The following is a 72,089-nucleotide window of genomic DNA, read 5'->3' as shown; positions in this document are numbered from 1 at the left end:
TAGAACACATATCATCTTCAGGAAAGGTAATCACAAAGGTCCTGCTATAGTCTTTTTTTTTTCATGGGAATATGGTAGATCTATGTTATCCAGCAAGGAACTCTTTGAGTCCTTGTCGGTATATGCCACTGAAATGATACATCAGTGGCAGGGACCTAATGTGAACACTCCTAGAAGGCAAATAAAAACCTCAAGAGACTCATATTTGATTTCATATCCTCTCTGAAGAAGCAACATTCCAGGTCTAGGGATGTGAGGAGGATGAGATAAAAATTCTGGTGATGGGGAAAGTGTCTAGAAAGTCTATGGTCATCTTAAGGTCATAGTTTTATTTAGAGTTAAAAGGGACCATAGAGACCACTGTGTTCAACCTTTTCATTTAAAAATGAAGAAACTGAGGTCTGGAGAATTTAAGTGAAGGGCAGGTCACAGATTCATTAACATGTTGATTCCAAATTTAGCATTCTAATCTTCACTAGAAATGGAGCTACTAGGTGATCTCTGCTCAGAGGAGGCTCAACATTTTTAGCCAAAACCTCAGGTTGTTTCTCTCTCTCTCTCTCTCTCTCTCTCTCTCTCTCTCTCTCTCTCTCTCTCTCTCTCTCTCTCTCTCTCTCTGTCTCTCTCTCTCTCTCTCCCTCCCTCCCTCCCTCTGTCTCTCTCACTCTTGCTCTTGATCTCTCTCTCTCTCTCACCTCTCACTCTTGTTTCAGCCTACTGGCCCTATGTAAACAGTGAGTAAACAACAGCAGAAACCCTCAGGCAGAGATTTAATTCTATATTGTTAACTGTTTTGCTTCTGCCTAAGTAAATGTACTATTTGACTTGGGGTAGGAAAATTCATTTGAAACACATACATTATGATCTTCATTGTAAATCAAACTAGGAATTTCTTTTTTATCTATATTTTTAATTAAAGATATTATTTATTCTGAGTATTACAACTTTTCCCCAAATCTGACTTCCCTCCCCACACCCCCACAGAAAGCAATTTGTCAGTCTTTACATTGTTTCCATGTTGTACATTGATCCAAGTTGAGTGTGATGAGAGAGAAATCATATCCTTAAGGAAGAAACAAAAAGTATAAGAGATAACAAGATCAGACAATAAGATATCTGTTTTTTTTCTAAATTAAAGGGAATAATACTTGACCTTTGTTCAAACTCCATGGTTCTTTATAAGGATACAGATTGCATTCTCCATTGCAGACAGCCCAGGATTGTCCCTGATTGTTGCACTGATGGAATGAGCAAGTCCATCAAGGTTGATCATCACCCCCATGTTGCTGTTAGGGTATATACAGTGGTTTTCTGGTCTGACTCATCTGGCTCAGCATCAGTTCATGCAAATCCCTCCAGGCTTCCCTGAATTCTCATCCCTCCTGGTTTCTAATGGAGCAATAGTGTTCCATGACATATACATATATATATATATATATATATATATATATATATATATATATATATATATATATATATATATCACAGTTTTCTAAGCCATTCCCCATTTGAAGGACAATTACTTGATTTCCAATTCTTTTTCACTACAAACAGGGGTACTATGAATATTTTTGTACAATTGATTTTTTTACCCTTTTTCATCATCTCTTCAGTGTTTAGACCCAGTAGTGGTATTGCTGGATCAAAGGGTATGCACATTTTTGTTGCCCTTTGGGCATAGTTCCAAATTTCTCTCCAGAAAGGTTGGATGAGTTCACAGCTCCACCAACAGTGTAATAGTGTCCCAGATGTCCCACAACCCTTCCAACAATGATCATTATTTTTTGTGGCCATATTGACAAATCTGAGAGGTATGAGGTGGTAACTCAGAGGAGCTTTAATTTGCATTTCTCTAATAATTAATGATTTAGAGCAATTTTTCATATGACTATGGTTTGCTTTGATCTCCTCATCTGCAAATTGCCTTTGCATATCCTTTGACCATTTGTCAACTGGGGAATGGCTTTTTAAAAAATATGACTCAATTCTCTATATATTTTAGAAATGAGTCCTTTTCAGAATCATTAGTTGTAAAGATTGTTTACCAGTTTACCTCATTTCTTTTGATATTGGTTACACTGGTTTTATCTTTGCAAAAGCTTTTTAATTTAATGTAATAGAAATCATATAGTTTGTTTTTGGTGATGTTCTCCATCTCTTTCTTTTTCATAAACTGCTCCCCTTTCCATAGATCTGACAGGTAAATTAGTCCTTGATTTTCTAATATGCTTATAGTATTTTTTTTATGTCTAAATCCTATATCCATTTGGATCTTATCTTGGTAAAGGGTGTCAGGTGTTGTTCTAATCTAAGTTTCTTCCATACTAACTTCCAATTTTCCCAGCAGTTTTTTTTTTCAAAGAGAGAGTTTTTATCCCAATAGCTGGATTCTTCGGGTTTATCAAACAGCAGATTACTATAAGCATTTCCTGTTATTGCACCTAGTCTATTCCACTGGTCCACCATGCTATTCCTTAGGCAATACCAGACAATTTTGATGGCTGATGCTTTATAATATAACTTTAGATCTGGTAGGGCTAAGTCCCCTTCTTTTGAACTTTTTTCATTAAATCCCTGGAAATACTTGACTTTTTATTTCTCTTTATGAATTCACTTACAACTTTTTCTAACTCATTAAAGTAATTTTTTGAATTTTGATTGGTAGGGCACTAAACAGGTAGTTTAGTTTTGGTAGAATTGTCATTTCTAAGTCTGCCTTGGCAAATAGACTCCCAGGTATTTTATATTGCCTGAGGTTACTTTGAATGGGATTTCTCTTTCTAGCTTTTCCTGCTGTATCATGCTAGACATATATAGAAAAGTTGGGGATATATGAGGGTTTATTTTATATCCTGCATCTGTGCTAAAATTGCTAATTGTTTCCAGTAGTCTTTTGGATGATTTCTTGGGATTCCCTAGGTAGACCATCATGTCATCTGCAAAGAGTGAGAGTTACAGGGCATAAGTATTCATGGGATCAACCCTATGGACTCTGTGAGCATGCCCACTAACATTTGGCTTAAAGGATGGGTTTATGACATGATTTGTTTCCAGTGTCCAGGTTTGCCTCCAAGATAAACTGAAAAGCTAGGTCTATAAAACAGACTCTTATTAGAGGTACTGCTTCTCTATGTCCAACTATAAAACAGAAGTGACAGATTATTCTCTGTCCTTTTGTCTTTAAGAAGAATTTCCTTGTTCAGAGAAGAGATTATAGCATAGAAGACCCAATTCAAGGAAGGAGCTCTTATCCCATTGAGTCTTGAAAAATGGTCTTAGACAGAAGTCCATGCTAATCTGTATGTGCTCACTCATAACTTTCTGAGTCAATACTTGTCAGAGTCCAGAGACCAGAGCTTCCCTGGCTCAAGAAATGGCAATAGAAAGGCAAAGATTACAGGAAGCACAAGGAAAAAGCAGACAAATACTTGCTTAATCAGCCTAAGGATAGAGCTAATGGAAAATTTTTCTGAACTTCACCTTCCTTTGTAATGGAGGAAGGATTTAACATTTCTAGGCAGCATGACTCTTAAATCTAGCCTTCTTGAAGGGAATGCAAATTCCTTTTTTTTAAAAAAATAAATTTATTTGTTTTTCCAAGTACAAGTAAGAGTAGCTTTTACCAATCATTTATTTTCCCAAGGTTTTCAGTTTTACAATTTTCTCCCTTCCTCCCTTCCACCCCCCTCCCCTTGACAGAAAGCAATCTGATATAGGATCTACATTTATAACAATGCTAAGCAAAAGATCTATATTGATCATATTATGAAAGAAGAATCAAATCCAAACAGAAGAAATAAAAAAGAGAGGAAAAAAATGACATAATACATGAGGCTACTTTTAAAAATTGAAGTCAATAAGCTCAGGTCCTCATTTAAAGGCCACAGTTTCTTCTCTGGGCATAGATTGTATTTTCCATCATAAATCTTCTAAGATTGTCTTTGATTATTATACTGTTGAAATGAATTGTACTTTTGAAATGAATTGTACTGTTGAAATGAATCATATTGGTGTTAGGGTGTATCATTTTGTTCTGGTTCTGCCCATTTCACTCATCAATGCATGCAAATCATTTCAGACTTCTCTGAAATTACATCCTTCGTGAGTTCTTATAGAACAATAAGGTTCCATCACATACATAAAACCACAATTTGTTTAGTCATTCCCTAACTGATGGGCATTCCTTCAATTTCCAAGTCTTTGCCACTACAAAAAGAACTACTGTGAATATTTTTGTACATTGGGGTTTTTATCCTTTTTCAAGAAGAGAAAGTAAATTTCTTTGGCAGTAAAAAATTCACAAATATCTGTTGACTTAATGATTGTAGCCCAAAGAGAGAGGGAGGAGGGGGAGGGGCAGAGAGGAGAGGAGAAGAGATGGACGGTGAAATTCTGCAACTGAACTTTATAACAAAAGAGGGGGCTATTTCTTGGGCAGTATCAGAGGCCTTGAGAATTGCTCAAATGTAGCCACAAGTTTGAGAGTCTTGAAAATTGACCCAGTACCCAAAGAAAGCAAACTCCCTATAAAATGTGATGCCAGAATCTAATATTCTAGCTAAGGATAGTTTACTTCATGCATACTATCAGCCCTGGAAATTATTTAAGGGTAGCCCCAGAGGTCCTATAATCACTCAGAAGAATGTTGAAATGAAGTCAGAAGATTTTCCTTATCTTAAATTAGAGAAAGACATTGATTCCTGAGTAGTATGCCTCTTGGAGAAAGAAAAGTAGCTTTCCCATGACTCCTGTAGCTGGAGAAACCAAAAAGGATTAAAGCTATGACTGATAAGGCAGGAGATGAAAACCCTGCCATTCCTGCTATTCCTATGAATGATTTGCATATTGCAGGTCCAAATGTGGTAGTTTTTTGTGTTTGTCTTCCAAGTGAAACCAAACTTGGGAGGAATGGGAGAAGGAGAGGGATGAGAGGAAGGGAAGGGACTGTGTAAGATTATTAAAAAGCTAGGGGTTCATTAGAATGCTGCATTGTGTCACCAATGGCAACCCTGAACTATATAGATAGATAGATAGATAGATAGATAGATAGATAGATAGATAGATAGATAGATATAGATATAGATATATATTTATGTGATCCCCAGATCCTTTGCATGATCCATATTTTCTGTGGCATGAAATAAAGACTGGCTCATACTTGATAAGTTTGTTCCCTTGAATGCTTAAATAAAATCTGAAGATTCTCTTGCCCTCCCTTTTCCTGTACCTTTTATATACACCTGAGGAAATAGACACAAACTATATTTGAAGATTTTCATGAAGATTTTCAAGATCTAGAGAGGATGTCAATAAATTTAAAAGAGATTGTGACCCCATTTGAGTCAGCCAGTTAGAATAGGTATGGCTTGAGTCCAGATCCTTATGACACCTAAGGCCATGGGTTATATAGATCTTTCACTTGAACTCTCTATCCCTTCCTCATTCTCTCTCTCTCTCCCTTGCCTAGTACTGTTTTTATTGCCATCTATAACCATTAGTCAATCTAGGGGAAATATGTTTTCCTGGAACAGAATGAACTCCTAGATCTTATCTTCTCTCAGCAGGATGTTGAAATGAAGTTGGAAGGGTAGCACTATTTTAAATTAGTACTTGTCACATACACACAAATTTATTTTTTTAAGTTTTGTGTTTTTTGGCAAGGAAATGGGGTAAGTGGCTTGCCCAAGGTCACACAACTACGTAATTATTAAGTGTCTGAGGTTGGATTTGAACTCAGGTACTCCTGACTCCAGAGCTGATGCTCTATCCAATGTGCCAACTACATATACACACAACTTTCAAGTAATGCAATGTTTTGAGGAATTTTTAGGCTGCTGTGATCACTTAAAATTCATCATTTTTGTCAATAATTACTTAAATGGATCTATTTACTTTAGAAAAATTGCCCACTTCACTGAACTCCAATGCCCAATGGTCCTTAAAACTCCAAAATCTCCAGTTCATAATGATTCCCATCCCTGGAATCTCAAGCTTAGATTGCTCTTCACTATGGAAACAATCAGAAAGGCAATCCAGTATATTAATGAATAAGGCCACTCTGTCCTTCTGTTTATCTCTTCTGTAAATGGATTCTGCCAAATATTAAAAAGGAATCACATATTGAAAGGACATACAAAATTTGGTAAAGTGGTGAAAGCCATACCACTTGAGAGCTGACTCATCTTAAGAACTTGATTTGAATGGACAAAAGGATTACAGGGAACCTAAGGGATAAGAACTCCTCTGGAGAAAAAGAGGACTCCCTCCCTAGAATTCAACTCTCTAAGAACTTTATCAAACAGGAATCTAACATCTAAAATAGATACAGAATATTATAGGGCAAATTAGGAAAAATACTTCCTCGAATGGACAGAGTTAAGAAAAACAAGAACAAGTATTTTAACTTACAATTTCACTTAGGAGTGGGGTCAGCTGAGTTCTACCACAGTTAGAGAAAATTATTTGAAAAACTGGAGCAGCTACCCCCACTGAGCTGTCCACACTTCTGGATTCTTCATATTCCTCTCTGATCACTCAGTTCTAACTTTACTGTGGATCACATAATCATATATAGAATCTTATTATTTATGTTTACTATTTATGTACTAACTTTTCTGAATCATACCCGATCCCATAGGTATTACTAACTAAACTGATCCTGGCATTTTGACTATGCTGCTTTGAATTATGTGAGTTTCATTCAGATTTATGGCCAGGCAATAGAATAAAATCAACTAGTTTTAATTAATCAATCTGAAAAAGGTCTGAGTGATTCCTTTACCCTGGAATAAAAGCTAGTCTTCATAGAAATATCTGGAATTTTATTGACCTTGAGCTGCTGAAATATATAGAATAAAGGAAATGGAAATGTATGAACCCTAGGAATGGTACTACCAGTGGGTCCCTGACCATACCCAAAGTGCAAGGAAACTCTGGAAAAGAAGGAATGTTACTTCTATAAATCTGTTTCTATAATGGGCATTATGGGCATTGCATATATACCTGATCATCAAAATTACTTCTAAATGTGGTGGGAAAACTTACTGACTCTAGATTGAAATCAGTTGGATTCATTCATTAGGTCTAATTTACATGAAATAATTGCTCTTCCCAGAAAATTTTACTATCAATTCTTAGGATTAGTCTAGATAATTTGAGTAGGCATAGATATAAGGTCTACACAATAATATTGCCTTTTAATTAGAAGGATATTCCCTATCCAGGATTTTGTATGAAAGGTGTTGTTTAAAAATCCCACTGAGTCTCCTAAAGACCCAAGTTCTTCAACTATGCCAAAATGTCTTAAGTTCAGTTTTTCAAGATCAAGATTAACAGTGAATCCCAATGCAAAAGAATATGTGATGTTGAATGGATGGGAACGTTGCTTGAATCTGTCCCCTTCTCTCATCTGAAATACACTCTGGTGCAGGCCCTCATCATCTTGCTCCTGGACTATTGCACCCTGTTGGTGGGTTCTCAAGTCTCTCTCCCCACTTTAATTCATCCCATATATAACCACCAAAGTGATTTTTCCTAAAGCATAAATCCTATCATTTCTTCCCTTCTCTTAAGTAAATTCTGGTAGTTTCCCATTGCTTTGATCATCAAATACAGAATGCTTTTTGGCATTCAGAACTCCTCAAAACCAAACTGACTCCTATTTTTCTAGTTTTTTAACTTCTTACTCCTGATACACACTCTTCAATCCAATGATACTGGCTTCCTTGTGAATCTACATAGATGAAGCTTTCTCTTCCTTCCTGGAAATTTCTTGGGCACTTTCTCCCTCCAAACCAGGAAGGCTCATCTTGTTCATGTCTGTCTGCTGGCTTCCTTTAAGATCTAGCTGCCAAAGTACAGGGTGGATAGAGTATTGACCTTGGAGTCAAGAGGTTGGTACTTCAAAAACCTTGACACTTGCTAGTTGTGTGATCTTGGGCAAGTCACTTAACCCTGGTTTTTCCATATCCAGGGTTCTCTCCAGTTACTATGATTCATATCTGGCCACTGGACCTATATGGTTCTGAGGGAGTCAGTGAGGCTGGTGACTTAGTACAACACCCCCTCACTCAAATTCAATTTTTTCGCTTGTTCTGGCATTGCTTCCATGATGTCATGTTCTTATTCTAGAATGAAGAACAAGCATCATCATCAAAAATCCCATTTTCTACAGTAAGCCTTTTCTAATCCCACTTAATTATACAGTCTTCCTCTGTTCCTTATTCATTTATCCTGTATATAGGTTGCTGTATATATTTGCCTGTTGTCTCCTGATACATACATACATATATATATGTGTGTGTGTGTGTGTGTGTGTGTGTGTGCCTAATGTATATAATGACAGTAATGTGTTTTCATATTGATATCTCCTTATAGTATCCTTTTATCCTATTCTATTCTATTCTAAATGTGTTTCTTTCCTTTGAAAATTGTTTCTTCATATCCATTGGCCAAATATAATTTGGGAAATGACTCTTAGTCTTGTAAATTTGGATTAGGTACTTATATTTCTTGAACATGGGGCTTTTATTAGAAAAATCTGTTGCAAAATTTTTTTCACAGTTACCTATTTCCTTTCAAATTTTCATTGCATTGATTTTATTGTGCAATCCTATTTAATTTCGTGTCATCAAAATTGGTTATTTTATCTTGCATGATCCTCTTTATCTGTTTGCTATTGAACCTCTTCTACAGATGTGCAAGCTAATTTCTTCCTTGTTTCTCTAATTTATTTAAAACCTCACATTTAATATATATCATTTATCATTTGGCCTTTATCTTAGTATACAATTTGAGATAATTTTTGATACATTCATAATTCCTGTAAAACTGATTTCTTTTTTTTAATAGCACCAAATCATTTTGATGAATACTACTTTGTAGTATAGTTTGAGATCTGGTTTTGCTTAGGACCCTTTTCCCCACTTTTTTCCATTACTTTCCGTGAGATCCTTGAACTCATGTTCCATAAGATAAATATTATTTTTTTCTAGCTATATAAAATAATTAAGATTGTATTGTATAAATAGGTTAATTCAGATAGCATTGTCATTTTTAAGAAACTGAATCACTATTTACTTTTCCATTCATTTACCACTACATCTGGAATGATCACCAACCCTCATAATAGATACCTGGAAAGTGATGACTTAGTTCATATCACACCAGTGGACATCTTGTGCTGTTTAAATCATTACTACTTACCTTTTCTTTCAGAATGGGGTCTGTCTCTATGTGGTCCCTGAGAAGAATATTTCCGCTCAGACTTAATATTATTTCTCCTGCTATATCTATTTTTATCCTGGAAAGCCAATCCTGTTTTGTGCTCACCATTCACAGACAGATGGTCAAACTGAAGGAAACAAATGGCACCCCAGGATAATACATGCTATTATATGAAATACCAGCATTATAATTGGACTAAAATCCTCTTCACTACCAATTATAAAAATATTAGCTCTCCTACACAAAATGTTCTTCTTTTTGCTTCTTACATGTCTCATTCATGCTACCTCCTTTCTCAGTATTTCATTCCCATAGTCACAATTCTGGTACTAAGATCAACCTTCCTGAATGATGATTTATTGTCATTTATTTCACTATGAGCCACATACAAAGAACAAAACCATCTCTAGAAAACTTCTGGGCACTCTATATGTAGGGATCTCAGTTTGACTCTCTATGAAATGTCTCCATATAAATTAATCATTAAAAAGAATCATTTTAGGTACAACTATATGGCACTGTGAATAGAGCACTGACCCTTGGAGTCAGGAGGACTTGGGTTCAAATCCAGTGTCAGACAGTTAATAATTGCCTAGCTGTGTGACCCTGGGCAAGTCATTTAACCTCAATGCATTGCAAAAATAAAAAGGAATAAATTTACCAAAAATAATAATCATTTTATCAAGGCAGTTGCCACTGAGAAATGATGAAACCTATGTTTAAACTCCAACTACAATAGTTTTGAAGGTATAGCCAATCTTTCACCATAACATTCTTCATCCACCAAATCTGGCTATTATTTATAGCCTATAGCATTTCCCTCAGGTTATAAAAACAAAAGGACACATTACAGGTCCACAAAATCTTTGACCAGAAAGCACCTATTTATAAATATCTTACAGTCAAGAAAGTCTGAGGTCTTCAGAGCCATACCTGGGACACTTACCTGGCTAAATCCATGCCTCCTGCCTTCATGGCATTCTACAGTGAGTACCTGGTGAAACAGACTCCTTTTTGCTTACTGGAAGAGGAATCAAAGAGTTCTCATGCCCCGAAGAGACAGTCAAGCAAGAATATATGGTCTAACATGATCCCCTCCTCCTCCCTACTCTCTTTCTGTGTTGACTCATTGACTAGTCTTCAGAGTTACATTCTACTTGCAAAAATCTATACCAGCAACAAAGAAAAGAATGAAAGGTTTCCATAAAATACTACCTCACCATCCAGATGGTGAGAATAATCTTCAGGGTTATAATTATGTTTTGAAGTAATGAAACTTGTCTTGGAACACAAGATCTAGGAACAGTCCACTATCCTCACAGATAGTAGAAATATCCCTACTGAGAAAACAGGTAGTGCTATGAGTCTCATTTGGAATGGAAGATCATTCTTCTAAGAATAATGGTTTGGTATTCTTAATATTGCTTAACCCTGAGATGACTTCACTAGGAATATTATCTTGAAAAAGGTTCATTTAGAAATGTTCCTCATTGATGGGAGTTTTCCCAGGACAGCTCAGTAGTTAGGTAGGGTGATTAAATTCTTTTTATTTTCCAGCTTATCGCTGGTAGCTAATGTCAAGATCATGCAAATGACTTATAGGATATTTGTGTGCATTTTATAGGACTGTTATAAGGGTGACAACATGGAATAATGATCAGTGATCTAGATAGGTGGATAAATAAATAAAAGAGGGATTGATAAAGAGATGGATAATGCATATATATTAAGCCCTAACTTTTGCCAGTCACATATTTATCAACCTGTTGTTGGAAGTATATGGTTATTCAAGATGATAATATGATGTCTCAGGGAATGTCTCAGGGAAATAAGTCTTATATAGAGATGAATGGGTTGATGTTTTTTCAAATGTATGTAGACACTTGTTTATCATATTTTGATATGAAAGCAAATAAGACAGTTCCTGCCCTCAAGAAGCTTACATTATATTAGGGAATATAATGAAGTAAAGGGACCCAGAAATGAAGGGGATAATGGTTGCAGATGTACAGAGAGTGAAATAGAACCCAGGAATCAAGATAAGATTGACCTATCAAAGACCATGATAATCCCAGCAACTGAATCTCATTCTCAGATGAGAAGAGAATTGAGATGATGGTCCCTGGAGTGCATTGAACTTGAAGTAAGGATTCTAGCCCTGTCTTTTGTCCTTGGTTCTCATCCTGTCTTGCCCTTTGTCACTGTCTATGTGGCCTTCAGTGGGTCACAGCTTCTCTGGACATTATTTCTCTCAGCTGGACAAAGAGGTGTTTGAACTTCACAATCTCTAAGATTCCTAAATTCTGTAAATCTAAGACACTTTGTTAATGTGATTTTTGTGAAATGAGATGAGAGGAGAAAGAAGAATATGCAAAAAGAAGAGAGTAAAAAAAGGTTTTGGAAGCCCAGTACAGGATAAACTGTTAATGCAGGACAATGTAAGAATAGGAAGAAGTCTTCACTTGAGAGGAAAGAGGAGGAAAGAGGAATTGCCAAGCCATGTATTTAAAGGAAGAAAGACACTTTTTAAAAAGATGTCATTATGTTAATCTTGGAGATCTTAAATTTAAACCCTATACATCTTTTGGCCAGTTTGCACTGGTGCCAAAGGAAAGGGCCAGGAACTGCTACTATGCAACAGATAATTTATCCAGCACTTGCCATGTCCAAAGAATAATGGACTGAGAACACTCTCTGAAAGGGAGGAAGGGAGAAGAATCTTGATAGACTCTGGGTGGGTAGCTTTTTTGCTCTCTGATTGCTTGTAGAGACCTCTTCAGAGTGCAGTTAGAGAAACATTAAGAGTTGAGGAGCATAAAACAGATCAGAAATTTCTAACCTGTCATTAGTAAAGTATATTTAGTGTAAGATATCCACCTCATTGTATGTCTTGGTGTAATATAGCTTGCACATACATACATCCATGTATTGCTCTTTTTCAAATGTATGTAGAGACTATTGTGTTCATTTTTTTCAAATTAATTGTATTTTAATACAAGCTGTTTTAAACTTCCAGCCAAGATGGCAGAGAGAAGTAAGGCACAGATTTAAAGTCTCCTGATCTTTCCCCGTCTATGATATGAAACAAACCTCTTAAAAGAAACCCGACCCACAAAACCCAGAATGAAAAGCTAGGAGAAAGAACATCTACCTCAGATTTGTCTCCCCCAGCAGCACTGGACAAATTTGGGCAGGTGAGTCTGGGCTCAGAGGGAGGATCAGCCCAGGTTCAACCAGATTACCAGCTGAATTCGAGCTGGAGCCCGGAATCTGAGGGCCTGAGAGGTGGACCAGCTGGATTAGCAGTGGGGCTAGATGGCAGGAGCTTGAGTCAACTAGGGAACAGAGGCACTGGCATTGGTGCTGTCCCTTGGAAGCTTGCAGACAGGGCTGGGGGGAGAGTTCCAGTGAGGAGAGCTGCAGACACCATCTCTGGGCTCCTCTGGTCTGGGGAACTCAGAGTCCATGTCTCCATTGCTGCTGAGGCCTCTTCCCAGAACAAACATTTGCAAACTAATTCTGCCTCAGGCCCAAGTGAGTGAGCAGAGGAACCAGCCAAGTGGAGGAATGACCTCAGGCCAGGGTAAAGAGCACCAGTGATTGAAGGCAAAAGAAATCAATAGCACCAACTCCTCCCTTCAAGCAAAGGGAGAAGGTCTCAGTCAAGGTCACGGACATTCCAGAGAAAGCATCCAGCACCTCCTACTGGCCAGCCAGAGAAATGGCACTCAGTGAGTAAAGCCTCTAGTGATCCCAAGGCCCTGTGAACCAAACCCTGCACAAATCAAGGTCTTAGAAAAATGAAGAAGGGGAAAGAACAAAAGGAAGGGAAAGGAAAAAGGAAAAAGGGAAAGAAAGGAGAGGGGGTGATATAGGAGGTCAAACACACTGAAGGGGGTGATATTCAGAAACAAAATACTGGGGAATATGGATAAAGGTGGGGAAGGGGAAAAATACAAACAGAGGGAAGATAGCATGGAAGGCAATAAAGAATTAGTAATCATAACTTTGAATGTGAATGGGATGAACTCTCCCTTAAAATGTAAGAAAATAGCAGAATGGATTAAAAACCAGAATCCTACAATATGCTGCTTACAAGAAACTCACTTGAAGTAGAGAGATAAACATAGAGGAAAGGTAAAAGGTTGGAGCAAAATTTATTTTGCTTGACCTGAAGTAAAAAAAAAGCAGGGGTAGCAATCCTCATCTCAGACAAAGCAGCAGCAAAAATAGATAGCATTAAAAGAGATAAGGAAGGAAACTTTATCCTCCTAAAAGGTACCATAGACAATAAAGTTATTTCAATACTGAATATATATGCACCCAGTGGGACAGCACCCAAATTCTTAGAGGAGAAGCTGAAAGAACTACAGGAAGACATAGACAGCAAAACTCTACTAGTAGGAGACCTCAACCTCCCACTTTCAGATCTAGATAAATTGAATCATAAAATAAAAAAGAAAGAAGTTAAGAAGGTAAATAGATTGTTAGAAAACTTAGATATGGTAGACTTATGGAAGAAACTGAATAGGGATAGAAAGGAATATACCTTTTTCTTTGCAGTACAAGGAACTTATACAAAAATTGACTATGTACTGGGACATAAAAACCTAATGATCAACTGCAAAAAAGGCAGAAATAGTGAATACATCTTTCTCAGATCACAATGCAATAAAAGTCATATGCAATATTGGGCCAAGGAGATATAGACCCAGAACAAACTGGAAACTGAATAACCTCATTTTAAAAAATGAATGGACCACAAAACAAATTATGGAAAGAATTAACCATTTTATCCTAGATAATGATAATAATGCAACAACATACCAAAACCTATGGGATTCTTTCAAAGTGACTCTCAGGGGATATATTCTAGCTTTAAATGCTTACATGAATAAATTGGAGAAAGAAGAAATCAATTAACTAAAGATGCATCTAAAACAATTAGAGAAAGAACAAATCAAAAATGCCCAATTAAATACCAAATTAGGAATTCTAAAAATTAAAGGAGAAATTAATAAAATGGAAAGCAAAAAAAACTATTGAATTAATAAATAAAACCAAAAGTTGGTTTTATGAAAAAGCCAATAAAATTGATAAACCTCTGGTAAATTTGATTACAAAAAAGAAAGAAGAAAACCAAATTGCTAGTACCATAAATGAAAAAGGTGAGCTCACCACCAATGAGGAGGAAATGAAAGTAATAATTTTAAATTATTTTGCCCAACTCTATGCCAATAAATTTGATAATCTAAGTGAAATGGATGAATATTTAAAAATTATAAGTTGCCCAGGTTAAATGAAGAAGAGATTAAATACCTAAACAACCCTATCTGAGAAAAACAAATTCAACAAGCCATCATTGAAATCCCTAAGAAAAAAATCTCCAGGGCCTGATGGATTCACAAGCGAATTCTACCAAACATTTAAGGAACAATTGGTTTCAATTCTATATAAACTCTCTGGAGACATAGGGAAAGATGGAACTCTGCCTAACTCTTTCTATGAAACCAAAATGGTGCTGTTACCTAAACCAGGAAGATTTAAAACAAAGAAAGAAAATTATACACCTATCTCCCTGATGAATATCGATCCAAAAATCTTAAATAAAATCTTAGCAAAACGATTACAACAAGTTATCACTAGGCTCATACATTATGATCAAATAGGATTTATTCCAGGAATTCAGGGTTGGTTCAATATTAGGAAAACTGTTAGTATACTCAATTATATCAACAACAAACCTATTAGAAATCATATGATCATATCAAAAGATGCTGAAAAAGATTTTGACAAATTACAGCATCCATTCCTACTAAAACACTAGAGAGTGTAGGAATAAATGTACTGTTCCTTAAAATAATTAGCAGGATCTATCTGAAACCATCAACAAGCATTATATTCAATGGGGAGAGGCTAGAGGCATTCCAATAAGATCAGGGGTAAAACAAGCATGACCATTATCACCATTACTATTCAATATTGTATTAGAAATGTTAGCATCAGCAATTAGAGAAGAAAAAGAAATTGAAGGAATTAGAATTGGGAAGGAAGAGACAAAACTCTCACTCTTTGCAGATGACATGATGGTCTACCTAGAGAACCCCAAGAAATCATCCAAAAAACTACTGGAAACAATTAGCAATTTTAGCAAAGTTGCAGGTTATAAAATAAACCCTCAGAAATGCTCAACTTTTCTATATACGTCTAGCAAGATACAGCAGGAAGAGCTAGAAAGAGAAATTCCATTCAAAGTAACCTCAGACAATATAAAATAACTGGGAGTCTATTTGCCAAGAGAGACTAAGAAACTTTTTGAAAAAAAATTATAACATACTTTTCACACAAATTAAATCAGATTTAAATAACTGGGCAAATATCAACTGCTCGTGGATAGGTAGAGCTAATATAATAAAAATGACAATTCTACCAAAAGTGAACTACCTGTTTAGAGCCCTACCAATCAAAATTCCAAAAAAAACTTTAATGATTTAGAAAAAAATTGTAAGTAAATTCATATAGAGAAATAAAAAGTCAAGCATTGCCAGGAGCTTAATGAAAAAAAGTGCAAAAGAAGGTGGCTTAGCCCTACCTGATCTAAAATTATATTCTAAAGCATCAGTCAGCAAAACTGTTTGGTATTGGCTGAGAAACAGAGTGGAGGACCAGTGGAATAGACTAGGTGCAAAAGCAGGAGACGATTATAGTAATCTGCTGTTTGATAAACCCAAAGAGTCCAGCCATTGGGATAAAAACTCTCTCTTTGATGAAAACTTTTGGGAAAATTGTAAGTTACTATTGAAGAAACTTAGATTAGAGCAACACCTAACACTCTTTACCAAGACAAGATCCAAATGGTTACAGGACCTAGACATAAAAAAACAATAGTATAAGCAAATGAGAAGATCAAGGACTAGTTTACCTGTCAGATCTATGGAAAGGGGAGCAGTTTATGACTAAGGAAGAGTTGGAGAACATCACCAAAAACCAATTAGATGGTTTTGATTACATTAAATTAAAAAGCTTTTGCACAAATAAAACCACTGTAACCAAGATCAAAAGAAATGTTAGTAAATTGGGAAACAATCTTTACAAGTAATGATTCTGACAAATTACTGATTTCTAAAATATACAGAGAACTGGGTCATATTTTTAATACAAAGAGCCATTCCCCAATTGACAAATGGTCAAAGGATATGCAAAGGCAATTTGCAGATGAGGAGATCAAAGCAATCCATAGCCATATGAAAAATTGCTTTAACTCATTAATTATTAGAGAAATGCAAATTAAATCTTCTCTGAGGTACCACCTCACACCTCTCCTATTGGCCAATATGACCAGGAAGGATAATGATTATTGTTGGAAGGGTTATGGGAAATCTGGGACACTATTACACTGTTGGTGGAGCTGTGAACTCATCCAACCCTTCTGGAGAGCTTTTTGTAACTACACCCAAAGAGCAACAAAAATGTGCATGCCCTTTGACCCAGCAATACCACTACTGGGTCTATATCCTGAAGAGATAATGAAAAAGGGTAAAAACATCACTTGTTCAAAAATATTTATAGCAGCCCTGTTTGTGGTGGCAAAGAATTGGAAATCAAGTAAATGTCCTTCAGATTGGGGAATGGCTTAGCAAACTGTGGCATATGTATGTCATGGAACACTATTGTTCTATTAGAAACCAGGAGGGATGGGATTTCAGGGAAACCTGGAGGGATTTGCTTGAACTGATGCTGAGTGAGATGAGCAGAAGCAGAAAAACACTGTGTACCCTAACAGCAATTTGGGAGTGATGATCAATCTTGAAGGACTCGCTCATTCCATCAGTGCAATAATCGGGAACAAATTTGGGCTGTCTGCAAAGGAGAGTACCATCTGTATTCAGATAAGGAGATGTGGAGTTTGAACAAAGTTCAAGGACTATTCCCTTTAATTTAGAAAAAACAAATATCTTATTGTCTGAACTTGTTAACTCTTAGACTTCTTGTCTCTTCTTTAAGGATATGATTTCTCTCTCATCACACTCAATTTGGATCAAGGTACAACATGGAAACAAAGTAAAGACTGATAGTTTGCTTTCCATGGGGGTGGGGAGTGGGGGAGGGAAGTAAGATTGGGGGGGAAATTGTAAAACGCATATAATATCTTTAATAAAAATGAATTTAAAAAAAGAATTACTGAATTCATTGAAGCAAGAAGCAAATGGGACCCAGGAGAGGTCATCTGGCTGGTATCAAGGTACATAGGTTTTGTCTTTTTACCTCTACCAATGCATCTTAATAACATAGTTACTTTCCTGTGGTAGTCCAAGAAGTTTTTTGATGTTAAAAAGAATACCTTATACTGGAAAGAATTGGGAACCACTAGCTTGGAGAGCCGAGTGCAGAGATGGCTACTAGAAGGTTCCCCATTTCTACTTCCCCTCTTGGCTTTCAGTTGACTGTGGTCCATGCTGATAATTTCCATATATCATGTTTCTTCTCTAACAGGCAAGATACTAGAGCCAGCTGTCTTTTGAGCAACAAGGAGAAACTAAGCTGCCCTGGCCTCTGTCTACAATTCTTTTTTAAAGCAACTGAGTCTTCCCCTTCCCTATAGTGATCTCATCCTGATATTAGAGCTCTTAGAACACCCTCCAACCAGCATGTCATGAACTCCTCTGGTAGTCTGGTGAAGCCTTTGAACCCTGTATTAAAATAATGTCTATAAATGAATGGAATAAAATATACAGATTTACAAAAGGATCTGACTATATTCAATTAGAATTATTGAAATATTTAAAAGCAAGAAAAAAAGGGAAAGAAGTGTAAAAAGGAAAGAAAAAGAGAAGGAAGAGAGAGAAACAGAAAGACACAGAGAGATATGGAAACAGAGACAGAGATTTTTGCAGGCCACAGGGTATGACCTCTTGTTTTAGACTGAGGTAGGAAACACAGAACACAATCTCGTCTAACTTTCCATTTATCATCTCCCACCTTACAAACTCTCAGAGCTGGATGTGCTTCTTGGAACTGAAAGCAGGCCAGGGACTGGTTCTCATTGTTTTAATATGAGACTGGCAGCACCCATGCTGACCTTGATGGCAGAACATGAGTGCTGAGTGGACAGATACTGCCCTCTGGTGCCTTTATGGAGAGCACTCAACTCTTAACTACCCTTACTTAGAAAGTTATTTACATAAAATTTTCATTATATTGAATAAAAATGTACCTTGACTCTTCTTTGTGCTAATTCAAATAAAGATTGCCTAACTTTGCTGTGACAAACACAGGGAAATTTCTTTCTAATATTTGTGGTTAGAGGTAAGATTATATACTTAAAACACTTAAGTATGGAAATTATTAAACTTTTGGGTCATAGACACTTTTAGCAGTCTGTTGAAACCTATGGACCCCTCTTCAAAAAGTAACTTTAAAGGGGGGAAATGCTAAATAACAGTTAGAAGCTAGTGAAAATAAGATTCTAATTTTTCCCTTATCCAAATTCACAGATCCCCTGAAATTGATCCTCAGAGTCCTAAGAAATCAAAAATGCCTGCTTTAGACCCATATTATAAAGTAACCATACTACAAAGTAAAGGGAACTAGAAATGAAGGTGATAATGGCTGAAAATATACAGAAAGTGAAATAGAACCAACTATGTTCTAAAGCAGTTCTACTATATATGAATTTTCACACACCATTACTACATCTGAAATTTTAATTTCATCTCACCTGCATCAATTAAATAAAAAATAATAAGTCATCAGCCCCTAACTCTAATCTTAAATAAACAGATTTGTTTTTGTAGACAGTGGTTAGAACACAAGATTTGGACTCCAGTAGAGATGGGTTCAAATTCTGCTTCCAATACTTTCTATCTTTACAACTATCAATGAGTTATTTATCTTTCTACACTTCATCCAACCATCTCAAACTTTAAGTGAAAGTTGGTGGCTGGTGGAGAAAGTTCACAAATGGGCTCTGACATGTTCATAGAACTGAAAGAGCCCTTTTATAAGATGTAAGTCCTAAGCCCTCTGTTCAAGTCTTAAATATTTGTCATGTGCCGAATAACTACAAGGCAATGTACTAAGTACTTTCTTTGACTTAACACTTCATTATGAGACAGAGGCAGATCCCATTCTTGACAATATGAGTGACAAAATTCTTGTACAGTAAACCTTTTAGAACACAGTTCATTATAGGGAAGATATTGCAGAAATTGTAGGAAGAAAGTTCTTGGAAACTAGTTTGAAGGAACCATGAATAAAGTAAGAAGAAATAGATATCACTAGTAGTATAATGACATGACGGTAAAAACTACCCAGATTTAGGGTAGGCGAGAGGCTGATAAAACTTGATGTTTGCCAGTGATACTAGGCAAAGAGACAAAGTGGCAGAAGACTTTGGCTACCTTGAGTCTTGGAAGGGGGATTAAGGGTTGAGGCAATGTCAGTAGAACCAGTATTTTGGGGTGGGAAAGTAATGGAGGTTTCAGAAAGTGGTGACTAGGTAAGTTGATAGGAAATATTGACCAGCAGTAAGAAAGCGAACTTCTTTGTCCCTCATATTTCATCTCAAAAAGCTAATTAAATCACTAGTCCTTATCAATAAAGAGTCCCCATTCTTTATAGGTTGGAATTACAGTCATGGAAAAGATTGAGAGAGCACCCATCCTAATCTCTGTCTTCAGGCAAGATTTCTAGTTAGACCCTGAAACATCAAAAATGAGTCTTTTTCAAAAGATATCTAGAGGAGATTTCACTTTGTGTTAATAATCCTTTTTGATATCTAAAAATACTATCAAGAAGTTTTACTTAGCTGTCTTAAATTCCTCATGCAGAAGTTCCAAACTCTTCTGTTCTTGTTCTGGTTTTAGTGAAGAACAGTTTGTCCCCAGGACCCTTTTAAACAGCTAAGATCTAGATTGAGAGTAAGTGCAGGGTGGGAGGTGAAATTACTCCTTCACCATGGCCATCCTTCATCATGGATTAGGAGTTAGTCCAACTGAATCAAATGTAGGAAGGAAAGGAAGAAGGTTTTATCACATATAAACTTGATCTCAGTTTTAGAGACCTTGTTATTTCACCTGTGGTGGCTCCATTATACCATCTCCTGTGCAACTCAGCTCTGAGTACTAAAAGTTAGGCGGTTGCTAACTGAAATGCTATTTTTCCTCTTCTTTCCTCCATTCTGCACCCCTTCTTCACTATTTCTAGAATAGGACAAGGACTTAATCAAGTTGCTCATGGGATGAGATGCTTTTGGTTGGGTTTGATGACTTTCTCTTCTTTTTCCTAATTCACTATATCACTTTGTCATTTCTGGGACCTTGACATCCTGTCCACTATCTGACTAGCTAGCAGAGCAATTATGGTCGGCACAAATATCATGGAAAGAAGGTCTAAACTGTAGTGTTCCCTACCACTTCATAAAATCATGGATAAAAAACAAAAAGGTCAGAATCTAGAGATGGTTTTAGTTTTAGTTTTGTTTAGCAAGGCAATGGGGTTAAGTGACTTGCCCAAGGTCACAGAGCTACACAATTATTAAGTGTCTGAGGCCAGATTTGAACTTAGATACTCCTGACTCAAGGGTTGGTGCTCTAACCACTGTGCAACCTAGCTGCCCCAGAATCTAGAGATGGTAATAGAGACTATCCTTGCTGAATTCAAGGAGGGTGTAGAGATGGTCAAAGTCAAGGAATGGAGAGGACATATAGAAGAAGCCTAAAGCCTAATCAGCCTAGCCAGGTCAAAGGATGAGGTTTTAACCTGGCCATGAATTCACAACCCTCTACAAAGTACTAAAGTCATTTTTTTTGAATACAGACCACATTCAGTATACCATGTCAAAGGTTATAGGTTATAATCTTCAAACAACATTGCTTCACCTTCCCTAAAGGGACAAAACCTAATGAAGCTGCTCTCTCTTGCCTCATAATTAGGATCTCTTTGTGATGAATCAAATTTGGGAATTATGATAGCATAATGTGTCCAGGACTCTTAGGTTTAGGAAACAGGGATGGCTAGTCACTTTGCCTTAGTAGGATTTGAATCATGTTGAGATTTATGCTTGCTCTTTGGAAGAGTGACTACGATTATTGGACCATTAGGTCCTTGTTCTTTATCGGAATCTTCTGGCACTTCTGCTTCAGATTTAGGAAAACAGCTAATCAGAACTGCTACCAGGTAAGTAAACACCTAAGTCTCTTTCCCTTTAGTCCTCAGTCCACAAAATGGTATGAAAAGACTCATATGAAAAGACCTCACCCTCTTAATCTTTTCTACCACCTTGTTTAGTTCTTTCTAAATCTTTTCTTCCTTCTCAAACCAAGGGTCATATTGAACCATCAGGAAGAAAAGGTCTTTTCTAAGGAAGCCCTCTCAGTAAGATATCCTCCTTACAAAGTCAGGAAGGGGGTGTGGTGGAGTGAAATGGTAAGAATTGGTGAAGAGTTGTTTGTATGACTAGAGAGAGAAGACTAGGGAATGCATGTGAGCTTTTCTCCTTTGAAATGGAAAACTACAAAGAAAGAAAATAGAATAAATTCCCCTTCTCCCCATATCCTCTGTCTTTCAGCATAAAAGAAATGTCAAAAAGCATCTCAGAGACACAAAACAAAGGGGTAAGAACTTAAGCCTTTAACCCTGTCCAACCAATCCCAAGATAACTCCTTGGGGTCCCATTCAGGGCCCCCAAAATTTCCTAAACTTTTTGCTCTGGCCCTGTTAGAAGGATGAAGGAATGAGGGGGATTGGCAATCCACCTAAACTCAAAGTGATGTTTTAGAACTCCTGAGGTTGTGTGGGAGAACCTGCCTTCCTAGGCTTCTGTCCAGTTTGACCTGCTCCACAAGTTTCATCATTTCTTGTGCCTTATGATGTCCTTCATCCTCACCATGACTTCCAAGTGTTACAGCCATCAGTTCTTTTGAAAAGTATGACCTATGGGGCCAGCTAGGTGGTGGAATGGATAAAGCATCGGCTCTGGAGTCAGGAGTGCCTGGGTTCAAATCCGGTCTCAGACACTTAATAATTACCTAGCTGTGTGGCCTTGGGCAAGCCACTTAACCCCATCTGCCTTGCAAAAACCTAAAAAAAAAAAGTATGACCTCTGCACTGGCTACATTCTTCTCCCTTCCTGACCCTGAATATGCACTATCCTCATACTGGGATCCCTTACTCCTTGTCTTTTCCTTGCTCATGTCATATCCCAGCATTGGACTACTCCTATCAACCTTTGCTTCTAGCTGAGCTGGAGAAAGTAATGAAAATGTGTTGACGCGGGTCACTACAGCTATCCTTTTACATATCCCAAATAAATTCACCCTCATCACAATAGCTGTTCCAAACATTCTCATCTCTCCTCATACCTGCCCCAGCTAAACATGTCCCTGATTTCTCAGTTGAGCACCTCACCTCTTACTTTGCTAAAAAATAAACAATGAAAAAATTGGTTAAGAACTCCCTCATAATCCTTCCTCCTCAGCTCATATTATTTAGTAATCTTACTCCACTATCATCTTCACCCATCTTTGGAGTAGGAGACACTTTCTCCTTGCCAATATAAATCCTTTTACATGATTTTTTTAAAATTAAATTTTATTTAATTGGAAACCCACATATTTTCCTTCCCATTTCCCTCCTCTGTACCATCCCCAAACCCAGATTGAGAAAGCAAGAATAAAAATCTCTGTTACAAACACATAGAGTTAGGAAAACAAATCCCCTCATTGGCCATATCCAAAAATAACAATGTCTCAATATGGATTCTGAGACTAACACTTCTCTATCAGAAGCTGATTAGCATGTTTTATCTTGACTCCTTTGAAAATTATTGACATAATTAGCATGCATCCTTGACTCCATTTTTTTCCATCCAGCTAGCTGTCCTTTCTATCCATCCATCTCTTTTAAGCTTTGGTCTCTCCCTATCCACTGGTTCATTCACTATTATTGACAAACATACCATGATTCACCATCTTTAAAATCAAAAAACACCTATCTTGAACTTACCATCCTTAAAAATTATCAACCTATATCTCTCCTTCCTTTTATGGCTGAACTCATCAAATGATTTACAACTGATTTCTCTTTTACTTCTCCTCTATGATCTCATCTACCAACTGAATTTGCTCTTGCCAAAGTCAAAAAGATCTTTTTTATAAAAAAATTAAGATTTATTGATGTTTTCTATTTCTTAAGTCAGTAGAAAATACCATCTTTCCCTCCTACTCCCCTTGTCCAAGGGAAATCCCATATGAGATGTAGGGGGGGGGGTGAGGATGGAGAGGAAAAATTCAGGAAAACAGACTGATGCATCATTAATAATCACTTGTCAAATCTGATGGACTTTTTCCCCAACATTCATTCTTTTGGACCTCTCTGTAGCCTTTAACATAGATTAGCCAATTCTGGATGCTATCATCCTTTCAGGTTTTTGTAATATGTCCCTCTTCCGGTGAAGTATTTACCCCTGCTACCTCTGTAATTACTCCTTAAACACCTTTGCTGATTTCTTTTTTCCAAATCAAACCTACTAGCACTGGGTGACTCTTCCCCCACCTCCAGCACCCTCCCACACAAGGCTTTTTACTAGGTCTTGTTCTCTTCTTCCTCTATATTATTTCCTATTGTGATCTTATCACCTGCCATGGGATCAGTTAAATCATCTCTGTGCAGATGATTGCCAGACCAGGCTATTTGTCTATTTCTCTATATCTACATATCTATATTTCTTTTTTCTTTTTTTATTAAACATTTTATTTATTTTGAGTTTTGCAATTTTTCCCCTAATCTTACTTCCTTCCCCCCACCTCTCACAGAAAGCAATTTGTCAGTCTTTACATTGTTTCTATGTTGTACATTGATCCAAACTGAGTGTGATGAGAGAGAAATCATGTCCATAAGGAAGAAACATAAATTATAAGAGATAACAAGATCAGACAATAAAATATCAATTTTTTTCTAAATAAAAGTAAATAGTCCTTGGACTTTGTTCAAACTCTACTGTTCATTATCTGGATAGTGATGGTAATTTCTGTTGCAGACAGTACAAAATTGTTCCATATTGTTGCACTGATAAAATGAGCATGTCCATCAAGGTTGATCATTGGCCCCATGTTGCTGTTAGGATGTACAGTGTTTTTCTGGTTCTGCTCATCTAGCTCAGCATCAGTTCAAGTAAATCCCTCCAGGCTTCCCTGAATTCCTGTCCCTCCTGGTTTCTAATAGAACAATAATGTTCCATGACATACATATACCACAATTTGCTAAGCCATTCCCCAACTGAAGGACATTTACTTGATTTCCAATTCTTTGACACCACAAACAGGGCTGCTGTGAATATTTTTGCACAAGTGATGGTTTTACCCTTTTTCTTCTTTTCTTCCTATTTGATGTCCAAATTTTCTATTTAGCTCTGGTCTTTTCATCAGGAATTTTAAGAATTCTTCCATTTCATTAAATGTCCATCTTTTCCCCCTGAAAAAGAAGGCTCAGCTATGAGGAATAGTGGATTCTTGGCTGCATTACAAACTCCCTTGCTCTTTGGAACACCTTGCTCCAGGCCTTTGGATAGCTTCATGTTGATGCAGCCAGGTCCTGCATAATTCTACTGTGGCTCCTTGGTATGTAAATTGTTTCTGGCTGCTTGCAGGATTTTCTCTTATCTGATAGTTCTGGAATTTGGCCACAACTTTCCTTGGTGTTTTCATTTTAGGATCTCTTTCTTGAGGGAATTGATGTATTCTTTCAATAACTACTTTGCCCTCTGGTTCCATGATATCAGGACAGTTTTCCATCACTAGATCCTGTAATATTTACTCCAGGATTTTTTTCTCTTTACTATTTTCAGGAAGATCAATAATTCTCAGGTTGCCCCTCCTTGATCTCTTCTCAAGGTCAGTGGTTTTCCTGATGAGGTATTTTACATTTTCTTCTATTTTTTCTATTTTTTGATTTTGTTTAACAGGCTCTTGCTGTCTTATGAAGTGATTAGTTTCTGCAGACTCCATTCTTTTTTTTATAAAGGAGTTTTCTTCATTTACCTTTTTGCAACAACTTTTCCAATTGGTCAATTCTACTTTTGAAAGAGGTTTACATTTGACCAATTGAAGTATTGAGAAGAATTATTTTCTTTTTCATTTGCCCAATTGAGGCTCTGAGAGGATTATTCTCATTTTGTATTTGTCCAATTGTATTTTCCAATGATTTGTTTTCTTGTTGCAAGGTGTTAATTGACTCTCCCAAATTTTCCAATTCACTGTTAAACTCCTTCCTTATTTCTTCAAGGAAGTCTTTCTATGCTGGAGACCAGATCATATTCTCCTCAGAGGTTCTAGGTCTCTCTGAGTTAGGGTCTTTTCTTTCCAAGAATTTTTCTATGGCTCCACCTTTAAACTGACTTTTCTTCATTTTGCTAATACCTTTAGTTGGGGTGGGGCTGGTTCACAGAATTTTGGTATTGAGATCCCTAGAGGATTTATTCACTGATTGCAATATCTCCAGCCGGCCAGTAGGAGGTGTTGGTTGCTTTCTCTGGAGTGTCTGTGACCTTGATTGAAGCCTTCTCCTTCAACCTGGGGGGAGTGATTAAAGCTGTTAAATACTTTGTCTTCAATCAATGGTGGGCTCTACCCTGGAGTGAGGTCATCCCTCTCCCTATTGTCAACTGGGCTGGTTCTTCTGCTCACAAACCTGAGCTGGGGGCAGAAGGTCTGTAATTGTATTTGTTCTGGAAAGACACCTTAGCCACAATGCAGGTCTGGACTTGGAGTTCTTCAGACCAGAAGAGTCCAGAGATGATGCCCACAGCTCTCCTGCACTGGAACTGTTGGCAAGTTCCAGAGAGTCAGTGCCAACACTGATGCCTCTGCTCCCTAGTTGACCCAAGCCCCTGTAGTCTAGCCCTGTTGCTAATCATGCATCATGTCTTTATTTCTAGATAGATTATGAATACAGAGATAGAGATATATAGATATGGAAATACAGAGATATTGATATATAGATAGCCTGGACTGGCAATCATCTGCACAGAGATGATTTCACTGAATCCATGGTAGGTGATAAGATCACCAATGGAAATAATATAGAGAAAGAATAGAACAAGTCCCAGTAAAGAGCCTTGTGGGGGAAGGGGGGGAGAGTCACCCAATGCTAGTGGATTTGATCTGGAAAAAGAATCAGCAAAGGAGATTAAGGAGCAAGCACACAGGTGGGAGGGGTAAATACTTCACCAGAATAGGAAAGCATTACCAAAACCTGAAAGGATGAGGGCGTTCAGAAGTGGCTAAACAATGTCAAAGGATACAGAGAGGTCCAAATGGTTGAGTGTTGAGAAAAAATCCATCAGATGTTATATGAGATTATTATTGATGCATCAGTTTTCCTGAATTTTTCTCCTCCATCTTCATCTGCCACCTTTCATATGGAATTTCTCTTGGACAAGGGGAGGAGGAGGGATACATGGGATTTTCTGTTGACTTAAGAAACAGAAAACACCAATAAAACTTATTTTTTTAAAAAAGAGATCTTTTTTACTTTGGTGAGAGAAAATTCAGTTGATTGATGAGATCATAGAGAAGAAGTAATAGAGGAATCAGTTGTCAATTACTTGATGAATTTAGACATAAAAGGGAGGAGAGATATAGGTTGATAATTAGCAAGGATGGTAAGTTCAAGAAAGGTGGTTTTTTTTTTATTTTAAAGATGGTGATCCATGGGTATGTTTGTAAGTAATAGGTAATGAGCCAGTAGATAAGGAGAGACTGAAGATTAAAAGTGATGGATAGAAAGATTAAAAGTGATGGATAGAAAGGACGCCTAGCTGGAGAAGATGGAAAAATGGATTCAAGGATACATGCTAATTATGCCAATAATCAAATTCTCGGAGGAGTCAAGATAAAACATGCTAATAAGCTTCTGATAGAGAAGTGTTAGTCTCAGAGTCCATAATGAGACATATTTTGGGGGGATATGGCCAATGTGGGGATTTATTTTCCCTAACTCTGTGGTTTTTTTTTTTGAAGACATACTTCAGTTTTATTATCTTTTAGGCATAGATGGGCATGTTAATCCATTTCCACACACAGTTCCTGTAATCACCGACAGGGAGTGAACATTGAGCTGGGAAAACCTGCCTCCTGTTGCCAAAGAATTAAACTGGAAAGAAGCTGGAGCAGAAACCTCAAACGGTGAGGACTGGTTCATCTTCATTCTCAACATTGTTGATGTAGATATTGGTTCACAAATGTATTTTTCTTCCAATCTTTGATGTAGTGAACAGTGCTGTCCCATCTGTCCTTGCATGCTTTCTGTTCTCATTCCGTACCATGCTACTTTAGATGGCCCACTCACTAACATTTGACTGCTATTTCTGGAATTAGTTAACTATCACAAGCTGAAGCCAAAGTATTATAGTTTTTAACCCTCTCTTCTTAGTGTCACATTGCTGCTTTCTGCAAAAGTATCTTAGCAGCTGAACTTTGCAGCCTTTATCTTTTTTTTTAGTGTTCATGTTTTATTTTGGAAAACAGGTGTTTAGGAATTTTAGAATTTCCTTAAACAAAACTCTAAAAAGAAAAAAAGGAAAAGAAATAACAGTATTTACAGAGATAACAGAATGGCTTTGCCATGCAAAACAAATTACTTTGGTTTTTGTTTTTCCTTTCACTTTGGTTTAAATGTTGACCAAAATTCAATTTTTGCTGCCAAATAAAACTTTAATAAATCAAAGTTTAGAGGCAATATAGCATATTTTCTTTTCCCTCTAATATTTTATACAGTATAGAGTTTAATAGGACATCTTATATATTTAATCCATACCAATGTACTACAGGAAGCTTTTATTAAGACATCAGTCACTACTGCCCAGACAGTTTACAAATTTACAATAACAGTTAGTTTGTAAAGAATGCAAAAGTGGCAAAATATCATTCCTGACTTCCATTTGAATTTAATCTTCAATTTGTCTGTTAACTTCTATTAAAAATTAAAAAAAACACCTTTCACTAGTCTATTCAAGAAACAGTCAACCAGTTTCCTTTTTGTCTCCCTTTGCCCTCTAGATAATAGTTTTTTAACTGGAAATTGAATGCTGTTTGTCCATAAAATTATGTTACACTCGGGCCAAAAATGACTGTATCATGTTTATTCAGAAACCAGACTTCTGCATAAAGGAGGAAAGGTTGAAAAGGCTAATCACAAATATACTATTGGCCCATATCCAGTCTATCTCGAAATGTTCCCATTTATACTACCATCCTAAAAATGTCCAAGCTTAAAATATGTTTATAAAGTTACAAATTTGAATGTAACTAAAGATACATAGACATTTCATTGTTACACTTTCATGTACTGTTTGATAAATTATGTACCAGTTAAAAACACTAAATTATCTCAAGGTGCATTCAATATCTGTAGCTTAGTTAACAAAAACAAACACACACACAAAATATATATTCTATTCCTGTGGAAAATAATGCAGCTCTGATAATGACCACTGTTAAAAATCTCCAATTCTGACTGATATCTTCTGAGAGGAAAAAAAATCTGTATTTTTAAGGCAGTGGAAAATCCAAAGGATACAAAACCAATTTTGAAGTTCCGGTCAAATTTTGAATAATAGAAATGTGGATATATAAGCCATGATTTTACAAACTGTTATTGATTCAATGATTTACTTTTTTTCCTTTCAAAAAATATTCCCAGCAACTATATGTAAGCACTACACCCAATTCGGTATTTCTGTTTCTTGACAGACATCTATTTCATTTTAGGGAACCAGTTGTTTTTATGTTAGTATGCTTGAGTTTTGACTGGTGTTAGTTTGCTGTATATACATTGTAATAGTATTTTTCAACCTGACATGTGTAAGTGTGTGTGGGTGTCCGTTTGTCTTCTGTGTGTATGTGTGTATTGAGAAAGAGATAAAATCACATCTTTGAATAGAGTTACATGTGGTGCCCCTACCAGAAGGTCACAAGTTTCTACCTTAGGGTTTCAGAAACTTGTGATAAAATTTGAGGCATTATTGATAGCAATCAGAATCAGAAATATACCTGTTCAAAGAGTATCCATAAAAAACAATTGAAATAAAAACATTACACTATACATCAGATTAACAGCAACTCCCAGAACAAAGCCTTACAGTGTATAAAAATAGCTATGTAAAAAATTTACATAAAAGGCAAACAAAAAAGAAATCCTCAGTGCAGAAATTTACAGAAAAAAATTCAAACAGAATACAACATAGTGACCTATTATCATGGCTGCCAAAATTTGTTTTTCTTTCCTTAATTTTTTCTATTTGTTGTTTTACTTGAGATAATTTTCTAAAATCTTGTGACAGCTTGGTAGAATGAACTGTTTAAACACTTGAACCATGAATAGCTGTCAACGTCTTTGTATATGTCTTAAATACAATCCACGTTCATGCTTCAATTGGTCTATATGATTTTTTCCCTCTGGAACAGCAATCTGAATTTTTTTTCTCTTAAGCTTCTGTTTTGTGATTGTTTTCTTCTAATTTTTTATTTTCCTCTATATTTCCTAGGTCTTTGTTTACATGTTTTGATGCTGTCTTTGATTTCTTCATGTACAACCAGTAGACTATACCAGCCACAAGAGCCGCAAGGAGGAGGCCAACGACAATTCCCACTATTAACTTTGCTTGGTCATTCACTTTTTCTTTATTTTCATCACTTATATCATCTGCCTCATCTTGTTCTGGAATACTGATAGCAGAGACATTCAAGGAGTTTACTGTTCTCTCCAGTTGGTTTTCTGCTGTGCAAGTTAATGTAACATTCTCTTCAGGGGAAATGATAATTTTACTATAATACCTGCCATTGATATAAGGGGACTCCTCTGTTTGGTTTATGACACTTCCACTGCCTGTAATTGTCCACTGGACAGCTGGTTTGGGAAAACCTTCCAAGTGGCAGGTAATTGTTTTAGATAATCCATTTGGATCCATTTTCTTTTTCATTTTAATTTGAGGTTTCCCTTCCACAATTAGAGTCAGAGATTCTCTTTTCTTTAACCCTTCCACCTCTTGCAGATTAGTTTCACAGACACAGCTCCCAGCATCCTGATATTGTAGACTGGAAAATAATGGCCTGGATCGCAGTTTAGTGTTATCTTTCAACCAAACAACAGTTGCATTCTTACTTGAAGTTATATTACATGATATAGGAAGAGCATCTCCAATCTGCTTAGTAAGTTCTCCACTTGGATTGAGGGACAAATCCAAATAGTGTACTGTGATGGTTGTAGTAGCAATCATACTTTTTTCATCTGTTAGAGAACATTTGTAGTCTCTGGTCGCATTCCTTCTCACATATGTCAGCACATAAGTATTCGAGCTTCTTATACCTTCTGGCTGTCCTGGAAAGTAAAACAAAAACTCCTCTGGAGGGGGGTTACCATTTCCTAAACATTTTAGAGTGATGCTGTCTCCTTCCTTAATGGCATTTTTGGGTGGCAAGACTTGAATTGTCACCTTCTCTGTGGGATCTGAGTCCTGTATCTGAAGATCAAATCTTCTGTTCAGCTTTGGCCATTCCAAAAGGAACCTTTGAAATTCCCCTGGTTCATTGAAAGTCCATCTTTTTTCCCTGCAAGAGGACATTCAGCCTTGCTGGGTAGTTCATTCTTGGCTGCATTCTAAGCTCTCTTGCCTTCCGGTATATTGTATTCCAAGCCCTACGAGCTTCCAATGTAGCTGCTGCTAAGTCCTGTGTGATCCTGACTGCAGCTCCACGATATTTGAATTGTGTCCTTCTGGCTGCTTGTAATATTTTCTCTTTGACTTGGGAGTTCTGGAACTTGGCTATAATATTCCTAGGGGTTGGTTTTTTGGGATCTCTTTCTCTGGGGGATCGGTGGATTCTCTCCATTTCTATTTTGCCCTCTGCTTCTAGAATATCAGGGCAATTTTCTTGTAGTAATTCTTTGAAAATGATGTCAAGGCTTTTTTCCTGATCATGACTTTCAGGTATTCCAATAATTTTTAAATTATCTTTCCTAAGTCTGTTTTCCACATCAGTTGTTTTTTCAATGAGATATTTCACATTTTCTTCTAATTTTTCATTTTCATTTTTTTGGTTTTGAAGTATTGATTCCTGATTTCTGTTAAATTCATCAATCTCCCTGAATTCTATTCTTTGTCTGAAGGATTTGTTCTCCTCAGAGAGTTTTCTTATCTCTTTTTCCATCTGGCCAATTTTGCTTTTTAAAGCATTCTTCTCCTCAATAACTTTTTGAACTGTTCTATCCATTTGACCTAAGCTGTTTTTTAGCATGCTATTTTCTTCAGCATTTTTTTGGATTTCCTTGACTAAGCTGCTGACTTCATTTTCATGTTTTTTCTGCATCTCTCTCCATTCTTTTCCCAGTTTTTCTTCCAACTCCCTCATTTGATTTTCAAAGTCTTTTTTGAGCTCTATCATAGCCTGAGCCCAATTTCTGTTTTTCTTGGAGTCTTTAGATGCAGGAGCTTGTGCTTCCTCATCTTCAGACTGAGTATTTTGGTCCTTCTTGGGCTCATTTGCAAAATATTTCTCAATAGTCTTCTTTTTGTTTCTCTGCTTGCTCATTTTCCCAGCCTGGGCCTGGTTTGGGGTGTTTCTTGACCTTTTGGGACACTCCCACAAGGGTCTCAGTGTGTGAGGCTCTGTCCTCCCTCCTGGTCTGTGAATGACCATAAGTGCCCCCCTCTGCCACGGGGCTGATGTGGGGTGAGCTGCTGTTCTATGGGGGGGCCTAGACTGTGGTCAGTATCTGAATGTGGTCAGAGCCCCAGAGTCCTATTTCAGGGGCAGAGGACAGAGCTAGGCAGTCTCTCTTCACTCCCCTCCCTCAGCTCAATGGGCTCATGCCCTGGGGGCTCCTGTTTACTGGCTCTGCCTGCTTCTGTTTCCTGGATCAGGGCTGGGGAAAGAAGATGCTGCTTGCTGTGTGCCCTGAGAGCTGGGCTCCACATGCTTGCTCTGGCAGAGGTCCCCCGCTGTTCCCCCACTTTGTGCCCGGTGCTCCTCGGGGTGCAGCTCAGGAGACTCCCCTGCTGCTGTGAGCTGAGACTCCCAGCGCCCTGGGGCTGCCTCCGGGAAGCTGAGATTCTTTGGCTCTGGTGGGCCACCCCTCTGGCTGGCCGCCTCTCCGACCCCGGGGAGCAGAGCCTTTCTGCTCTTTTCCAGGTTACCTTGAGTAGGAGAACTGCCTCACTGGGTCCCTTTGTGGGTTCTGTCTCTCGAAAGTTTAGTTAGAGTCCTTAGCTGATGAATTTTATCAGAGAGCTCCTAAGACTGGATCCCTTCTTGTCGCCATCTTGGCTCCACCCCCCTAACTGTGTTTCTAACAGAGATTTTGTTTTCTTGCTTTCTCAATCTGAGATTGGGGATGGTAGAGAAGAGGGAAGTGAGAAGAAAAATATGTGGATCTGTAAATAAAATAAAATTTAATTTAAAAAAAGATGCATGTAAAAGGTTGTTGGATTAAGGAGTTTTGATTTTGATTCACTCTTACAAAATGACACACTTATTCGAATGATTGATAATGAATTTATTAAAGACACTGAAGCAAAATCATAATAACACATAATAACATAAAAACATAATAAAAAATCATAACACTTTCTAAAAGTACATAAACATACAAATAACAACAACAATCCCAAAATGATAATTAAGGTAACTATAAGCATAGAGGAGAAAGAAAGAGAAAACCCCACCACATGGGGCAGCAACAGCATCTGAATCAACAGCAGCTGGGGAGTTCTCGAGGGGTACAGCCTTCAGAGTCCCAGTTGGAAAAATATCCCAGACAAAGCATCCTTTCCTTGGGGGAAACTCCAAGGGGCTGCTTGATGCTAGGAACTTTTAAGGGGTACCAGACTAAGGTGGCACAGAATTATATAAGCTTTTTTGACACTTAACTAGGGCATGTGAAGAGTACACTCATAACCAGGTAAAGAGTATGTGCATGACCTGAGAAGACTCACAGCCAAGGTTCTGAAATTAACTAAACATTGAACCTCTGAGTAGTTTGCCAACCCTCTCAAGATTCAACCTCCAGGAATGACTAGTTCCTAAAGGGAGTATCTGGCACAAGCAAAGACAACCAAGTTCATGCAAAGATAATGAGGGACTTTGGGTGGGGGAAACCAGCATATGGCCTTGCCCAGGATAAGAATGGGTTTTAACCCTTCAATTGGTCTTCATACTGGAAAGGGCATATGCAGTTCCCACTAATGAAGAAACATTATGAAAACTTCTTATTATCTTAAAATACATGTAGTGATTACATATAAACAAGAAAACTAATACTAATAATAACAAAAAATAGGATGAGCTATAGCATTAAAATATCTAGTGGCAGTAGGAGAGGAAAACAAGAAATCATATCAATGATGATTAGTATCAATACTTACAAGGTGAGAGGACTTAAGTAGTTTACCAGCAACTATGTGGGTCTGTATTCAGTGTTCATTAAGAATTATTTCATTTTTCTCCAATAGTTGCTTTAGAGAATCAGAATCACTTCATATTTGTATAAGAGGTTCTAAAGACAAACATATTTGAAGAGGTAAAGATTTGGGTACTGAGGGACTTCCAGCAAAGAAGACAGAGATAGGACAGGCACAATTCTAAAATCTCCTGATCTTTGCCCATATATGACATAAAACAAACCTCTTAAAAGAAATACAATCAGCAAAACCCAGAAAGAAGAACCAGGAGAAAGAACATCTACCTCAGGATTTGTCTTCCCCAGCTGTGGGTGAGTCCCAGTGCAGGGGGTGGATCAGCCACATGGATCAGCCTGATTAGCAGCAGGACTGGAGCCCAGGAACCTGAGGGCCTGAGAACTGGACCTGCTTGATCAGTGGCAGGGCTAAAGGCTGGTCAACTGTGGGGGTTTGAGTCAACTAGGGAGCAGAGGCATTGGTTTTGGCACTGACCATCTGGAACTTGCCAGCAGGACTGGGAAGAGAGTTCTGGGGCAGAAGAGTTGTGTATATTATCCCTGGGCTCCTCTGATTGGGAGGAACTCTTGAGTCCATGCCATTTTAGCTGAAGCCTCTTCCCAGAACAAACACAATTACAGACTTTCTGCCCCAGGCACAGATGGGTGAACAGTAGATTACCATACCAGCTGACAATAGGGAGAGTTATGACCTCACTCCAGTGTAGAGTCCACCATTGATTGAAGACAAAATTATTTAACAGCTTCAATCATTCCCTCCAGGCCAAAGGAGAGGGCCTCAATCGATGTCACAGACACTCCAGAGAAAGCAACCAGCGCCTCCTACTGGCCACCTAGAGAAATTAAATTTAGCCTTTCGGGATCCCAACACCAAACCTCTGTGAACCAGCGCCTCCCCAACTCAACATCTTAGCAAAATGAAGAAAGATCAGAGGAAAGGTGGATTCATAGAAAAATTCTTGGAAGGAAAAGACCCTCACTCAGAAAGGACTAGAACCTCTGAGGAGAATATGATCTGGTCTCCAGTACAGAAATACTTCCTTGAAGAAATAAGGAAGGAGTTTAAAAACCAACTGGAAAACTTGTGAAAAGAAACCCAGGAGAAGATTAACACCTTGAAACAAGAAAACAAATCACTGAAAAATACAATTGGACAAATAAAAAATGAGAAAAAGTCTCTCAGATCCTCAAATGGACAATACAAAATGAGAATAATTCTCTCAGATCCTCAACTGGGCAAATGCAAAAAGAAAATAATTATCTCAAAACCTCAACTGGTCAAATGGAAAACTCTTTCAAAAATAGAATTGACCAATTGGAAAAGGAGTTGCAAAAGGTAATTGAAGAAAACTACTCTACAAAAAAAGAATGGAGTCTTTGGAAACTAATGACTTCATGAGACAGCAAGAGCCTGTTAAAAAAAAAACAAAAAAACATAAAAAATAGAAGAAAATGTAAAATACCTCATCAGCAAAACCACTGACCTCGAGAATAGATCGAGGAGGGACAACCTGAGAATTATTGGTCTTCCAGAAAACATTGAAAAGAAAAAAAAAGTCTGGACTTACAAATTGTCTACCCATCCATAAGTCTGATTCCTTCCTTCCTTCCTTCCTTCCTTCCTTCCTTCCTTCCTTCCTTCCTTCCTTCCTTCTTTCCTTCCTTCCTTCTTTCCTTCCTCCCTTCCCTCCCTCCCTCTCTTTATCCTCATCCCTCCCTTCTCTTCCTCCATTTCTTCCTCTTTCCTTCATTTCTTCCTTCCTTCATATATATATATATATATATATATATATATATATATATATATACACATATATATACACAAAATGGGTACATATATATATATATACATATATATATATATATGTATATATATATATTCCTCCCTGATCCTCTGTGAAGCTTCCCTTGTAACAAAGATTAAAGAAGAAAAGGAGAAAAAAAGTTCAGCATCATCTAACACAAGGGAGCAGGAATTATATCTGACATTCAATGTTCCACATCAGTCATCCCCCATCCTTTCAAAGAAATGAAGGAGGTTTTCTTTCTCAGCTTTTCCTCTACTCACAAACCTAGAAGAAAATATATGCTACTTCCATCTATTCTCTATCCTCCTTTTCCTTCCTATAATCTTGACAGGTTAAAAATATCTTTCTCCCAGACAGGATCAGGTCCCAGAGAAAGATGAAGAGGAAAAGGGTTGGAGACTGTGGATTTTATGGTATAGCTGATCAAACAGCAGGACTGTGTAGGAGAAAGAACCTCAGTATACACAAGATACAGCAAGCACAGACATCTGGTTCATGTTCCTGAGAATAAGATGAAGATTTCTGGATCATAATTTGAGCTATTAATTCCCAAATTCTTTGATCCCAGGACCCCTTTGCACTCTTAAAAATGACTAAGAACCTCAAAAAACTTTGTGGGTTATAGCAATCAAAATTTATTATATTAAAATCTTAAATGAACAGTTTAAAAATATTTATTCATTTAATAATAAAACCATTATATATATTAACATACTTTAATGAAAAATAACTATATTTTCCAAAACAAAAGTTTAGTAATAATATCATTGTTTTACATGATTTTGATAATCCCATTACTTTCTGGCTTAATAAAAGACTGCTGTATTCTCATATCTCATTCTGCATTTAATCTATTGGAATATGTTGTTTTGGTTGAAATAGATGAAGAAAATCTAGCTTTACATAGATATGTGGTTGGAAAAGAGAGGAGTGTTTTAATTGGCAAATAACATCTTAGTTCTATTATGAAAACAATTTTGTCCTTTTGGACACCCTAAGGAACTTTTGGGAGGCACAGGGATCCTAAGACCATACTTTGTGCTCATACTAAAAATGAGTATGTATTGTGATTTTAAATGAGGTTTGGATTCGTTCCTGCAAATGACACTCTCACTGATACTCGTAAAAAATGAAAGTATTTTAATTACACAACACAAAGAGTAGATTGATTACAATAACATCCAATACAGCAACTAATACATTAAAGACAATGGGTTAGTAATACTATAATCAAAGTAGAAGAAAAAGATAAAGATAGCATCACCAATTCGGGGGAGCACCAACTCTGAACAGTCTGTGGCTGGGGGGATCCCAAATTCTTGTCCAGCCTTTCTGTTAAGTCCCGGTTTGGGAAAGAAAGGAAGAAAGAAGGAGAGAGAGAGAGAGAGAGAGAGAGAGAGAGAGAGAGAGAGAGAGAGAGAGAGAGAGAAAGAGAGAGAGAGAAAGAAAAGTCCCAGGCAGAATCAATTCTCCATGGGTAAGATTCCCACCAATGCTTGGAGCCTCAGAGTATTTATCAGTGGAGAACAGAGAAGGCTAGATGCTAATTTAGTTGGGAGGGAGTTCCTTTAACAGTAATATGGGAGCAGCCTACGGGTCTAGCAGTTTTTGAAGACTTCAAAGAAATGCCATAGGGGGCCGGAAGATTTTACTTTGAATAAGGTCAATACTGTGAGAATAGCCAGTTCTCCCCAGTACTACCTGTGTATTCCAAGGAGTGGCTGGCTCCTGGAGTCTTTGGAATGTGGCCAAATCACCTATGGAATGTCCAGAGTGGGGGGGAGGTAAATTTGTGAGGAAGGCACATCCTCATACAGGCTTGAGAGAACTTACTTATAAGAAAACTTCATTTTCTTATTCAGAGTAGTAAAAATATTCAGTGTTTGAATGGAATCTATAAAAGTGAGGGCAGCTAAGTGGCCCACTAGATAGTACCTTCGTTTTGAAATCAGGAGGAACTGAATTCAAATTGAGCCTCTGCCACTTCCTGTCTTTGTGACCCTGGGTAAGTCATTTAGTTCTATTTACCTCAGTTTCTTCATCTGTAAAATGAGACAGAGAAAGAAATAGCAAATTGACTCCAGGATCTTTACCAAGAAAACCTCAAATGGGATCATGGAGAGTTGGATACAACTGAAATGACTCACTAATAAGAAGAGGGGAGGGGAAAAAACCAAAACTGCTGTGATTCATGTGTTATGTATCTGTAGTCATTGGTTATAAATGCTAAATAAGCCGAGTCTAAATTATCCTAATGGAAAGGAGGGGAAAAGATCATGATCTTTTCATTATCAAATGGAACTCTTGAAAGAGAAAATTCCTTTCAATTATGCAGATCAAGACCTCTGGATCCTGGCCAAGTTTGCCCACAGTCAAAAAGAAGGACTTGAACACAGGTATTCCTGATTCAAAGACCAGCTCTCTAGTCACTGGGTCATGTTGCCACACAATTAAAATACAATTATCAAATATTATTTAAAATGTTTTTGATCCCTTAATTAAAAACTATATCATAATTTGTTTAGCCATCCCCTCATTATTGGAAACTCCTTAGAGCTACTATAAAAATTTTTGTGAGCTATTTTATTCTCTTTGTCTTATTGGTAATACTACTGTGTCAAAAGGTATATACAGTTTAATTTTCAAAACAGTAGAAGAATGGGGATGGTGAAATCATGCTGAAAATGAAAAGTGGAGTTTTTGGTCACATTTAAGTGTGACCAAAGATAGCTCAGGCTTTTAGTGCCATCTGGTGGTTGATTTAGATATTGAATTTTTGAGTTATCTGACTTTTTTTTTTTTTTTTTTAGGATTTTGCAAGGCAAATGAAGTTAAGTGGCTTGCCCAAGGCCACACACCTAGGTAATTATTAAGCGTCTGAGACCAGATTTGAACTCAGGTACTCCTGACTTCAGGGCTGGTGCTTTATCCACTATGCCACCTAGCCACCCCTGACATTTTTAAAAAATAGGTTTTTAATTGATGCGATTTTAAAATATCATCAATTATTTTTACTGAATTTTAACTTCTGGGATAACTGTCTCCATGGATGTATAGAATAGGTTATCTACACCAAAACAAATAAATGCCACAGAAAATTGTTACAGTGTATTTAAAATGATCACTCAGCTTCAGTCCTAGAGGACTGATGATGACAAATATCTACTTTCTCTTCCTAAGGAATTGAAGATACAGAATACTGCACACAATTTTAAAATAGTAACAACATTGTAAGAGGCTGCTAGGTGTCGCCACAATGAATGGAATGCTAAGCCAGGAGCCAGTTCAAATATGACTCAGATACTTTTTTTTTTTTTAGATTTTTCAAGGCAATGGGGTTAAGTGGCTTGCCCAAGGCCACAAGGCTAGATAATTATTAAGTGTCTGATGCTGGATTTGAACTCAGGGACTCCTGACTCCAAGACCAGTCAGTGCTCTATCCACTGCATCACCTAGCCACCCCTTCAGATACTTTCTAATTATAGATTATAGATCTCTGATATTTTCTGATTATAGATACTTTCTGAGCAAGTCACTTCACCCTGCTTGCCTCAGTTTACTCATCTGTAAAATGAGCTGGAGAAGGGCATCACAAGTCACTCCAACATCTTTGCCAAAAAAAAAATCCAAATGGAGTCATGAAGAGTTGGACTCAACTGAAATAACTAAACAACAAAAAGTTTGAATTTTTTTCTTAGAAACTGCCTGTTCATATCCTTTGATCAATCATCAATTATGAAATGCTCTTATTCTTACAATTTAAATCAGTTCCTTATATATTTGTGTGATTAATGGTTTTAGTATGGATTTGCACCTACAGAAAGACACACTTCAAAAAAAGAAAAGCACAAAGTAGTTTATTATTATTTTATCAAAGTTAAAGTCAAAGGAAGCCTGCAACAACAATAACAAGATAATGAAACAGATAGGAAACATTATCAAAGATAGTCAAAGAGATAGAAAGTTTTATCAAAGATAATCAATCAAGTTAACAACCAAACAAGCAGGATTCAGGAACTCATGGAACCTACCTCAGGCTTGGGAACCCAGTTTTCAACAACCCCTCCCATATTCCATATCATAAGTGTCCCAGGTGGAACGTCCTTTCCATGGGTGATACTCTAAAGGGGTCTGAGCAAGGTTTGTATAATTATAGGATTCTAAACAAAAATGGCATGGTGCCAAGTATCTACATGACTCTGGACTCAGAATATCCATCCTGAAACTGGAAAAATTTCAGGAGGGGTGTTTCTTCTCCAGATAACTGGGGTAGGGGGTGCATTTACAGGACTGGCCAAGTTCCAAACAAATGCTCCCCTCTTTATCAGGGACTGGTTAGGTTCCAAGTTATGTGAGTGTTTTTTTTCTACAAGGTCACCATGGCCCTGCCTTGTTTTACTATTTTCAGTTTTTACTAGGAACATGGAAGAGCTTCATTGATTAATCATTCATATATGTATATGTATATACATATATGAAATGAGAAAATGAGAATCTTATCACAGAAATGGATTTGAAAGATTTTTTTAAAACTGTCTACACTTCCTTTCTAATTAAGAAAAAAATTTTCAGTTATCAGCCATTTTTTTTTCTTCCCATCTACAGACGTCACTCAAGTGAGTTTGGCTCAAGAGGTCAGTTATTGGCCAAAATAACCTGTTGACCCTTGAGCTGAAAGCTTCCACAGAACTCTGATTTGATAACACAACTGCATCATTCTTGGCCTCACTATTCGATAAGCACTGTTTCCAAACTTCTTGACCTGGGTCACATCCTGCTGGGTTAATTCCTGCCCATAACAAAATTACATCATTATTTTTATCCTGTATGCTAATTTTGTGGTTTTCTTCTATAAGAACTGTTTGATGTTTTCAATAAACGACTTTGCCAGTTGTCCTGCTGGTATTACCTACCTTGCTGTATACCTGTTTCTTTTCTCTCCTGATCTGAATGGATCCCCTGCTGGTCAGGGGATTGCTACATACATCTCTTCCCCCGACTCCTGAACAGGTAAAAAAAAAATCTTGTAATAAACATTCATACTCAAGCAAAAAAAAATCTCATATTGGCGAGTCCAAAAATATGTCTTACTTTGTACACTTGTCAAGAAGGTGGGTAGCTTTCTTCATCATAGGTCTGGTTGATCACTGTGTTCACTAGTCAACCAAGATTGGTTCTTGTCCAGATTTTTACCACCACATAAGAGCTGCTGTAAACATTTATTTTTGTCTGAGGCATTTTCTTCTCTTAAGATGTAATAGTGGTATTGCTGAGACAAGGTATATACATATATATGATATATATGATATTATATATATATATATATATATATATATATATATATATATATATATATATATAAACTTTTGAGACAGTTCCAAATTGTTTCCAGATTGGTTAAACCAATTCACAATTCCACCAACCAATTGTTCATCAATTATCCCTATTTTCCAAGAGATGTTTCAACATAAATAATTTTACTTTTTAAAAAATGAATTTTGGGTGCAGCTAGGTGGCACAGTAGATAGAGCACTGGCCCTGGAGTCAGGAGTACCTGATTTCAAATCTGGTCTCAGACACTTAATAATTACCTAGCTGTGTGGCCTTGGGCAAGCCACTTAACCCCATTACCTTGTAAAAACTAAAAAGAAAAAAATGAATTTTGATCAACTCACAATGTAGTTCTTGAGGAGTAAAATGTTTTCTTGATTCTGCTTCCTTTGCTCAGCATCAGATCCTGTAATACATTCCATGCTTCTCTAGTCTAACCATTTAAGGTTTATTATAGAACAATAGTATTCCATAACATTCATATACCACAATTTGTTTAAGCATTCCCCAATTAATGGGTATCCCCTTAATTTCCAGTTCTTTGCCACTACAGAAAAGAGTTGCTATATCAGCCCTATTTGTGGTGGCAAAGAATTGGAAATTAAGTAAATGCCCCTCAATTGGGGAACGGCTTAACAAACTGTGGTATATGTGCATCATGGAACACTATTATTCTATTAGAAACCAGGAGGGACAGGAATTCAAGGAAGCATGGAAGTATTTGCATGAACTGAAGATGAGCGAGATGAGCAGAACCAGGAAAAACACTGTATACCCTAAAAGCAACATGGGGGTGATGATCAACCTTGATGGACTTGCTCATTCAATCAGTGCAACAATCAGGGACAATTTTGGGCTATCTGTGATGGAGAATACCATCTGTATACAGAGAAAGAATTGTGGAGTTTGAACAAAGACCAAAGACTATTACCTTTAATGTAGGAAAAAACTCATTACACAATTTTGCTATTTCTTATACTTTATTTTTCTTCCTTAAGGATATGATTTCTCTCTTATCACATTCAACTTAGATCATTGTACACTATGGAAACAATGTAAAGACTAACAGACTGCCTTCTGTGGGGGGGGGGGTGGAGGGAAGCAATATTAGGGGGAAAATTATAAAACTCAAAATAAATAAAATATTTCTTAAAAAATAGTTGCTATGAATATTTTGGAATATATGGGACTTTGCCCATCTTTTGTGATTTTTCTTGATATAGCCTTGGTATTGGAATTGCTGTATCAAAGAATATGAATAGTTTTATTGCTCTTTGGGTATAGTTCCATATTGCTTTCAAGAATGGTTGATCAGTTCACAACTCCACCAGCAATACATTAATATCCCAATCCTCCCACAACCTCTCCAACATTGATAATTTTCTTTTTTTGTCATCTTAGCCGATCTGATAAATGTGAGGAATTACATTATAGTAGTTTTAAATTGCATTTCTCTAATCAGTCATGATTTGGAACTTTTTTCATCTCATTATATCTAGAATCAATTTCTTCATTTGAAAACTATCTTTTAATATCCTTTACCATTTATCAATTGGGGAATGACTTTTAACCTTATGAATTTGATGCAATTCTATATATATTTTAGAAATGACACCTTTATCAGAACACCCCAAGCTGTAAAAATTGTTTCCCAGCTTTCTGTTTAACTTCTAATTTTAGCAGCATTGATGTTATTACTACAAAAACTTTTTATAGTCAAAATCATTCATTTTGTAGTTTATAGTGGGCTCTAATTTTCATTTGGTCATAAATTTATCCCCTTTCCATCTATTAATTTATCTATTGTGTTGCTGTTTATGTCTAAATCCTGTACCCATTTTGACCTTATTTGTTAAAGGGTGTGAGATGTGAGTCTATGCCTAGATTTTGTCATGCTATTTTTCAGTTTTCCCAACAATTTTTGTCAGATAGTGAGTTCTCATCTCAGAAGTTGATGTCTTTGAGTTTATCAAATAGTAGATTACTGTTGTCATATACTGTGGTTTCTTTTGAACCTGTCCTAATCCACTGACCCATTACTCTATTTCTTAACCAGTACTAGGCAGTTTTGATAACTTCCCCCTTATAGTTCAGTTTTAGGTCTAGTAGAGCAAGGTCACCTTCCTTTACATTTTTTTCCCTCAGTTGCCTTCATATTGTTGATCTTTTCTTGCAGTTCAGAGAGCTAGGACAACCCTGTTAGACTGGCTATGGACAATGCTATCTCCATCCATAGGAAGAAAAACAAAACAAAAAATCCTTCAGAATCTGAGGAACATTTTATTCACTTTTAAAAAAATTCTCATATGCATTTCTTTCCCTTAATCCTAAATCATACAGAAAATGACTAATCTGTAAATATTTTAAACAAAAATACATATGTACAATATTCACCTGACTGTTTGCTGCTGAAGGGATGGAGGTGGGAAGGGTAGATTAAAGGAAATTATGTAACTTAAAAATATGCATATACATATGAATGAATGTTGAAAAACATTTATAACATGTATCTGGAAAAATAAAATATGAATAGAAAAGTAAAAGAAAATTTTAAAAAATCAACTTTTCCAATTTGGAAGCTATTTAGAATTGCTATGATTTGTATTTTTTTCTAATTATTACTGATCTGGAGCATTTTTTCCCATATGTCTATTCATTACCCTAAATATCTTCCTTAAAAAAAATTCTTCCTTATGCCTGTTCATATTCTTTGACTCTTAATCAACTGGAGGATGATTTATTCTTATAAATTTTAGTCACTTCCTTATGTGTATCTTGAAAATGTGACCCTTATCAGGCAAAATTATTGTAAACATGTTAGTTACTTCCCTTCTCCTTTTAACTACTTTGGGTTTGTGAATGCAAAGCCCTTTAAATTTTGTATAGTTACATTTTTGTGTTTTGTCTTCTGCAATCCTCTCTATCCCTTGCTTACTCATGAAATGTTCTGAAAAGTACTTTCTTCCTTGATCCTTTGTGGTATTACCCTTTATACTTAAGTCATGGCATCTATATGGAATTTATCATTGTATGACATTAATTTTTGGCAGAGACATGTTGGAGCCTGTTCATATTACCTTGAGATAGTCTGAGAAATCAGTATATGTTAGAAACCAGATTTGCTAATTGTCTGGACTTGAGTGGAGAAAATATTAATGTATATTAAATTTAAGTGTGTAATGTGTAACTTTTTTGCCCCCAAGGAAAACCAGTAGTTAAACATTTGCTAGTTCATGAGTTTTGGTCTACATCTAATTTCTGCCAGATTGTTTTCTAGTTTTTTCAGGGGTTCTTATCACATACGGCTTTCTTATCCCAGCATCTAGCATATTTGGGTTAATAAAAACTAGATTACTGAGTACATACACATATGGGTGTAGATACATACATATATACATACATACATATTATTTATATAAACATAGTTCTTAACCTTGACTCCCAGATATTTTGTGCCTTTCATAGTAATCTTAAATGAGACTTTTATTTGGTGATTTTCCCTCTTCATTATTATAACTGATAGGCTGATTATTGATATTACTGAAAGGCTTTTTAAAAATTTTATGGGTTTACTTTGCATCTTGCTACTCTACAGAGGTTATTAGTTTCTTTGTTGATTCTCTAGGAATTTCTACATGTATCATCATGCTTTCAGCAAAGAAGGAATGTTTTATCTTTTTTCTTCCTATCTTGTATTATTGCTATTGCTTCTAGAATTTATTAGTAAAGGGATGATTTGTGAGTATTTAACAAGGGAAACAGTGGTTCCTAAAAGCCAACATGATTTCATCAAGTATTGATCATCTCTTGCTAGTTTCATTTTTTATGAGAATATTAAATTATTAGATCAGAAGAATACTTTAGACATAATGAACTTAGATTTCAGTGAAGTATTTGAGAAAGTCATTCTCACCTTGCAGAATCATGTGTGCTAGTTAAAAATAAATAAGAATTTAGAATTTTTTGAATGTCCCTAAGCCAAAAAGCAATTTCTTGCTTGGAGAGAGGTCTCTAGTAAAGTGTTTCGGGGGACTGTTCTTGGCCTGTGCACTTCGACATTTTTATCATTACAGTGGATGGAAGAATACTTAATTTATATATCAAATTGCATATGACATGAGGTTACAAGTGATAGGGAACAGTCAGGAACCAAAACAATCTTGCCAAGACAACTGTAATAAGATGAAATTTGATAGGGACAAATGGATAGGTCTTTATTTAATATCACACAATTCTATTTCAGAGGCACAGCATGAGAGAAGTATGGCTAGGCTACAGTTTGTGTGAGAAAGCTGTGGTTCTTTGAGATCAAATACTATATGACATCCAAGAAAATTAGCTCAATCTTAGATTGCATAACTTCCAGGTTGTGAAATATGATGGACTCTGGTCTACATGTACCAATACTGGGGCATTTTATTCAATATTAAATGTTGTTATTCTTCAGGAAGAATTTAAATAGTCTTGGAAGATTATTAGATTGGGGTTATCAGGATGGTGAGAAACAGACACCATATGGGGATCGGATTTGGGAATGTTTAGTCCATAGAAGACTCAGGGAAGATATAACCATCAAGTATTTGAAATCATTTTAGAGATTAGACTGTTAGGCTCTCAGAAAACTAGGAGCAGAATCAAACTTAAGAGCAATGATACAAGGTTTTCATTTAAAGGAATATTTAGAACTATTCATAAGTAGGCTACCTTTGGGATGTAACAGATATTCCTTCACTGAAGAGTTTTTAAGTGGGGCTTGTTCTATTACTTATTGGATGCTATAGAGGAGATTCCCATTCTGATATGGATTGAGATTCCTTTCAAGTCTGATATTCTCCAAGTGACTTATCTAAGATCACATTGTTAGAGAGATAACATAATAAACTAACCCTTTTTCCTTCTTTTTTTAAAAAGAATTCAATTTTATTTTATTTTCAGTTCCAGATTCTCTTTCTCCCACCTCTCCTTCCTCATCCATTGAGGAAGTAAGAAAAGCAAAACCCATTAGAAATACAGTCAAGAAAAACAAATTCTTTCATTAGTTGTAAATAAGAAAAGTTCAGTCTTACTCTGAGTCCATCACCTCTTTCTCTGGAGGTGGTAGCATGTTTCATTATGAGTCCTTGTGAACTCTGGATAGTTCCATTATTTTTTTTATCAGAGATCCTAAGTCTTTCAAAGTTGTTTGCCTTTAGACTTGTTAATTTACAAATTGTTCCCTTGGTTCTAATTGCTTCATTTCATATAAGTTCATACAAATCTTCCTAAGTTTTACTAAAATCATTCCCATTTCTTACAGCACAATAACATTCCATCAAATACATATACTGTAACTTGTTTGGCTATTCCTCAATTGATGGGCACTTCCTCAGTTTTCAATTCTTTGCCATCACAAAGATGCTGCTAGAAATATCTGTATAGATATAGGTCCTTTTCCTATTTCATTGATTTCTTTGATGTGTAGTACTACTGGTGGTATTGCTAAGTCAAAGTATTCAAAATTAATTTTGAGTATACTTCCAAACTGCTTTCCAGAATTTCCATTTTCCAGAATGATTGAATAAATTCATTAATCTACCTGTTTCCCCAAAATCCCTCCAGCATTTATCATTTTCCTTTTTCTCAACTTTCTCAATCTGATGGGTATGAGGTAGTGCCTGAGAGTTGTTTTGATTTACATTTCTCTAGTTAATAGTGATTTAAAACATGATTTCATATGACCATCAATAGCATGGATTTTTCTCCTCTGAAAACTGCCTTTTAATTTCCTTTAGCCATACAATTTTTGCAAAATGGATATTATAAATTTTAATGTTTCCCTATACATCTTAGAAATGCCACCCTTATCAGAAAATGTGCTGCAAAGATTTTCTTCAATTTCCCATTTCTCTTCTCTTTTAGTTGCATTGGTTTTGTTAATGCCAAAACCTTTTACTTTATGTAACTAAAATTGTCCTTTTTTCATTTCGTATAAAATGTTCTGATATTGGGAAGCCATCATTCCATTGTATTCCACCATCCTGGTGGAATATCTCTTATTTGGTAAGAAACACTCCCCCTATCCACTGATCTAATAAGTAATTTCTTCCATATTCCGTTGTTCATAATTTTGCTCTTTATGTTTAAATTATGTGCCTATTTGGTGCTTGTCTTGATATACTATTTGAAATGTTAGTCCAAATCTATTTCTAACACAGTTCTGTACAATTTTTCCAATAATTTTTATATCAAATAAGTTTTGCTCCAATAAGTGGGATTAGACTATTGTGCTTATTTGCTAATAGAAAAGTCTTCCTGGATAATTATTGCTTCCTGGCAATATTCTTCATACTCCATCACACCATTTCTCTGCCAGTGAATTCATCAAGACATGGGGAAGAGGGTATTGATAGTAGCTCTCATAACTTAATCTATCTCTAGAATGAATAAACTCCAAAGTTTCTCTGGTTGAAGATGGTTGAGCATCCTTCTTCAGCCTTCTGGGTTTCCATCATATCTTCCCTTCTGATAGAGATGACAAATATGGGTTCCAGAGTCAGAAGACCTGAGTTGGAATCTCTGTTTCTTTTTATGACTACCTGTGTGACCTGGTACATGTCACTTAACCTCACTGGATCTTAGTTTGCCCATCTATAAATGAAGGTTTGGAATAGTTGGCCTTTAGGTATCTTTGGGCTCTAGATCTCTGATTTATGACACGAAGGTTCATTCCAATTCTGTCATCTTATGATCCCTGCTGTATAGTGCTGAATACGTGGTAGGCACTGAAAGAAAATGACTGTGTGGGAGAGGTACTATAGTACAATGGACAGAGAGATGACTTCAAAGTCCAGAAGCCCCAGGCTTAACTACTGTTTCTGTTATATCTTAGCAGTGAGTAATGTTCTTGCCTATTCTAAAACTGAAAAGATAACTAACCCAAGAATCCCCTGGACTAATGAAAAGCAACAAAGCAATATTTTCATACATCAACTCATTTGGGATTCAGGTAATACCTGACAAGTATTATTAGTTCCCTCAACCCCTCCTCTTTCTTTTTTGCAGTTGAGAAAATTGAGTGTCAATTAGAAAAAGGGATGGTCATCCAGCTCTTAAAGTCAAGAGACTTCAGGTTCAAGTATTCTTGTTCAATGAATAAACATGCATTTTTGTCTCTTCTTTCTCTCTCATTTTAGTGTTCTTTCCAATATACCATAAAAGATGACATCCTCCCAGAGTTAAACTTTGGCTTGATGGTATTTTAAATGGTTTTGAGTGTGTGATTGAGATAGAGAATGAATGGAGTGTGAATAACTATACATTACTAGGCCAACTCCAATACCTTTGAAGGCAGATTTCTCTATTTGATCCCTATTGTCCAAATCTATCTTCACCACTTAACTCCTTAGAAATCACTCCAGAGTCCCATCCCTAGAATTTGGGCCTAAATAATTCATACCCTGTGGGCATTCTTTCTTTAGCTAGCTGGAGACATCACCAATGCCTCCATTGCTTGGCAAAGAGTGCCCACAGAAAGGAGCAGAGGATATCATCCTAGTGACTTACATTGGAATTGGAATTACATTTTCATAAAAATATGGTTAAACATGGTGTCTATGTTTTGAATTACTATTTGTATAGTACTACATTTCATTAGCTTACACATTAAATAGGCATTTACATGTTGGTCTTTAACCACCATTTATAACAAATAGGCATTTACATGTTGGTCTTTAACCACCATTTACAAGATTTAAGTCTGAAAATGCTTCACAATTAGATATAATAAGTTTTATAATGGAATGGGTTTTTATTTCTAGTCTTTGTGAACATTCCCAAACAGTTTCTTCAATCTATTATTCTTTATGCTGTGGTTTCTGATTTCTCTATCTTTTGGTTATTCTCCTCTACATACTTTCTAGATTTTCTATGCTGCTTCTAAAAATATGTCTTCTAGATATGTTCACAGTACTCCACATGTGGTCAGAGGATGGTGGAATACAATGCAATGATGACTTCCCAATATCAGAACATTAAACTTCTATAATATAACCTGTATTTATTTATTTTTTGTTTTCTACTAGTCACATGATATTAAGATAATGGTTAATGATGATGATGAAAATAATGATGATGGGTAGGAGGCAGGGTTAAGATGGCACCATGAAGGCAGTAATTCCCAGAAACTCATTCCCCAAAAAACTCCAAAAGCCATCAAATTATGACTCTAGCCAAAATCTAAAGACTGAGTGATACAATTTCTCAGTCCAAGAAAACTTAGAAGATCTCCAAAGCAGGTCTGTTCCACCAGGACTGTGGATAAGAAAAAGCTACAGTGCAGCCACAGCACAGCACAGTCAGACCAGGTGCCTGGGTCCAAGGCAAAGGAGGCAATTCAATCATCGGGAATAGTTGGAAGGGGTGGTTAGAGAAGCCTGCCAAACCAGAGTGAGTGCAGAGTGGTGCTCTGGCCTCAGAGCCTCAGAGCAGCCCTGCATTAAGAACATGCAATAGGAATCAGTAGAGCCACCCAACACATCTCAGTGTATAGTTGGTAAGGGGGTCAGGGGGAGATTTCAAGGGTCTCTCTCTGCTCTCTGTGGGGCAGGACTTAGCTGTTTTCCCACTCTCAGATCCAGCTTACAGTCTGGGTTCCCACAATACCACTATAGCCAAGCAGGGACCATCCTCACAGCTCCAGGGCAGAGGGAAGGCCATGGATACAGGCAAGAAAGCAGTCATAGCCTCTCATAAGACCTTAGAGGAATTAAGATTCCTGTGGGCTGTCCCAGAAACCCCCCCAAGCCTTGGAAGTGTGGTAAATCAGTAATAGGCTGAGGAAATGAGCAAACAACAGAAAAAGAAGAATCTGACCATAGAAAATTACTTTGGTCCCATAGAGGACCAAAATAGATACTCAGATGATGACAAAATTAAAGTTTCTGTATCTGAAAACTCCAAGAAAAATAGAAAATGGGCTCAGGCTATGGAAGAACTCAAAAAAAGACTTTGACAAGCAATTAAAGGAGGTAGAAGAAAACTTGGGAGGAGAAATAAGAGCAATGCAGATAAATCATGTAAACCAAGTCAGCAACTTGGTGAAAGAAATACAAAAGAATACTGAAGAAAATATTGTTAAAAAACAGTTTAGGTCAAATGGAAAAAAGCAAAACAAAAGGCAAATGAGGGGAATTCCTTAAAAAACAGAAATGGCCAGCTGGGAAAGGAGATAAAAAAGCTCTCTGAAGAAAATAACTCCTTCAGGGGCAGCTAGGTGGTGCAGTGGATAGAACACTGGCCTTGGAGTCAGGAGTACCTGAGTTCAAATCCAGCCTCAGACACTTAATAATTACCTAGCCGTGTGGCCTTGGGCAAGCCACCTAACCCCATTGCCTTGCAAAATCGAGAGAGAGAAAGAGAGAGAGAGAGAGAGAGAGAGAGAGAGAGAGAGAGAGAATAACTCCTTGAAATGCAGAACAGAACTAAAGGAAGCTGGTGACTTTGCGAGAACTCAGAAAGAAATAAAACTGTACCAAAATTTAGAAGAAAAATGTGAAAATCTCATTGGAAAAACAACTGACCTTGAATACAGGTCCAGGAGAGATAATCTGAAAATTATTGGGGTACCTGAAAGTCATGACCAGGAAAAGAGCCTTAACTACATTTTTCAAGAAATAATTTAGCAAAATTGCTCTGAGATCCTAGAAGCAGAGGGTAAAATACAAATTGATGGAATTCACCAGTCACCTCCTGAAAGAGCTCTCAAAAGAAAAATTTCCAGGAAATTTATAGTCAAACTCCAAAACTCTCAAATCAAAGAGAAAATACTAAAAGCTGCCATAAACAAGCAATTCAACTACTGTGGCTCTATAGGCAGTATTCCACAGGATCTGGCAGCATCCACATTAAGGGCTCATAGGGCTTAGAATATGATATTACAGAAGGCAAAAGATCTTGGCTTACAACCAAGAATCAACTACCCAGAAAAACTGAACATCCTCTTTCAGGGGAAAAGATGGACTTTCAGTGAAACAGGGGACTTTCAAACTTTCCTATTGAAGCAACCGAGCTGAACAGAAAGTCTGATCTCCAAGTACAGGACTCTGGTGAACCATAGTGTGGGTGGATGAGAAGGACTAACTATGAGGAACTTAATGATGTTGAGCTGCTTGTATTCCTGCATGGGAAGAAGATACTGATAATTCATATGAACTTTCTCATTTATAAGAGCAGTTAGAAGGAGCATATATAGACAGGACACAAGAAGGAGTGGAATATAATGGCATAATGCAGTAAAAAAGATGGAATCAATGGGTGATAAAGGAAAGTACTTGGAGGAAGGGAAAAGAGATGAAGAAGAAGCTAAGACATTTCACATAAGAGTCAAGGAAAAAACTTTTTCAATGGAGTGGAAAGGGGAAAGGCAAGGGGGAATGAGTGAGCCTTCATTCTCATCAGAAATGGCTCAGAGAGGAAATAACATACACACTTAATAGGGTATAGAATTCTATCTTACCCTAGAGAAAATGAGAGGAAAGGGATAAGATAAGGGAGAATGGGGAGGGAAGGGGGGAGTAGGTAATAGAAAAGAGGGAAGATTGTGGGAGAGGGCACTCAGATACAACACAGTTCTGTTTTGTTTTTTTGTTTGCTTTTTTTAGGTTTTTGCAAGGCAAACGTGGTTAAGTGGCTTGCCCAAGACCACACAAATAGGTAATTATTAAGTGTCTGAGACCAAATTTGAATCCAGGTACTCCTGACTCCAGGGCCGGCACTTTATCTACTATGCCACCTAGCTGCCCCTACAACACACTTCTGAACAGGGATGGGATGAAAGGAGAGAGAGAAATGAATAAATTAGAGTAGGGAGAAATGGAGTGGAGGGAAATACAGCTAGTGATAGCAACTGTGGGAAAAATATTGAAGCAACTTCTCTGGTGGCTATGATGGGGAAAGTGCCATTGGAATCTGAACATGTACTGAAATATACTTTTTTCCCCTATTCTTGAGGTTTGTCATCTTTGGGGGGTGGATGGCTTATGATTACTCTCACAACAAGAATATAGTAATACAAAATAAATAAACAAAAAAAGAAAATAATGATGATGCTAGCAAGCATTTATATAGAACTCATGTGCTGGACACTTTGCCAATATTATTTGATCTAATCCTCACAACAACCCTGGGAGGTAGGTGCTGCATTATTCTCACTGCAGTTGAGAAAACTGAGATTAAACAAAGGTCAAGGGATTTGTCCAGGATTACCCAGCTATGCAGTATCCAAGGCTGGATTCAAATTCAAGTCTTCCAATTTTCAAGCCCAGCACTCTGAGTACTATGACACTACCTAGCTGCCTTGAGGTAAGTTTTAGGTTGTTCTTTCACCAAAACTCTTTCCACCAAGAGGTCCTTCTCCTGTCCTACACCTGTTTATTTTACTGAAAATGAATGTACACCTCCTACATTTGTACCTGGTAAAACTGAATCTTTCTGATTTTAGCCCAAAATTCTAAGCTGTTGAAATCTATCCTACTACTAGTTATTCTTCCTAGCTTTGTGTCATTGGTAAAACATTATCTTCTTTGTCTTTTATTTAGATCAAGGAAAGAGTTCTTTAAACAGACCAAGATAAGACCCACCATGTTGACAAAGAGAATCACTTAACACTCTGCAAGGGGTAGGGGAAGGTTAGTCGAGTTTGAATCCACAAAAATGTATTTTCATTTATAGCATATGTATTTATTCCCATTTGCTCAGATATTATTAAGGGAAATTGCTTCAACCCCCAATTCCCTCCCTTCCTGGTACTTCATTTTTCTGACCATAGCTGACCACCTCACCCTGGTATACTTGTCTGAGAAAATTCAGGATGATGTAAGGAGAAAGATCTAGAGGCATGTTAAAATGCCACATGGTTCTCCCTCCCCTCTTCCCCCCATATGCTCAAATAACTAAGTTGGGAGGTGGGGGGAGGGGAATGGATAGAAGACTCTGCTCTCCATTAGAGAAATAAAATGAATTTGGGAAGGAAGGTGGCCTCTCTTTGATGAAAATGAACACTGTTCTTGTCAGGGAATATGCATTTATGAGAATGAACTTTGCTTTCTCTTTTGGAACTGGGCCTTTTTCTGAAAAAGCAAAAGTTTTCCTCAGAAGGCAGGAGGGAAGCAGGGTCACTTTCCTGTGAATGAACATACCTGAACAGTGACTGGAGCACTGGTACAGTTTCAAGTACCAGAAGTGATGTTGATCCTTGTGACAATCGGTATGGTGAACCTGACTCATTGGAGGATCCTCAGAGCTGACTAGAAGATTCTTACTTGTGAAGGGGTAATAATGCTCTTTGAATTCCATATTAAGTTTTTTTCTGGAAACTGGGCCATTGAAGGAAGTGTTTTATCTTTTCCTTAAACCTGTTTTCTTAAGGGAGTTGACTGGGAAGAGTAAACGGTTCTGTCCAAGACCTGCATACTTGTCATTGGATTGAGAGTGTTTAGGGTCCCTTGGAGGAAACGAGTCCTTCAACTTCCTTTGGCTATCTTCATAGTCATTGCTCTCAGTCTTTTTTCCTCCCTGGGACTCCCTAAATTGTCTCTGAATTCTCAGCTTTGGGAAAAGATTGGGAAAGTTTCTGGAGGGGAACAGTCTAATAATGGTCCCAGTTCCCTGCATATAGGATTCTGTGGGTCCTGCTTGGTCATCTGGGCTTTAGGGCATTGTTTCTTTTAAAAGAAGAGGTCCTCCACCCTTCATCCCCACCCCTACCCTGATCTTCTCTTTTGGAGTCTTCTCTCATGTTTAAGATTGAGCCTATGGCCTTGGCCTGGCAATCCTAGGGTCTAGACTCCAGTACTCCCCTTGGCCTGGGCTTCTCTGTTCTGCCTCCATGTGAACACAGGGCACTTGGGGATCAGCCAAGTCCCCAAAGGGCTTTCTTTAAGTGTGTGACTGGATAACCTTATAAGCCAGAAGGCCTGGGATCTGGGAGGGTGTTAGGGAAATGACTGTGGAGCAGTTTTTAGTTTTCTGATATCCTCATCAAACTGAGCTCCAGTTCATTGGAGAACTGTTCCTTAAAATAAGTTCAACTTGGAACCTCAGCATCTAGAACTTCTGGTGACAAGCTCATTTCTGGGAGCTTTTGTTTCTCTAGACTGCTGAGAGTTTCTTGGAGTTCCTTGGGATTTTCTCGACTCATGACTGTAAGAACATGTCCTAAGTAAGGTTCATGTAAAGGAGATTCCAGAGCTTCAGAGAGTTCCCTAGAATCTAAAGCTTTCTTGAGAGGCCCATTATTTACTTCTAACACCTTCTTTCTTAGATGGGAATCCACCCTAGTCAAGATTACAGACTTGCTTGGTGAATAGGGGTACTGGACAGTCAAACTCTCTTTGCTTATTTACTTTCTCTGAACTTTCCTTATCACCTCCTCCTCCTGGTTCTGCCTTTGAGACATTTATCTGTTGTAAAACTCATAATTCATTTTTAGTGTCCCCAGAATTCACAGTGGAATCATCAACCTCTGCTTTGGGAAGAATTATTTAGTCTTCAGCCCAAATCCTGAGGTTCTTGGGGTCAATTTGTTCCTTTATCACCCCTCTCCTCTTGCCAGGAATATCAATTTGGGAAATAGCTAAAGGGGATATTTTCCTACAAAGAGGCAAATAATAAGAAACAGGTAATCCTGATAAGAACATCAAATACTTCTCTCTCACCATCTTTTCCAGTTTCTCAATCAAGCTCTGTGGGAGTTTCAAATTTTTATTTGATCCCCAAATAATTTTACCCAGTTGTGTTAATGTCTGTTGGTCCATACCCAGCTCCTTCTGTGATGTTGCATTTGTGTCCAGGAAAGCCAGGCCTTCTGGCTCCATAGTGGAACAAGCAGCTGCCAATATTCTCTGGGTAGGAAGGTCTCCAGCTGACAATTGGTTCTTAATGGCCATTGAAACAGAGATGATGCCTGGAAAGATTCCTTGCTTTATCTGTTGCCATTTTTTTCTATGTGTATTTGTGCAATCTCTTTGGCTTTGGCATGGGTTTCAGGCTTCATGACAAGAGCAGGAGTAGTCTTGGGAGTCAGTGCTTGAGTTTTTTGAGTTGGGGATTCTCATTTTGGTGATGTCTCTCATGCACCTTGGTTGAGGTGCTCTTAGGGCTAAGGAAAGAAAGATTGCTAAGCAAATCTGTGAGGGCTTGCCTAATTGAAGGGTATTTTGTCAACTGAAGGAACTCAAGCATCTCTTTTGTTGTAACCTTAGTCTGGTTACTCAACTCAATGGACAAGTCCCTGTCATCAATGGTATCCTTTATTGTTGTTGGGTTCTTGGGTTTCTCTGGTCTGGAAGTAGAAGCTTCAGAGGGGGTAATCAAGTGATTGGCTATGTTGAGCTTCTTCTCCTACTGGACTGGCTCAAGCCAATAGTCTCTCAGTCCAACAACCACAGTGGGGAGACCGGGAGCCAATCACAGTTAAAGGAATTTGGACTGGATGAGGGGACAATAGGGATTCCCCAGATGAGCTTGGATCCAAACTTTGATCCAAACATAAAAAAGACATCTACATCCCCTCTGTGCAAGAAGACACAGGCATTTGGGGTGGGGGAATGCAAGTCTTTCTCACCAGATAGTAGGTACTTGATTTCCAAGGCCACTGAATTATAGATGGAGCAGGTGGGGTCCTTATAGAGCATCTTCCAAATGTGGCTTTCCACGGGAACCCCAGTTTGGCTCCTGGGGAATACAGGACACTATTTACTGCTATTTCCTCAGAAATGAGCCTTCTATTCTATCCCCCCACCGCAGTAGAATTTCTTAACCCGGGGTTCAAGGACACCATTCCCCCCCACCCTGGGCACCTGCCCACAACAAAGTAAATGTAAATAGACTTAAAATTGCTGAATTTTATTTTAAAATCTGTTTTTATAACTATGTGTCAATAAAAGTGTTTTTTTTATCCAATCCTATATATTTGATTTTATGCTTTTAAAAAACTTTATTGTGAAAAGTAGTTCATGGACATCACTAACTGCCAAAAGGGTCCATGATACAAAATCCCTTTAATTCCCCGGGAAGTGGCAGATTACCTGAGGTTTGGAGGCTGTGGCAAGAACCTTACTGAGGCCTTCAGAGAAAAACTCTAGGAAACCCTGGTTCACCTTTCTGAGGGACAGTCAGAGAATGGGAGAAGCCAGTTGGAACAGAACAGACTCATGAAGGGAAAGCCATATTCAAAGCAATCAAGGTGTAGAATCTAAGTCTCCTTCTGTAACTCCTCAAATGGCCTATGTTTTCTGGCCCTTCTGTGCCCTTCTACAGGAAATTGTAAGAAGCACAACTACCTGGCTGTATAAGCTTGGAGTCCATGAACTTAACAAAAACATTTTGGCCACTGTATTTTATGGGTTTCCTTTATAATCTTTTGCATTTTATTTTATGTCTACCAGAAGGGTCTGGGACACATGGGGGAAAAAAATGAAAAACCCCTAGTATAGACTGAGTTGTAGACTGTCAGTCTATGGCTCCTATGTTAGCAACTGTAGAGCCTGAAGACAGTGGAAAAAAACATGACTTCTGGAAGTCATAGACAGTCCAAAATAGTTAAGATCCTATGGTTTTTTACTTTTTCTGTGTGTTTATGGTATAAGAGTTGGAAAGAGAATTTCTGTGATTATGTCTCAGTTATGGAGGTGACATTTTTCTACTTAGACAAGTCCAAAATCTGTGTTGCTCAGTTCTGTTTTATGTAGCCTTTATAAATAGATATTAATCAATAACAAACTTTAGAATCCCAGTAACAACACTGGAGATGCTAGAACTGAGTTCTGAAAAGTGCTTCATATTACTTTTCAATATTTTGTTTATGGGCATCTTTTTCTTACCAAAAAGAAGGCCTTTAAAGAATCCAATCATTTTTTGTTTCTCTGAGCATTACCATAGATAGGGATGGGGCCCCTATCTTCCAGTCACAAAATATCCAACATTGTCATTGCAAGTTCTTTTGTCCAGGTCCACTAGTCTTCCTCCCCACTTGCTAATGTGGGAATTAGGGATTAATTCATGTGACAAAGGAAATGGGGATATGGGAAAAGGAGGTAGGATCACTTTTTCAGGATGGACAACAGTTCCAAGGGGATTTTGGTGTCTTCCTGGGAAGATCTCCAAACTAGGAAGCAAGCAAATCAATCCATCAATCAACAAACATTTATTTAACACTTACTAAGCACTAGGTATAAAATGGAAGACAAAAACAGAACCTGCATTCAAAGAACTGACATCCTAATAGGAGAGACAACTTTCTAATACAAGATATCTAATTCCAGAGGGAAGGCACTGGAGTTGGGGGAAGTGAAATTGTCCCCATTTCTTGAAGGCAACCTGGATGCAAAGGTAATGAGGAAGAGCATTCCATGTGGAAAGAGTACTCAGTGAAAAACCCAAAGACTTATGATGAAGAAAGAACTGATGGAGACTGAAAACTAACTGAAGGTATCATTTTCATTTTTCTTTTGAGTCTTTTTATATGAAATGACTAACATGGAAATCTGTTACATAATTGAACTGGTATAATATATGTGATTGCTTACCATCTCAGAAAGAGGGGAGGGATGGAAACTGGAATTCAAAATTTTAAATAAAAATTTTCAAAAACAAGCAAATAAATAAATAAATCATTCTTTTAACAAAGCAGTAGTCAATGGGATCCTCATATGAACTGGAGCCAGGGAAGAGTCACCCAGTCACCCAGTGCTAGTGGGTTTGAATTGGAAAAAGTAATCAGCAAAGGAGATTAAGGAGTAATCACAGAGGTAGCAGGGGTAAATACTTCACCAGAAGAGGGAAGTATTACAAAAACCTGAAAGGATGATGCCAACTACAAGTGGCTAATCAATGTGAAAGGCTACAAAGAGGTCCAAAAGGATGAATGTTGGGGGGAAAATCTATCAGATTTGACATTAGATTATTAATGATGCATTAATCAGTTTCTGTGAATTTTTCCCCCTCCATCCTCATCCCCCTTCATCTCATATGGGATTTCCCTTGGACAAGGGGAGAAGAAAGGATACATGGTATTTTCTGATGACTTATTTTTTTAAAAAATCTTTTTGACTTTGACAAGAGCAAATTCAGTTGATTGATGAGATCATAGAGGAGAAGTAATAGAGGAATCAGTTGTAAATTACTTGATGAGCTTAGCCATAAAAGGGAGAAGAGATATAGGTTGATAATTAGCAAGGATGGTAAGTTCAAGAAAGGTGTTTTTTTTTTATTTTAAAGATGGTTAACCATAGGTATGTTTGTAAGTAATAGGGAATGAGCCAGTAGGTAGGGACAGACTGAAGATTGAAAGAGAGAGAAGGATAAAAACAACAGCTATCTAGAGAAGATGGAAAAAATGGAGTCAAGGATGCATGCTAATTATGCCAATAATAATTTTCAAAGGAGTCAAGATAAAACATGCTAATCAGCTTCTGATAGAGAAGTGTTGGTCTTAGAGTCCATATTGAGACATACTTTTTTTTTGGATATGGCCAATGTGGGGATTTGGTTTCCCTAACTCTAAGTGTTTGTAACAGAGATTTTATTTTTCTTGCTTTCTCAAACTAGGGTTGTGGATGGTAGAGAAGAGGTAAGTAGGAAGGAAAATATGTGGATCTGTAAATAAAATAAAATTTAATTTAAAAATGCATGTAAAAGGGTTTGTAGTGTCAAGGAGAAAGTGTCTCCTATTCCAAAGATGGGTGAAGATGATAGTGGAGTAACATGTCTAAATGATGTGAGGTGAGGAGGAGGGATTATGAGGGAGTTTTTATCTAATGTTCTCATATTTTTTAGCAAAGTAAGAGGTGAGGCCCTCAACTGAGAAAGTAGGGACATGGTGTGCTGGGGGAGGCATGAGGAGAGATGAGAATGTTTGGAATAGCCATTGTGATGAGAGTGAATTTGGGACATGTAAAAGGATAACTGTAGTGGCCCTAGTCAACATAGTTTCATGACTTTCTCCAGCTCAGCAAGAAGCAAAGGTTGATAGGAGTAGTCCAATGCTGGGACAAGATATGAGCAAGGAGAAGACAAGGAGCAAGGGATTCCAATATGAGGATAGTGCATATTTGGACTGGTTAACTAAGGCTTCAGGGTCAAGGAGAAGAATGTAGCCAGTGCAGAGGTCATAGATTTTGAAAGAACTGAGGGCTGGAATACTTGGAAGTCATGTTGACATCATAAGGCACAAGGAAAGATGGAACTTGTGAAGCTTGTGAAGCTGAGCAGAAGCCTAGGAAGGCAGGCTGTCTCTCACGGCCTCAGGAGTTCTAAAAATCACTTTGAGTTTAGGTGGGATTGCCAATCCCCCTCATTTCTTCATCCTCCTAACAGGCCAGAGCCAAAAGTTTAGGAAATTTTCTGGGCTCTGAATGGAACCCCAAGGAGTTATCTTGGGATTGGTTGGACAGGGCTTAAGCCTTTAGGCTTAATTTAAAATCTTACCTCTTTGTTCTGTGGCTTTGAGATGCTTTTTGGCATTTCTTTGATGCTGAAAGACAGAAGATAGGGGGAGAAGAGGAATTTATTCTTTTTTCTTTCTTTGTAGTTTTCCATTCAAAGGAGACAGGCTCATATAAGTTCCCCAGTATTCTCTCTCCAGTCATGCAAACTTAACTCTTCACCAATTCTTACTACTTCACTCCACCATACCCCTTTCCTGACTTTGTAAAGAGGATATCCTACTGAGAGAGTTTCCTTAGAAAAGGACTTTTCTTCCTGATGGTTCAATATGACTCTTGGTTTGAGAAGGAAGAAAAACATCTGGAAAGAACAAAACAACGTAGAAAAGATGAAGAGGATGAGGTCTTTTCATATGAGGCTTCTCATACCCTTTGGTGGACTGGCGACTAGAGGGAATGAAACTTAGTTGTTTACTTATCTGGTAGCAGTTCTGATTAGTTGTCTTCCTAAATCTGTAGCAGAAGTGCCAGAAGATTCCAATAAAGAACAAGGACACAATGATCCAATAAGAATAGTCATTCTTCCAAAGAGCTAGCATAAATCTCAACATGATTCAAATCCTACTAAGGCAAAGTGACTAGCCATCCCTGTTTTCTAAAGCTAAGAGTCCTGGACACATTATGTTATCATAATTCCCGAATTTGATTCATCAGAAAGAGGTCTTAATTATGAAGCAAGAAAGAGAGAGAGGGGAGCTACATTAGGTTTTGTCCCTTTAGGGAAGGTGAAGCAATGTTCTTTGAAGACTGTGACTGTGAATGTCCAGTTAGTTCTGTCAGAACCTAGAACTGGGACCAGTGGATAGAGCACCAGGCCTGGAGTCAGAAGGACCTGAGTTCAAATGTGACCTTAGTCACTTAATATTTACTTAGTTGTGTGATCTTGGGCAAGTCACTTAATGCATTGCTTTGTCAAAAAAAAACAGGGTGGGGACAGCTCAGTAGCACAGTGGATAGAGTCCTGACCTTGAAGTAAGGAGGAGGACAGGAGTTTGAATCCAAGCTCCGATACTTGACATTTACTAGCTATGTGAGTTTGGAGAAGTCTAACTTATACTTGATTGCTTCACATCCATGGTCATCTCCAGTTGTCTTGATCCAGATCTGTCTACTGAAGGAGAAAGTGAGGCTGGTGACTTGGCACAGCATTTCCTCACTCAAATTCAATTCACTTGTCATGGCATTACCTCCCTGACATCATAGCCTTCTTCAAGAACAAAGGACAACATCCATTCTGTTAGACAATGTGATACTAATGATGTTAGAATCATGATATGTGACACTTGGTCATTATTACAATATTGCTGTTACTGTGTACAGTACTCTCCTGGTTCTGTTCACTTCTCTTTGAATCAGTTCAAATAAATCTTCCTAAGTTTTTCCTAACCCGTTTCCCTCATGATTTCTTTTTTTAAGCCCAATTGATATTTTATTTTATTTTCCCAAATGCATGTTATGAAAGTTTTTCAGCATTCATACATGTGCATTTTCATATTCATTTAGTTACCTAATTTCCTTCCACCCTCCCATCCCACCTCCCTTCCCTCAATGATGAACAGTCTAGTGAAATTTTTACATAAACATATGTGTTTAACATCTACAGATGAGTCCTTTTCTGGATGAAGAATTATCACTAAGGGAAAAAGAAAGAAAAGGAAGAAAAAACACAAGAGAAATTTTTCCAATTGCTTTTTTATTTTATTTTTTCCAATTACATGTTGCAAAAGTTTTTCAACATTCATTCACATTTGTGTTTAACATGTTTATAGTTGATCATTTTGGGGTGAGTAATTAGAACTAAGGGGGAAAAGAATAAAAACCATGAGAGAGGAAAGAAATTCATAAGAGAAATTTTAAAAAGTTGAACATAGTGTTCATTCAGATTCTGTAAGGATTTTTGTTGTTGTTGCTGTTTTGCTTCTTCTGGATATGGATAGTATTGTCCTTTACCAGTCTCTCAGAGTTGTCCTGGTTCTCTGAACTGCTGAGACGAGCTGCATCCATCAGGGCTGATCAACTCACAATGTTGTTGTTAATGTATACAGTGTTCTCTTGGTTCTACTGTCTTCACTCAGCATCAGTTCATGCAAATGTTTCCAGGTTTCCTCTAAACTCTGACCATTCAAGATTTCTTATGGAATAATAGTATCCCATAACAGTCATATACAATAACTTGTTTAACCATTCCACAATAAATGAGCAGTGGATAGCATTTTTCATCAGGAGTCCTTTACAATTGTCCTAAATCATACTGAGCAAAGTAGCTGTCATTTACTGTTGGTCATGATTATAATATTGCTGTATCTGTATTCAATGCTCTCCTAGTTCTGTTCATATCTCTTTGCATCAGTTCATATAAGTATTCCTAGGTTTTTATTTCCATCCCCTCATCGTTTCTTAAAGGACAGTATCATTCCATCACAATCATATTCAACAACTTATTCAGTCATTCAGACATCTCCTGAATTTCTTACTTGTGCTGTTTCTTTTGTGTTGCAATTCATTATTTGTAAGAGACTGTTAAGGGTCATAGAAAGGTCATTGTGTGACTGGGAATGGCCTAGTGGTCCCCTTGCCCAGGTACAGAATTGGCCTAATTTTCTGGGTCAGCTCTCTGAATCTTCTCAACTTTTCCTTATGTTTTGGCACTTCCTGGAGCATTGTGTTAAATACTGAGCTGGTGATAGCGGCATTGTGTGAGAAGTACTAGCCTGAGGAAATAAACTTTATCACCTGCTGTCCACCATCACAGAGGCATTTGCTTAATTTGCTAATTGTAGAAGTTGTCATCTTTGTCTCCCACCTCTTCAATGTTGTCTGAGACAAGTATTAGTTATGAGTAATGGATAAGATAGCCAGCAGGCATGTAACCCATGCTCAAGCATGGGGCAGGAAGGCATGTTCAGGGCCATCTGATCAGAGTCCAGGAGAAGGACCAAGCATAACCATGCATCAAAGGACTGAGACTTTGAGCCATCATACAAGTGAGGAAAAAGCTTCCAGGTGACATCCCAGAGCAGAAGACTTTGGAGAGGTAACAAGTTTATCTTAGAGTAGATATTAGGGATGTTTGAAAGGAAGCTGGAACAAGGAGGTGTGAAGGAAATCTAAGGTAAAGGGAGGGGATATTCTCCTCAGTGAATAGAGAAGGAAAAAATAAATGAGTATTATCAAGAGGGACACATTATGTTATCACAATTCCCGAATTTTATTCATCACAAAGAGGTCTTAATTATGAAGCAAGAAAGAGAGAGAGGGGAACTACATTAGGTTTTGTCCCTTTAGGGAAGGTGAAGCAATGTTCTTTGAAGACTGTGACTGTGAATGTCCAGTTAGCTCTGTCAGAACCTAGAACTGGGACCAGTGGATAGAGCACCAGGCCTGGAGTCAGAAGGACCTGAATTCAAATGTGACCTTAGTCACTTAATATTTACTTAGTTGTGTGATCTTGGGCAAGTCACTTAATGCAATGCTTTGTCAAAAAAAAAAAAACAGGGTGGGGAAAGCTCAGTAGTACAGTGGATAGAGTCCAGACCTTGAAGTAAAGAGGAGGACAGGAGTTTGAATCCAAGCTCTGATACTTGACACTTACTAGCTGTGTGAGTTTGAAGAAGTCTAACTTATACTTGATTGCTTCACATCCATGGTCATCTCCAGTTGTCTTGATCCAGATCTGTCTACTGAAGGAGAAAGTGAGGCTGGTGGCTTGGCACAGAATTTCCTCACTCAAATTCAATTCACTTGTCATGGCCTACAGCACTATTTGGTGAAAAAACTTCAGCATTACAGGAGGCCATCAAGAGGGTCAGGAATTGGGGAGACAGTTTGGAGGATTTAGGAGCTGAGTTTCAGTCATATCCTGTTATTGAGGAGCCAGATCCTTTTAATCCAGGAAACCTTAGGAGAAGACATGAACCAGTAAATATAAAAGCAGTCAGATATTTAAAGAAGGTGATGGGGGAATATGGTGCAAGATCACCTTTTGTCCAGTTATAATTGGATAATCTTGCATACTCCATATTAACACCTAATGATTGGAAGCAGATAATTAGGGCATGTTTGCCACCAAGACAATCTGTCTATTGAATGATGGAGTTTGTAGAACATTGTAGACAGATGGCTTTGAGGCATGCGCAGGGTCCCCATGCCACCACATATTATGAACAATTAAGTGGCACAGGTCAATTTCACAACAATGCAGACCAAATAAATTATGGATAAGAAACATATGAAAGAATTGCCACCTGTGTAAAGAAGGCTTGGGGAGTAATTCCAATACAAAATGAAAAAAAAAAAAGAAACATTTTCACTTATCAAAGAAATTATGAGGCTTTTATAGACTTCTTTGCCCAATTGCAGGAGGCAGTAGGAAGAACCTTAGGAGAGGTAGCAGGAATAGATGTATTAATAAAACAATCAGCATGGGCTAATGCAAATGCTGATTGTCAGAAAGCAATAACTGGCTTAAGAAAGGATGCCATCACTGAGGAAATGATTCAAAGATGTGACAGAATAGGGTCTCCGGTATATCATGCAGAATTAATGGCAGAAGTTTTTGCTAATATGCACATGAGAAACAAAGAGAAACAGACTTGCTTTGTTTGTGGAAAGCCTGGACATTTAAAGAAAATTGTTGGAGTGCTCAAGGAATTAAACCAACAGAGGTCAAGGTGCATCATCCTAAAACTCTGTGCCCAAAATGTAAAAAGGCAGTATATTGGGTATCAGAATATAAACAAGGACATTTAAATGGGGAAAGGAGCCCTCCCCCCAGGGCCCTTGAAAAACTGTCATGGAGTATGACAGTATGCAACTTTGGTGGCAAACCAACCCATAGAAAAATATTGATGGTTAAAAGTACTGGAAAATTTAGGGTAACTCCACATGCTTATACTGAATTGTCTATTCACCCTTTATGATTAAAGGATAAGGAGTATGCAATCATTTTGGCTCCACCAAATCCTGAATATACTCACATTATACCTAGTAAGGCACATGAGTGGACAAATTTTCTCTATTGCAATAGTGAATGCTAATGATGATGATAGTTACATAAATGAGAATCAATGTATAGTTCAGTTACATGCCTCTTGGGGAGGCCCCATCTCTGGAAATGTGTTCTCTTTTCAGTGTGCATCTCTAGAGTCTTCTGGACTTCAGTGGTAAGGAAGGAAGGGATCTAGGCAAAACTGCAAGAGATTGTCAATTTTAAGGGTTTCTGATCAACTGAAGGAACTCAGTATTCAGTAACATGTCTTTTGAATTAAAATCCTTGGTCTGATTACTCAGCTTGATAGACAGGTCCCCGTCATCTGGCATCCTCTGCTATGTTGCTGGGTTTGGGGGTTTCTCTGGTCTGGAAGTAAAGGTGTTGGAGGAAGTAATCAAGGGATCGGTTATATTGAGCTTCTCCCACTGAACTGGTTCAGTCCAGTTGTCCCTCAATCCAGGGACCACAGGGGGAGACTGGGAACCCAACTCAGTTAAAGGAGTTTGTACCAGAAGTGGGTACAGTAGGGATTCCCCAGATGAGCTCAGGTCCAAACTTTGGTCAAAAGACAGAGTAGACATAGTCATATCCTCTAAGCAAGAAGACCCAAGTAAAGTGCCCCCCCAGCTCCTGTCCCCCAAAGAAGTGTATGTGGATAGACTTCAGGAGGTTGGTGAAACTGATTTTAAAATCTATTTTGATGACTATATTTCAATATAAGAGGTTTACTTTTCAATACTTTATATTTGATTTTATGCTTTTAAAAATATTATTCTGAAAAGCAATTCATAGACTTTATAGTCAGCAAATAAGCAAAGTGATATCTTTTATTCTTTACTTTTTCAATCAAATGCAAAATGGTGATGTTATATTCCACTATAGAACATTCCTTGTGAAAGTCTGTCTGGTCCAAACTAATGAGTCCATGGAGGAATTCAGGGATTGTGAATAGGATTGATTCACAAATCAGAAAAGAAGAGTGGAGGGGAAAATGAACCTAAAGAAAGCTTGGAATCAGATCCAATTAAGCTTGATTGCCCCAAGATGAAAATGGAAAAAGAAAAAAATAAATGCAGAATGGAATAGATTTCCTAGCATTTTTACAATGATCTGTCATTATCGATGATGACAACAAAACCACCACATTTAGATGCCATGTCAGTTTCTTTTGTAAAAATAGAAGTTCTTCTAGGTTTATTACATTATATAATAGGTAGGGGTTCAAATTCTCAGAGTCTGTTAAAGGGTTTCTATCTTCTTCAAATTCAAGCTCTAATGGTCAATCCCTCATTTTGTAAATACATATCCCTTCATTCATTCATTCATTCTTTTGCCTAGCCATAGCCTTCTCATTACATCTCCTATGTCTTTGCCTTTGAACCTAGTTTCTTCAATTTCTAGAATGCACTCTCTCCTAATTTCTATCTCTTAGAACACTTTTTATCAAAACTTTGGTCAAAATTCAGTTCAGTCACCTTTTGTATTTAACCTTTCCTCATCCCATTAGATATCAGTGATAACCACAAAACTGATTTCTATTGATTTTATTTAAATGTGTATCTATACACAAATGGATAGATACGTACATATAATACATTTGCACACATAAATGCATATTTGTTTTAAACATGTATATATGTATGTAATATGTATATGTGTATATATGTTCACAGTTTCTTGAGGTTAAGGATTGTTTCTTTTATAGCAATTTGTATAGTGCCTAAAATGTGGTAGGTGATTAATAAGTGTTTGCTTATTGATTAATTAATTAGGTTTGACAAGCCTTAGGAGATTCTCTGTGATGTCCTAAATGCATTCTCTGGCAAAATAGGACTCTGCTTTTTTTTTAGACCAGTCCTGGGATTTAAATGATCTAGAGAACTTCCAGTGAAGAAACTCTGCCAATATAGGTCAACACATACTCTGTAATTTCTAGTATTATTGATGTTGCTGGGCACATGGATATGTTCCTCAGTATTGAAACCTCAGACTGGAGTTAACCAATCACCAAATCTTTTATTTCTTTGATCCTTATTGGCTGACTTTTCATCTCATAGAACCTATTGACACACATCATTCTGGGAGTCAATAAGCATTTTTTGATTTCTTGGAAGATGAGAACTACTTCCTTTGAGGATCCAACTCTGCCAACTTTGGAAAGAGTTTCAGAGCTATAATACAGCTTCAAGACTTTCTCTTATTTCCCCTATTGCCACATTCTTCTATCCTATTATAGCCACTGGTTACTTGAGTTTGGTTCTGCCTATGAGGAATTATTATTCAAACTTAAGAAAGCAAGGGTGGAAATAAAACAAAAATTTATTAAAAGACTTACAACACATAGAAAGGGATTGGGAGAGAGGGAGGGGGAGGGGGAAGGGGGGAAGGGAGAGGGAGAGGGAGAGGGAGAGGGAGAGGGAGAGGGAGAGGGAGAGGGAGAGGGAGAGGGAGAGGGAGAGGGAGAGAGAAAAGAACAGCCAAGCAACATTGGCTGGGCAAGTATGTTAGAGAAGACTTCGACCCTGACTAGAAGTTGAATCTAGATTTTTATGTCTTGCCTCTCATCCAGAGGGCAAAAGGTGAACTTCCTTCCTTTTACTGGATCTGGAATTAAGTAGAGGTGAAGGATACAAATTTTACATTAAACAATGAATCAATGGTACATCAAGAATGGGGATCTTGGGGAAGCTAGGTGGTGCAGTGGATAGAGCACAGGCCCTGGAGTCAGGAGTACCTGAGTTCAAATCTGGCCTCAGATACTTAATTATTACCTAGCTGTGTGGCCTTGGGCAAGTCACTTAACCCCATTGCCTTACCAAAAAAAAAAGAATGGGGAGCTTTACCCAATTTAACAAGATTAGCAGTCTTTAAGATTACAGATTTAATTTCTGCTATATTCATAGTTCTCTATATCTTTTCCATAGTAGTCAATTTACATCTCGAATAAGTGGTAGGCAATTTACATCTCCACCAAATTTCTTTTTGTTTAGTTCACAATTCTCTTCATCTTTCCCCTGCATCACTACCAACTTCATAACAGATTCTACTTGTTTCTCCAAGTGTTTTTCCATTTTTTCTTCACATGAAATACCTTTTACATTTTTAGAAAATTATTTTCCTCTGATGACCTCATTTACATTTTCTTACAGGACCTTCTTTTTAAGTATAGATTATAATTATTTGGCCATGGCAGAAAGAAATATTTTTTCTCTATTTCAATCACTGCAAATTCCTCCCTGCTGTCCATATTTTATTCAATTATAAGTTTTTGATATTCTTACTAAAGTTCTTGTCTGTTAATTTCCTTGTTAGTTTGATAGTTTCCTCACTTCACCTTTTGCACTTGCCCTTATTGTCTTAACGATTTTTTTCTCTTTCCTTCTTTTTCTTTTTCTTTTGAACCCTCCTCATCCTTCATCTTGAAGTCTTTTCAGCTAAAGCCTTTCCAAGTTTCCCCTCTCCAGTTTCAATATCTGGTCTTTGTATAGCCCCTTCTGAAGAGATGTTGCCATGGTTAGACCAGATATAGTGAGACCAGATAGGATTAGTAGAGTGTCTACATGCAGGTTTGCCTGCATTTTATCCATTTCTCCAAGTTCCTGAGGGTTTTTGGTCTTGGGAAACTTCTTCCAAGAGCAAAGTTATACAGATTAGATCATGAGAACCAAAAAGCTAAGGGAGAAATAAAGAAAGACTGTGCTGATCCCCCTAGGCAAGGTTATGAAACAGAAAAATAGGGGAAATAAGTGAAAATGAGACCAAGAGACAGGATGGACTGTTGTTTAAGTGGAGAAAGACTCTATCAAGTGGGTCAGTGACAGTGGACTAGAGGATTTGCCAGGAAGCAACAGCTGTAGGTTGTTGACAATCTAGTTCACAGTACCTACCTTCACTCATCTTTCTTGGATTGCTATCTAAAGAAAACCGTAGCTCTTCTTTATCCATGTTTCAGTTCCTGTTTCCCTTCTGAAGAATAGGAGGAGAGGCAGGGGACTATAGAGATTTTAACACACACATCCAAACCCCAGAGACTGCCATCACAGTCTACAATGTTTCTTTAAATGTTTGTTTGTGTTTCTTTGTTATTTGAAACACTATTAAAGAATATAGTCATTTATTATTATTATTATTTTAATCCAAGTCAATAAGTGCACAAATCAAGCCTGGGAAAGGAGTAGTAAGCCAAAATAGAAGAGATTCTCCTTAACTCAGGTTAGGGTGAATCAACTGGAGACTTTCTTCAGTTTTAGTGATCTCTGACAGTCCTTTTGAAACCAGAAATATCTTTAATAAGGGAATGAGAACATGGCAGTGAGAAGTAGAAGCTGGTGTGTTTGTTCGAAAAATTGGACTCAGCCAAAGACTCATCTGGCTACATTCCAAATGAAAAAATCCCCCAAATCTTTCTTCTACTTAAAGTTTTTGCAGAGGCCAATTTCTAGCTAGGAAATAATTTTATTAACTTTAGAAGATTTAAGTGAAGTGGAGATTTGTACATCAATGAATATTTTATGGATACTTCTAAGAATATAGTAAATCTCTCCTGTGGAATTAACCTGCATGTAAACCTCAAAACCTTTCAGATACTACTTGGGTGGGAATTACATCTAAGTTGATCGTGTTTATACTAACTGTGTGAAGTCAGTTTATTTTATGTTTAATTTGCTATTCATTCTGCCAGTTCAAATACTTTTGCAATTTTAAGAAATCTCTGTGGTTGATATAATGTAGCACTGAAATCTGTTGCCAGGGGAAACCAGCAAAGAAGTTAACATGTCATTATACATAGAGTACAATTAAACAGACTCTATGTAGGAAAAAGCCGATAGAAGAAGAAATATTCAAATAAGCCCTTCTAAAAAGAGAAAAAGGGAGAAAATACTTCCTGATTAGTAGGAGGTTAACACTGAATTGATACTTGAGAACCCGATGATGTGGCCTAATTTTCTTTTCTTGCCTTGCTAACAGTTTATACCTTCTGGTGTCTGAGAGGTTCAGACATTTGGAAGGTGAGCAAAGATAGAAGAAAAGGATGCTGATGAGGAATGAAATGTGGCTGCTTCTGGTAGAAACCTATGTCTTAATTATAACTATCTTCAAGAGATGAAAAGCTAGCAGCTAAGAGAATCACAGAATCTCAGAGTTGAAAGAGAGATCAAACAAAAGTCATCTAGTTGCAGTTTACTACTTACCTGGGTCTGATTTCAAAGTTTGTCTATTCAAACACTTGGTTTTTGAGCCCCCATCAATACATCTCATTGCTGCACCATAACTAAATAATTGACCTCTCGAAAGCAAAAGAGTTTTAATTAAAACAGAATAAAAGTAAATCACAAGGAACTGAATTAAGTATTGACTATTTATTCCTTGTACCCATACACCAATGGCTGCCATCTATATACCTTAGGAGTTCTGATCAATTCCCCCCCCCATTTAATTCCTCTGATCATCAACATTGCAGGACTGGGGCATAGTTATAGAAATACTTAGGTTACAGCTTAGAGTCTTAAATCCCTCCTAAGTCAAATTTCCCTTCAATCTCAGGTCAGTAGGCTAGAGAATAGATCCAGTTGGAATTCCAGAAATCAAAGCCAAATGGATAGGTATATCCTAATTGTTTCCCATCTCGACTGTTCTCTGTATCTCTGCCACCCAGGGCTCTTGATGTTCCCCATATGAATTTCTTAGACATTTTAATCTCTTCTACATTTCTTAACCAATCAGACTTTGCATTGAATGATAAACTTACATTGCAAGCTCATGCAAAGCCATCTGGAAAATATATTCCAGAAAATCACTACCAATGAATGAGATTCAATTATAGTGAAAAATGGAATCCTATAAACATATCCTCTATACAGTTCAATCTGTAGCTGAACAAGAGTTTTCTCTACAATATATTCCACAACCTCATCCATCCAACTCTTAGTGAGGGTAATTTTTTTTTTCTAAGGCATTGTATTTAACTTTTAGATGGTTTGATTTGTCAGGAAATTTTTCCTTGCATTCAATCTAAATCTGCCTCTTTGCAGCTTTGCATTATCTATTGCTCTTAGTTTTATTCTCTAAGTTCAACCACAATAAGACTAATTTCTTCAAATACTTAATGATAACTATCATCTTCTCCCTGATCTACCACATTCCTTTCATTCTTAGGTGCCTCCTCAGCTGCCTCTTCTCCCTCTCCCAATTTCTAGCACTCCTTGGGAAGTGTCTTCTATTTAACTATAAGCTCTTCTTGAGGATAGAGATTGTCTGATTTTCTTGTTTTTGAATATCCAGCAATAGTCTATAAAAAATGCTTAAATTCTGTGAGAAAGAATTGAGTGTTTTGTTTTCCCCAAGGATGAGAAAGGGTATTGCAAAAATCTTACAGATATCTTTAAGAATGATACATCACAAAAGCCCTAATGTCTGGTCTTTGTGTAAGCCAAAAGATACAAGCCTATTTACAGGAAGGGGAAAGTTAGGAAAGGAAAATCATTAAAGAAATAATTTTAACCAATAGGTGAACTGAACAAAGCCCCCCTCACTAGACATCAAATTGCCTTACTAAGGGAAGTTAAAAAATTAGCTTCAACTAGTCAGGGATTGACCTAGGGTCTGTGTCCTTGTCCTTTGAGTCTGCTCAAGGAGGTTCATGCATATTACTGTTCATTCCCTTGTTGTCATTAGTATAATGATCAGGAAGGAAATTGTGACCCAACTAATGATTTTCATGAAGGGGAGGATCAAGCCTTTCAAATTGCATGTAAGACTGGACATTGTCATAATCCAGGACCTTCTTGCACTAGGAGAGCAAAGAAGAGTTAACAAAAGCCATTTTAATCATTCTGGCCTATGTATTTATTATTATGAGATATTGATAATATATTCTATATTCTCTATATAAATATTCTAAATTTACTCCCTTCCCCCCCAACTTCTCATCAAAAAGAAGTAGGCAAAGTAAAGACACCAGGACATTGCCCAACTGGGGACAAATTAACTATCACTGTCAAATCTCCTAGTATAAATTCATGCCCTGCCTCTACCTTGTTTACCTCCCTGATCTAACAATTCCATCTGGGAAAGGAAAGAGAATGGGCAAAAAGAAGAAAGTAAGGAGTAAAAGAAAAAAAAGGAGAAGGAAGAAAGGAAAAGGAAGGGGAAAAGAAGTCAGGAAAAAGTGAAAAGAAATAGATCACAGAATCATTACCTCATAGTTATTTTTTTCTTCCTCTTTCTTGTTCTCAACAAATACCTACCCATAAAAGTCTAGGGGTAAGAACCTATTTGTATAAACCTTTTTATAGCATTTTCACAATGGCTAAGATTTGGAAAGTGAAGGGATATCCATCAATTGGGAAAACCTGGGAAGGTTAACACAAACTGATGCAGATTGAAGTCAGCAGAAGCTAGAGAACATTGTATACAATAGTATACAATAGTAACAGCAATATTATTTGATGAATAACTGTGAATGACCTAATTCTTCTCAGCATTAAAATTAATGATGAATAATGTTATATACCCGATACTAATAGTATCAGGAATACAGATGGAAGCATATTATTTTCACTTTCTTTTGTTTTCTTCCTTTCTTCTTTCTTTCCTTCCTTCCACTCATTAAGGTTTTTCTCCCAAAAATGATTAATATGGACATAGTTTACAATATTATATATTTATAATTTATATCTTAGAGAAGAGGAAGGTAAGAAAAGAAGGGACAGAATTTTGAACTCAAAACTTAACAACAAAAGTTTTTTACTTGTAATTGGGAAAAAAATAAAATATTTTTAAATA

General features: G+C 37.2%; 1 long non-coding RNA gene and 1 pseudogene across 1 annotated transcript; one reads left to right on the top strand and one right to left on the bottom strand.

The window, feature by feature from the left end:
- Positions 1-21,267: 21,267 nt before the first annotated feature.
- Positions 21,268-47,934, top strand: LOC141494730 (uncharacterized). The gene is made up of 3 exons (XR_012470551.1): positions 21,268-21,402; positions 27,270-27,407; positions 47,877-47,934. It is a non-coding gene; the product is annotated as an uncharacterized LOC141494730 (long non-coding RNA).
- On the bottom strand, positions 29,508-34,273 carry LOC141495048 (CD166 antigen pseudogene; annotated as a pseudogene).
- Positions 47,935-72,089: the final 24,155 nt, after the last annotated feature.

This window comes from Macrotis lagotis, chromosome 8, assembly GCF_037893015.1.
Source record: "Macrotis lagotis isolate mMagLag1 chromosome 8, bilby.v1.9.chrom.fasta, whole genome shotgun sequence".
NCBI classification, from domain to species: Eukaryota; Metazoa; Chordata; class Mammalia; order Peramelemorphia; family Peramelidae; genus Macrotis; species Macrotis lagotis.
Note: the sequence above shows the minus strand (reverse complement) of the source record. Positions and strands in the feature narration are given on the sequence as shown.